Below are 72089 nucleotides of genomic sequence, written 5' to 3'. Positions count from 1 at the left end.
GTTTAATAGTGAAAATAAAATGCATGATCAGTCGTAGTGGTGTTAGCGTGCATGTTTTTTGTATTCTCTAATATGTTACTAGGTGTAAGACTCATGTATTACGTGAGTTCATTTAAAAAAAATTAACTATGAAATTATTAACATTTTGGGAAATTTGAATTTATAAGAAAAATTAGAAAAATAGTGAATTATTAAAATTAAAATGTTTTTTTCTTTTTTAAATTTAAACTAATAATTTAGATAAATAAATATAAGAAACTAAAAAAACTTTTAATTTCGAGAATTTGAAATTAGAAGAAATATCAATTAATGATATTGATATGCATTTATTATTACATTTATTACAATTATTATATTTAAATATTATATGAAATTTAATAAAATGGAAAAACCACAAAATGCCATGTGAAAAAAATTTAATTGAAAAAAACCTCAAAATGACATGTGACTAAATCAATAAGAATGTGACAAGTGGCAAATTGAAGATTTTTTTTGACTTGATCTTCTATTTAGTAGTATTGACTTGCTTACTCTGACTATCAAGCCGTTTACGAATGAGTGTTGGCTGACTTGGTCTTGTTTAATAACAATAAAATTATTCCTTTACAAAATAAAATAATGTTAGCAATATGTATTTGTTAGAAAAATAAGATCCAAGATGCTTAATGGTCTCAAAATACAAAATGTGAGATCAAGAATTTGTCCCCTAACAATTTCCCCCAAAATTACATCCGGAGGGAATTTGGAAGGATGAAATTTAAGAATTCAACAAATAATAAACTCTTCACTTAGGAGTAGACATGGCTCAATGTTAAGCGTGTCAAAGCTAACAAATAAATGGGTAAAATAACTCCTTAAACACTACTACTTCGTACTAAAAATGTAATACAAGGTAAGTAGGATCGATCCATAGAGACACGGGATAAATGCTTATACCCTTTTGCACAAGGTACAAATGAGATCACAAAAAGAGGGGGGGTTTAGATGCAATGATTTAAATAAAGGACTGAAGTAATAAGTAAGCAATTGATTACGTAAAATAAACTCAAGAATTGTAAGTACTCCAACTCTATGCAAGACTAATTCACAATGTGATTAAAAATATGAAATGATATTTGTTTAATTCTATCTAAGTTGGTATTAGAAATGCTAATAAGCTCTAGCAATTCACAATCACCATTTTAATTGATTAAAATAAGTTCTTTAATTAATTCTAATATAACTAACCTATTCTAAACAAGTTGTTAGAATAGGCGGAAAGATTGCATTATGCTTGTGTGAATTTTACCAACAACATTCAATACTTCTCATAAGCTTGGAAGTGTAAGAATGTGTGAATTTGATTTACACCAGAATTATTTTAAGAAAGTTCAGTCTAGTGTTTGTTACTTGTTCTATATGACAAAACAATTACGGATTTTGCATATTAGATAACTTGAATGAATCAACCCTCACTCAATTGGCCAAAAAGAACTAGAATTGAAATCAAACCTTCAATTAAAACAAAATCAAATTCACTAGATAACATTTAAAACAAACACCAAGTCAAATGATTGAATTCACACACATAATTGTCAATACATGAAGTTGGAGAGTTAGGTTTCTAGCCACTCATGACTAGAACAAAGCACAAACCTAGAAATTGAAATTAAAGTCTTACAAATGGAAATCCAAATGAAATCCAAGTGTTTTCAAGAAATAATTGTCTTCAAAATGCTCCCCAAAATCGCCTCTAGAACTCACAAAATCGACCCCCTTACTTCTGGAACATGTTGCCTCTTTTTAGAAAGGAATTAAACTGTTTTAAACTGACGACCTCGTTTCCACGGTCCGTGTAAGTTAACACTACCATTTACACGGCCGTGTAAAATCAAAAAGTAGAATGCTCAATTTGGTCAAGCTTTCGAAGTTCGATGCTCAATAGTATGCGTTTACACGGCCCGTGTAAACACAAGGCTTGCATTTACACGACCGTGTAAACCTCTGTAAAGCTAAAATCTTCATTTTCTTGATATCTTCCTCCTCGATGCTCCACAAGTCCCGAAACTTCATCCATATCTCTTATTCATCACCTCAACTAAGATCCTACCTCCAAAAGTCCCTGAAATATCAAAAAAGTGTGAATGGAATTGCATCATGAAAAATCCCGAAAAATATGCAAAATGCATGAGTTTAAACCTAAATCCAATGCACTTTTATGGAGTAAAATTACAAAATGGATTCATGAAATTCACCTAACAAATCTCCCCAAGCTTGAACCTTTCTTGTCCTCAAGAAAGAACAAGAAAAATTTAAACTGGAGAAAATAAAATAAAGTAGAAGAAAAGAAAATCAAAGTCAAAACTTTTTTTTTGAAATTTAATGCAAGAAATCAAAACAAACATGAAAAAGAATCCAACCCAATTAACCCTGTTTTTGTACCATAGTTGAAAATGTACCTGTCGTGCCTTGAGTTAACTTGGCTTTAGTCGCAAATTATATAACAATAGAAATAAGACTTTAGCCACTCCCTAATGCAACTCAACAGAATCAAAGATCACAACACTTGTTCCCTCTCAATATCATCAAGTCAATTCATGGAACAAATTATGGTCTTACTCTCGTGAAATTGTATGTGACAAAACATGCTCAATCAACTTTTTTTTTCCCAAAATATAACAATGACCGACTCCAGCTATGTTGGTTAACAACAATCTTTTTCTAAAAAATATCTTCAAAAAATTCCCTAATATTTACCCGGATTGGTTACAAATTTCAAACCACTTACACCAGTCAAAGTAATTAACATTTAGTCCCAACGTCATAAGTTCAAATGCAAGTCCAAAGGAATCTTTTGGCAGCCAAACATTTTTCCTTAACATATTATTCAATTAAACTATAAACACAAATATATGCAAACTTTCTAATTACATTTTTCTACAAATAAAGCTCATGGCTTTCTTTGAAATCCGTGTAACGGTCTTCCAACCAACACATCCAGATCAAATGACCTTAGTGTGCTAGATTTAAAGAGATCCCTCGGGTTTACTTGCCCGAACCTCAAAGGCCACATATTAGCTTTATTTTGTTATTATTAAGTTCATGAATTTCTATGGAACCCGTGTAGCGAACTTTCAACCCAATCAGTCCCAAACAATTTAGCTTTAGGCGATTAGGTGTAGAACACCCCTCGGAGTTTACTTGTTCGAGTCCCAAATGTCACAAATTAACTTAATAATATATATATATATATATATATATATATATATATATATATATATATATATATATATATTATTTTTATTTTTTTATTTTATTTATTATTATTATTATTATTTTAAAAACAAAACAAAGATAAGATATAACACTCTTATAAATTTATTTGCTAGGCCTATTTCTTTATATTTTCATCCTTGACTTTTCTATTGTGGGACATCTCACGGTGTATTACCGTGAGGGGCTTCCAGACATTTTTCGGGGGACTGAAGTCAACATGCAAAGACCGGTAGGTATAGTTGGAAATATGTCTCCAAGCAGGGTATATAAAAGGGAGTGAGTAGAAAGGACTTTTTAGAGCGTTGGACAGCTTGGGACATTGAAATTTTGTAGTCTTTTTATGAATTTTTGAATTTGGCATTTTGAGTTCAATTGAGCATTACTACTCGTAAGACCAGTCATGCGTCCCAAAGAATTGACTCATACCTGCTGTTATGCTCCAATGTTGACAATCTTCTCACTTTCTGTTTTGCACAAGTAGCTTCGGGAGGTGTGTTCGTGTGTGATTAGCTTGCTTTTAGATTTTCAATAAAAGAGCAAGTCTAATCTCAAGGCATACGACTCACTTACTAGCTCAACTGTTTTGAGAAGATTCGGTTGCTTGGGATTGAATCAACATTTTTTTAGAATTGAATGCAATGCAAAAATTTAGATGCAAAATGCGAAAATATTAAAATTAGAATAGAAAGAAAATCTTTTTGGTTTTTTCAAAAATTTTCTATGCAGAAAAATGAAAAAGAAAATGAAAATTAATGCAATATGTACATGCAACCTACATGCAACGGGATTTATGCATGGATGGATGCCCCTACCCAAGCTTAAAATAAGCATCGTCCTCGATGCTTGGAGAGAGGCACAACCGGCCTATTGAGAGCGGGGCGGTGGAGGATGTCGAGGGAACTGTGAAGGATAATCAATAGGATAATATGGAGGCCACTGGGGTTGGGATGATGATGGTTACTGCTGCGTGGGAAGGACAAGTACTTGGTGAATATCACTCAACAAGTGATGAATTTTTCTGTTATGTTGCTCCTGAACGGCCCACGGCTGATCGTGCTCGGCCCATCGTATCTCTTGCTGGGCCCAACGCTCTTCTTAAAGGTTACTGTAGTCTTGAAATCCGGAAGTGTTTCAGCAACACTCGTATAAATCTCTCCTAGCTCCTGCTATAAGCTCGTGTAATGGTGGTCTAAGCGTGCAAATTCGCCCATGTAAAGGTTATGTTCAGGAAAAAGAATGGGGCGATATGAGCTGGAAGCACCTGCAGTTGCAGTTGGAGCAGGAGGATTAGGAATGGTGGTTGGAGGTCTATGGGTTGCAGTAACACCCAAGTTGGATTGGAGACGCCAATTTGTAGAAGGGATGTCATTGGCCAAAGCGAGTATCTTCTTATTTCGGTTGTCAATGTGTAGATACTCTTTACCATTGACGGTCCAATGAACATCCCCGTTAGGATTGTAGTGAAAGAGATGCATGGTCTCTATAACATCAAGTGATAAACGAGTACGACCCATAATTATATTGGTTGGGTTGTTGGGTAAATGGAGGCCAAGATGTTCAGCTATAATAGAAACCATGCCTCCAAAATGAAGTTGGCCACCATTGCTCATGGAGTTTCTGAGCATTTTCTGAATTACCCAACACCCGAAGTGAGGAACTTCCTCGGGCTTGTGAATCATGCACCACAAGACTTCTAACTCTTTCTTGTTTGCCTTGCTAATCTCTTCTTGAGGAAACATGAGAGAAGCAATGATCTGGTGGGTGACCTTAAGAACCTGATGAATGATACTGGAAGCCTTTGTTGTGCCCGACTGAAACTCGTGTTCACAAGAGATGGTCGTCCAAAATCATTCACAGCTTTGCTCAAATATAACATTTTTTCTACCCTTTGATGTATACACATCCCTTTTCGCCTTTGGAGAACCAATAATATGACAAAGGGTGTCAGCATGAATCTTATGGGATTGATTGAGCAAACGGAAAGTAAGGATATGTGTTTGGTAATCAAAGGTGATGGATGACAAGAGTTCCAATATTGGTGTTTGATAGCTTAAGGCATGGAGATTCAAGACCTTCCTAACCTATGTTATTCAAGAGCTTGTGGACACCTTTATAGATATGAAGGTCCTTAAGGGCTTGGATGTCCACAAATTTTTGTGCCCCTTTTACCCTTTGAATAAGGCTTGCATACAAAATCTCTTGTTGATTGGACTAAAAAATAAGACCAAATTCATAGGGGTTTTCCATAGAATGTTGGTCTTGTTCATCATTGGTCTCTTGACCACCCATATGTGAGGTCCCAATGCTAGCCCTTTTTCCACGGGAAGCCATTGCCCAATAAATTCACCAAAGTTTTGCACACAATGTAGGATAATTTTGAACTCTAGAGTATGCACAAGAACTAGCAATATCACCCCAAAAGAATGTGGTTCTAACTATATGCACAAAGTAAAGAGTTTAGAACAATTATACCAATTTGTGCTTGAAAATGGTGGTAGGGTGATGTCCAATGCTTCCCCAAGCTTCCCCTAAGCTTATCCTAGAAGATATTACAAACATTAGCACGAAATTTGGAGATTCAAAAATTCTAGGGTTTGCTCAAAACCCCCAAAATCGGTCATTAGTGGGTGAAATTGAGATGTATGATAAAGAAGATGAAGAAAAGAGAAGAATTTAATACCTTGGAGCTTGATTTTTGAAGAAAAATTGAGGAAGATGGTGTGTTTTTGAGGGTTTTTTTCTACGGGGGAAGTAGGGATATGTGAAAAGAATGAGTTAAAAAAATCGAGTTTTAGGCTTAAAACTGTCCAACTCTATTTTTACGTTTACACGGCCCGTGTAAACAGAAGGGTAAAATTTACTCGACCGTGTAAATGATGCGTTTTAACTGTGCTGTCCGAACGTTTAGATGGCCCATGTAAACCATAAGCATAAGTTTACACGGCCGTGTGAACCTCTGAGAAGGTCAAAAATTTTGATTTTTTCACTTTTTGAAATTGCAACCTGCTAATCCACTACTGCCCGGAAAATGATTTTTTACCGTCTTTAAACATGAGAAACAACTTGGAGACTTGAAAACGAAGAAAATATGATGGAAAAATAAGAAATGACAAAAATATCCCCGGGTTGCCTCCCGGTTAGCCGCCCCTTTTTAATGTCGTTGGTTCGACTTGGACCCCAACTATTTGTTAATCTTGGTACTTTGGATCTGTTACTTCCTCCACTTTTTCGTTTTTGACTTGAAATCCTTCATAATAAGTGTGAGAACAAGATTAATGCGCAGGGACAAGGTTTGAAAAGTCAAACCTTGAGTGAATGCTTAAGATCAATGTCTGCTTACTAAAAGATGTTCAAGTCAAGGCTGGAAAGACCAGTCAAGTCTTAGATAATATGTTCAACAAATAATCAAGCCATTAAATGAAGAATAATAGTAAATGATCAAGGTAAAGCTAATAAATGAAGAACAAGAAGAATGTTTTGAATATGCTTAGAGTAAATGCTTAAAAGAGAGTAAAAGATCCGGTATTGACTTGTATTGAATGCTCCTATTTATAGGAGAGAATGTTACAGCGAATTAACCCAAGTGTTTACATAAGACCGGACAAAAGACATAAGTCTGACATTCTGATTGTCCAAATACAACTTTAGACTAAGTCCTATGAAACGTAACATCAAATACAAGACAAAAGTAATAAATGCACAAAAGACAAAATGACTTCATTCCGGACAAGTATCATTCCGGACATGAAAGTTAGTTCCAGATCAGCATGCATTCCGGACATGAGGATCACCTCCGGAATGCCTTCATTCTTCTCTCCTTCTCACATGGTTCAGACAGGTTCCGGGCCACTCTTCATTTCGGAATCCACACACTTCAGAATAAGAACTTAGGATTGCTAGAGGTTCACTTTCAGGTTCCAACAATCTCCCCCTAAGTGAACTTAGCAATCGAGCATTCTTAGTTCATTTCTTCCTTGATGAAGGTGTAGGCTCTGAACAACCATTCTCGCACCGCAATGTACCACACCAATTGACTTACAAACTTTGCCTTGACCTTTTCCGGAGCATCAGACTTGGATGCACGGGATATGAACTTCTGCAGAGCTTTGGTTGGAACTAGGTGTTTGTCAAGACTCAAAAGAAGTCCTTCTTCTTAGTTCTTCTGGTGGTGTAGACAAACCCTAGAACCGGTTCTTCAATCGGACCATCTGCAAGAATTTCAGCTTCCGGAAGAACGAAGTCGATCTTGGCAACAAATTGTTCGGTTCCGTAGAGGTGTGCAAGTTCGTAGTCACATCGGTAGAACTCAACAACATAATCTTTTAAAAAGCTGAGAGTTGCGTGGTAATCACTCACACTGATGTCATCCTTTTGATATTCTCTGAAGTAAGCCGCTAAGGTGAGGATGTCGTTCAGATTCATTGAAGGAAAATCCACATCAGTAACGGTCCGGGGAGTTGGCTTGTTCCGGAGGAGATGGAAACGAAATAAGGGACAGTTCAGCTCAAATTTCACCAATATTTTTCTTCCGAAGCCTTGAAATTTGGTAATCCTCTTCCTTGACCATACTTCCTTGAAGGGTTGAGCATTTTTGGCATAGAAGGTTTTGAGCCTTTCTCGCTCTGTCCGTATGATTACTTGCGGATTGTATGATGGATGAAGAGGGGCAAATTTGGTGTAGAATGTGCTGTAAGGAGAGAGAGGAAGATCCAGTTGGTCGGTGTCATTGGTGGGAAGGTCGTAGTATAGGGTTGGAATGATTTCCTGTGCTTGAAGAATGCCTTCTCGGCAAAGAGGAGAGATGCCACGCATCGGATCAGGATTGTCTTTTAAAGCTTGAATCCGGATGCTGTCCTCTAATTCCTTATGAATTTCCTCCTGAGACCATCCATATTTTTGCTCGAGAGGAGGTCCGGAGTGGAAGGCTTTTTGCTCGGAAGTCATTGGTTTCTTCCCTTTGTCTCTTTGAAGCGCATCAATGACCAGCTTCATGTTTTCATCAATTGTGAATTCCGGAGTGGGAGTTGGAAGTGGTTCTTCCGGAATTTCATCAAGGGTCCGGAGAGGAGAGCCCTGGTCGATTAGGGCTATTTTTGGTTCCGGAATGAGAGGCTGAGCTGAAGAAGTGGCTCGGAAGGCTTGAGCAGTTAATAATGATTTTGCCTTAGCCATTTTAACAGCCGTTTGAAAAGCGTCCAGAAGAGAGGATGGCCAAGAGACTGCGGACCAAATCCTCTTTTGTTCTTCAGTTAATTACTTCAGAATGGTTAACTTTGGAGCTTGAAGACCAAGAACTCCTTTGGGAGCTTCATCCGGAACATATACATTTTCATCTTCACTTTCTTCTCCTTCCGTGATCCCTAGAATTTCGGAGACGATTTGAACGTCTTCTTCTTCGAAATCCAGATCATCATCCCGATGTACAAATTCTGAGGCGGGTTTCCATTGTCTACTTGGGCCTTCTCCCCCTCTTGCATCGAGGAATTTTGGAACCGCTGCAAGCTTCAAAGTCTCCTTGAGATCATCGAATTTGGAGAAGACTTTTTGAAGTCCGGTGGAGAGTTGAAGAGTTAGAGTGTCGTAGGCTTCGTCCGTGGGGGCTTGATCAGATAGGTGCTTAAACATGTTGCTGAGAATGACAATCATCTCATAAAACTTCTGGTTCGGAACATCAACAATATTCCAAGTTGAGCGAAGAAGTTTAATGAGAACTTGTTGAATAATCATGTTCATCTCGTCCTTCTTCCGTATCTCTTTCTCCAGCCGTTGAATTTGTTTCTCATGACGAACGTGGGTCTGCTTGATTAGGTCGTTGGTGGCAGACACCAAATCATCATGGACCTTGAGCATGGAAGTGATGGTGTTGAGATAATTGTCCACCAAAACGTCGTACTTGGAGTCAACTTCCTCAATTGTGTGCTTGAGCCGGATGGAGATCAGCTGATCAAGGTGGGCTTCTCTTTCTGCAACTGATGGTCCGGACTGCTGGGATAGAGACTGGAGAATGGCATCAAGTTTGGAATCAAGTCCAGAGACTTTTTGATCTAATTTAGAGTTCAGCTCTGTTACGGATGCCTCCACAGATGACACTTTCTACATGGTGTCAGAGACATTAGTTCGGATCTCGAGAAGAGCGAAGGGGTCAACGTAGTCACCAGCTGAGGATTCTGTATCAGCAACAGAGTGTTGCGGAGGAGGTTGGTGTACGTTCGGATTTGAAGAGGGACCCGATTTCGTTGCATCAACATCTTCTTGAAGTTTGGAGTTGGAACCGCCGTCCAGAGTGGTAGAGGAAGAGGATCCGAAGTCATAAGCAGACTTGGATACGGAAGCCTTGGATTGGTAGTGAACTGAAGTCATGAGATGTGCATCCGGAATGGTTTTTTCCTATTCTTCCAGCATGACTTCTTCAAAGATCTCTTCTTCCGGATCGGTGTGGAAGATGCTTTGATGAGTTGTGAGGGGAGGCAGTTCCGAAGTGAGCTCATTGATAGGATCGGTGTCAGTGGGAGGAACATAGGGCAAGTTGCTTTGAATGGCTCTGTTACTCATGGAGATTAGAGTGGACTCCACTTGAGCTCTAGTGAGGTCCGGACGTTTAGATGCAGCCCTGTTGACAAAATCTTCCCGTAGGGGATCGTTAACACCTAGTCGTCCTGTACGCCTTCCGGGTATCAGGCCAGTTGAGGCTTCCGGAGGAGGAGGGACTACTCCCGCTCTGGACAGCTTGGGGTCCGGAACAGTGGTTCCGGAGTGTGTGCGTGTAGAAGAGATAATGGGATCATCAAAGGTGACTCGTGGGTGTGTTCCAGGGGGCTGCAAGGAACTATGTTCAACACCGGCATCACCCTTTTGGGAGGGTGAGGGTGGATTATGTGGTGACTCCTCGTGAGTGTGTGCTTGTGCTTTTGAAACATAGAGGGGTACCTCGAATGAGTGGGTAGGAGGGGTGAGCGGATGGCCAGAATCAGCCGGAATGTCATGGGTGCCCTCCTGTTGAGAGGGAGCACTGACTTTGGCTTTCTTTGTGGTCTTAGGCTTGGTGGGAGAAGCCTTTCGTTTGGATGGTTTCTTGATTTTGGGTTCGGACGTAGTTGGATTGGCCTCTTCCGAGATGGGCTCAACAGAGACAGGGGCAGGTTGTGTTGGGTCGAACACAACCGAAGTCTCTAACTGATGTTTTAAAAAAGGGGACTCGGAAGGAATTAGGGCCAACATGTGGTCCGGAAGTCGTCTGACCGGACCAAAAGAGGATTGGTCTGGAATCCTATAAGATTTAACAAGTTTAAACGTGACACATACCTCCAGAGGGATGGTGTTAACCGGAAGTGGTTCCGAAAGCTCCTTGAAGACTTGTTCGATCGTCAGAGCCCAGAACCTAGGGCTTGAAATTTCATTCGGCTTTCTTTTGGTAGCAAACTTGCAGAAGTCTTGCCACAAGACTTGCGAAAGATCAACAGCATTCTCGGGTCCGGAGTAGATGCTGAATACGACATTAAGCCAGTCCTTGCTTAAGGTATCCGTTCCTCCATGCTTTCCGGACAGTCCTTTGAGGATGAAGTACATCAATATAGTCCATAGTCCGGACACAACAGGTTTCTTGAAATCTTTCGCTTTGTAGTCTTGAGAATATCCAATTTAGTTCAGAAACGTCTGAAACTCTTTAGACGTTGGTTCAACAAGTTTGAAACCCCTTAGGTTAGCTTTAACACCAATCGCCTTGAGAAAGGTCGATTTGTAGATTGGAACTGTTCCGTCATCGAGGATTTGGATCATTAGAGCACCATCGTCAAGTTGAATGATGGTGAAGGCACGATGAAGGTGATGAATGGGAAGTGGCGGTTCAGGGATTTTAGTGAGAGGAATGGAGATGGGGTGGTTTGCAATGAACTCGATCATCACTCTTATCGATTCATCATAATCTAGTGGGTTGAGAGAAAAAAGTTGTGTGGTGTCTCTCAAGAATGGTTCTGGATCGGCGGAGGAGGAGGAACCTTTAGAACCCTTGAATGATTTCTTTCTGGAAATGGACTTCTTTGGAGTAGGGGCAGTTTGAGTGTGTTCTGGAGAGGATGCCATTGTTGCAGGTTATGAGTTCTTGAAGAACACGAAGAACAATGAGAGAATTTAGGAGATTTGAGGGTTTTGAGAGCGTAAAGAGGTAAAAGGGGTTTTGAAAGGGTATTTATAGGTAAGGTAAATGGGTCGGGTTAGAAAAATGATTATTAGGATCTGGGAACAAATGGGTCGCATTTAATGTTTAGGAACGTGATTTGACAGGTGAGGTGAAAGGGCAAGGTAATTTGGGGCTAAAAAGGGAGAATTCAACAGTCAATTCGATGTCTATTTTATGGGGCGTGCAATCATGTCATGCAAATGGAGGAGGATCGGATAAGGATCTTCCTGAAAAGTAACCGTTGAGAAAACCGTTTCACCTTATTACCTTTTGGTATTCCGGATGAGTTGTTCCGGACAGTGTATGATCCGGAGGGTAAGAGTCGTGATCCGGAGCATACTTGTTTAAAAAGGGGTCCGGAGCAAATTTTGAAATTCCGGAGCAATTTTTTGAAAATTCCGGAGCATTTTTGAAAATTCCGGAGCACTTTTGAAAATTCTGGAGCACTTTTGAAAATTCCGGAGCACTTTTTGGAATTCCGGAGCAATTTTTGAAATTCCGGATCAGATTTGAAATTCCGGAGTACTTTTAAAGATTCCGGATCAGATTTGAAATTCCGGAGCACTTTTAAAGATTTCGGAGCACATTTTGAAATTCCGGAGCGCATTGTGAAAGTTCCGGAGCGCAACTGAAAAATTTCGGAGTAAGTGTTGGAAGTGCGGAGCGCATAGTGTGACACATTTTCCGGGGAGGAATTCCAGAATTCGATTATGAAGTATATGCCGATCATCATGACAAGGTGGATTATAAATAGCAAACAAACAAGGTGAACTGTACAGTTTAACAAACTCAAGTGAAGGTCAGAGATAAAGACAAGTAAAATGATCCTATGTATTCAGAGAGAAAGTAGTTCCGAAAAAGAGGATCGAAACTAATTTTCTTTCAAAATACGTCTATCAAAGAGAACAAGTCTCTTGAAAGAACTGAGGATCTGGTATCATCATACCCATCTTGTTCAGAAAACTATTAAATTTGGTTTCGTCTAATGCCTTGGTAAAGACATCAGCAATCTTATCGTCAGATGGAACAAAAATGAGTTCAATGTTACCATTTAAAACATGATCTTTTATGAAATGGCACCGTATGTCAATGTGCTTGGTCATAGAGTGCTGAATTGGATTGTGGGAAATCGCAATGGCACTTTGAGAATCACAATAGATAGGAATGCGTTGAAAACGAAAACCATAATCCAAGAGTTGAGATTTCATCCACAGAACTTGAGATGTACAGCTGGCAGCAGCAATGTATTCATCTTCGGCTGTAGAGAGTGCAATGCAGTTCTGTTTCTTGGATGACCAACTGACCAATCGACCACCTAAGAATTGACAACCACCTGAAGTGCTTTTTCTATCGAGTTGAAGACCACCATAGTTTGAATCTGAGTAGGCTTGAAGAAGAAAGCTCTCATTTGCTGGGTGCCAGAGTCCGAGACTTTTTGTGCCTTTAAGATATCGAAAGATTTGTTTCACAGCCAAAAAATGAGACATCTTTGGGTTGACTTTAAATCTGGCACATAAACATGTTGAGAACATGATATCCGGACGACTTGCTGTGAGATAGAGTAGGGATCCAATCATTCTGCGATATTTCTTTTCATCAACAGGAACACCGGAAGGGTCGGCAAAAATCTTGTGTCTGAAGCCCATTGGTACCTTGGCAGAGGCACAAGTGTCCATAGAGTATTTCTTGAGGAGTTCCGAGATGTACTTCTCTTGGTGAATGAATATTCCTCGGTTGGTCTGTTTGACTTGGAGGCCAAGAAAGAAGCTTAACTCCTGATTCATACTAATTTGGAATCGATTAATCATCAGTTTAGCAAAGTCAGCAACCATAGATGAATCAGTAGATCCAAAAATGATATCGTCCACATAAATTTGTACCAACATTAGATGCTTTCCATTTGATCTTCGGAATAAAGTGGGATCTAGAATTCCTCTTTGAAAATCGGAGCGTTTGAGAAAATCAGTGAGGGTCTCGTACCATGCCCGAGGAGCTTGCTTGAGTCCGTAGACAGCCTTCCGGAGTTTATAACAGTAATTCGGAAAGGAAAGATTAATGAATATGGGGGGCTGTTGAAGGTACACTTCAGTGTCAAGTTCACCGTTAAGAAACACACTCTTAACATCCATTTGGTAAACCTTGAAGCCTTTATGAGTTGCATAAGCAAGAAAGATTCTGATGGCTTCAAGACGTGCAACCGGAGCAAAAGTTTCGCCGTAGTCGAGCCCTTCTATTTGAGTAAAACCTTTAGCCACCAGTCTTGCCTTATTTCGGATGATTACTCCTGCATCATCAAGCTTGTTTTGGAATACCCATCTTGTACCGACAATGGGATGATTCTGGGGAGGAGGCACGAGAGTCCAAACTTCATTTCGGTCAAATTCTGCCAGTTCGTCTTGCATGGCTGTAATCCAGTCAGCATGCTCCAATGCTTCCTTGATGGATTTGGGTTCAACCATGGATATGAATGCTGAGAAATGACATTCGTTTTAAATATTTTTAGCAGACCGAGTCTGTATACCAGCATTGGGGTTACCGATTACTTGGTTCGGAGGATGATCCTTCGTCCAAACATGTAATCGTGGGAGTTCTTGTGCAGCCGTCGAACCGATATCAATAGTGGAATTGAGTTGCTCCCCCTGAATGGTTTGAATGTTAGGATGATGCTCCCCCTGAACTTCTGAACCAGAGAGGCTGACATCATCATCAGAAGGGAACTCAAAGAAGTGTTCATTTTCATCATTGTTGAGCGGATTGGAGTCATCGAACTCAGCAGCTGCATCTTGGAAGCCGTTCACATTTGATTCAAGAGAGGGATTGACATTATTCTCCCCCTCAACCTAAGAAGGATGAAATGGATTAGCATCAAATGGAGAGAGGCTTGGGATCGGACCGGAGACATTACGAGAGACTGGAACTTCCAAAGAGGGGATTGGAATGAGAGGAGGTCTTGATCGAGATTCCGAATCAAGAGCGGTTTCGGAAGGACCAAAGAGAGTTTCAAAGTCAACTTCAAGAATTGTCTGAGGGTTCGGACATCCTGGCGGGGGAGCATCGGACTCCATAATGTGAGTTGTAATGTGAGTAGGGCCAGAATTCCGAATGAAGTTGTCATCAAAGGAAATGTCGAAGCTTTCTTCCAGAACACGAGTTCTCCGGTTAAGAACTCTATAAGCTTTCGATTTTGAAGAGTACTCAAGGAAAATGGCTTCATCAGCTTTAGGTTGAAACTTGGTAAGCTGATCACGGTTGTTCTTGATGAAGCATCTGCATCCGAATACGTGTAACAATGAGATAGTTGGCTTCCGACCATTCATTGCTTCGTATGGTGTCATGTTGAGACATCGATTGATGATACTCCGATTTTGAGTGAAGAAAGCAGTAGATACGGCTTCAGCCCAAAGGTAGAGTGGTAGATTTGCGAAATTCAACATGGATCGAACAGCTTCAATGAGAGTTCTATTGCGTCTTTCGACTACACCGTTCTGTTGTGGAGTATAAGGTGCTGAGAAGTTGTGGTCGATTCCTTTGTCTGTGAGAAAGTTCTCAATGGTGGAATTAGTGAATTTCGATCCATTATCACTCCGGATTCTCCTAACCGGGAGTTTTGTAAGAACTTCTATTCATTTGATGAAATTTATGAGCTCTAAGGATGTTTCGGATTTCAGCCTTAGGAAGAAGACCCAAGTGAACCTTGTAAAATCATCTACAATCACAAGAATGTATTTCTTATGATGAAGACTTTCTACATTGGATGGTCCACAGAGATCAATGTGTAGAAGCTCCAATGGTTCTGAAATGGACTTTTCGATGATAACCGGATGACCCTTCTTCGATTGCTTACCACACTCACAAGCAGCGCACAAATGATCATTTTTCAATTTGAGAAGAGGTAAACCTCTTACCATCTCGCCGGATACAAGATCATTCATATACCGAAAGTTTAGAAGAGCGAGCCTTCGGTGCCATAACCAACTGACGTCAGGAACGGCTTTGGAGAGAAGGCAGAGTTGCGGTTTGCCAATAATCATGTTGATGTCGAGCGGGTACATGTTCTTGTTGCGAAGAGACTTGATTAAACACTCTTTCCGGTCTTCGGTCATTACATAACTGTACTTTTTGCAAAATTCAACACGTCGATTTGACTCAGTGAGCTGAGCAACACTTGTCAAATTATGTTTTAGATCAGCGACATAAGGTACGTGTGAAATAGAGAAGTTTCCGTTGGTGAGAGTTCCATAACCACGAATTTGAGAGTTGGAGTTGTTGCCATACGTCACGTAACCAACATTTGGAGAAAGCTTTAAATCTCGCAGAAAATCTTTCTGCCCCGTCATGTGCATGGAGCAAGCACTATCAATATACCATATTGTTTCTTGCTCCGAAGCACAAAGTGCCTGCAAAATTAGTGAGTGATGGAGTTTTTAGGCTCCGAATTAGACTTTGGGACATAGGCATGGGCTTTGGACTTTGATTGTGACTTAGGAACAACTTTGTGTTTCTGGGTGATATTCTTGGAATTCTTTGGAAACAGACAGAATGCTAATGTCTTTTCATCTATCCAGTAGTCATATTCAATGACTTGAAGGTTCTGAACTACCTTCTTCGGATTTTTGACGTCCGGAGGGTTGGTATCATTTGTTTCCTCCGGAATTGCTGTTTCAGCAATGGGAGTTTTGACTTTCCACACACAATTTTTCTTGGAAGATTTTAAGGATGTTTTCTTTTCATTTGTGGGTTTTCTTGTTGACACATTGGTTTTTGAAAGATTTGGTTTAAAAATTGTGCCATCAGATTTTGCAATAAGGACAGATGAAGCATTCCGAGATTCTATTGGAGTATTTCGGACGGATTTGGCAGCTACATGAGCTTGATACTGAGATGAGCTGACAACTTTCTTAGGTTCTACATGAACAAGAGGTTCGGAAGGTCTTTTGAGAATCTTAGTGGGAACAAAGGAGTTTTGACTATGAGTGGATACATGAGAATTCCGGGATGAACTTGGTTTGGAGTTAGCAAGGAACCTGGAATTTTGTCTAGTCTTAACTTCCTTTTTATGAGCATATCGAGCTTCTACTTTGGGATCTACAATATCTTTCCTATTTAGCATTGGTTTTCTCTTAGGATGAGACGAGGATTTTGAGGTTTGTCCTACGGATGGATTCTTAAACTCAGGAGTGATGGGAACCAATCTAGTTTTTGAGATGACTAAGGAATCCGATTCACAAGAATCAGAGGACACACAACTTTAGACTTCCACTTTATCATCTAAGGATGCCCATACAACCTCAGAAGCAGTGGTTTCAGTTGTCAACGGATCAATTTCTTCAATCACACAATTGTTCACGTGATTACTTTTTGGAACATAGTCTACACAATTTGTAAGACTGTGATGAAAATCCATGGTCTGATTCAGGTCCAGGTTTGTCAGAGGCGTGGAATCAGGACATGTGACAACTATTGGTTTGAACTCAGGAATTAGGGACTCAAATTGGTCTGTAGTCTCAGGAAGTGGTGACAAGGGAGAAACAAGGGTGTCCGAATGTTTGATACTCGGAACCTCTCCCATGAATGTCAAAATTTGCAATTCCTTCAAGGGACTGACAACTAGTTTCGGAAACTCGCTTCCGAGACCAGGTGCTTTAGACCATGGATGACGAAAATTGTGAGTCATCCGAATGTCCACTTCAAGCATATCAATAGAATTATGCAAAGCATCTATTTTCGCATTGAGACGTTTGTTATTAGCAATTAAAACATTTCGTTCAGAATAAGTGATTTCACATTTATCTTTCAAAATGATACATTCATCATTTGACATTACAAGCTCATGCTCTAAAGACTCGATTTTCAATTTTTATCCTCAAAACGTAACCTAAGACGATTTAGTTCACAATCCTTCTTCTCACTGGCTTCTATGGCAGACTCATAGGCTTTATCAATTGTGTTCATATCTGTTTGTATTTGGGTCAGATAAGGTTCACAAAGAGATAAATCAAAATTATTGTCAGAGATCATAGATTTTACCTGCTGAATGATGCTTCGGCCAGGTGGATCGTTGGTGGCCATGTAGCAGTGGTGAGGTTCAGTAACATCATCATCATCTTCGGACCCAGACGACCAGTATCCTTCATCACATTCAACCGTTTGTCTTGCCATCAAGCACATGTTTCTTCCAGTTACCATGTCATCATCATCTCCGGATGACCAATATCCTTCAACATCTCTTGAAACAGTTGTAACAAATGCTTTCTCACTTTCAGCCATTTCTTGTGCTCTTCGGACATAGTAGGCTGAGTCCTTGACTTTTGGTTTTTGTGGAGCAGTGTTTGGTTTAGTGATGTTTGGTTTATATGCTGGAGGATTTTCGGAAGTTGGTTTAGGTTCCGGAGCAGAGTGAGGTTGAGGATTGTTATGGTGAGGAGCATTGAATCGGTTTTGGTATGGGTTGTAAGAGGAGTTTAACGGACGTTTGTACTTCATTGAGAGTAGGGCAAACTCCTGTTGAAAACGGAGTTCAGAGTTCATGGCTTCAAATTCATCAACCGTTAAGGTTTGTGTGGGTAAGGTAGGTGCGGAGGTTTGAACCAATGGAACAATGGGCGTGAAGGGATCCGAGGTAGATGATTTTGGAATGGTTGGTTCAAAGGAACTGACAAGGGCAAAAGGACCTCCGGAGAGTTCCCTTATGTTCTGAGCAACATTTGACTCATGTCCTTGAAGTTCATCAAAAAGTTGATAGAGCTTCAACTTTTTCAAGGAACCATTGCTTTGGAGACAAGATTTCACATTTCCCCACCCTTGCCGAGACTGTTGATAAACTTGAGATTGTACTCCAAAGGAGTTCGAACAATCCCATGAGTAGTCATGTTGTTGACAACGATTTGGTAACGACTGGAAGCGGAGGCCACAGATTCACCTGGAGTGGTAGTGAAGGTGTCAAAGTCGTTAATAACTGAGGTGAGGCGCTTGTCCTTCATGTTTTCGGAACCTTCAATTAGGTCCTGAAGAGTGTCCCATATCTCTTTGGCAGATTTGCACAGCTTGATATGCTCGAAGAGTGAGGGAGGAACACCAAACACCATTTCAGATTTGCACAGCTTGTAGGGCCTTTCGAGATTCTCTCTAGAATCGGCCATGTAGCTTACAAACCCAAACTACCATAGGAACTTAGTAACGTACATTCTACTTTCCACGTCTCGAACTTGAAAAAGTGCCTATCTGACGAGACCCTTGTAATCCCACTCGACGAAATCGAGATCAACGAGAGCCTCAACTTCATGGAAGAACCTGTAGAGATCATGGACCGAGAGGTCAAGCAAACGAAGCAAAGCCGTATCCCGATAGTGAAGGTTCGCTGGAACGCCAAGCGAGGACCTGAATTCACTTGGGAGCGCGAGGATTAATTGAAACTGAAATATCCTCATCTTTTCGCGTGGTTATTTGTAACTCTTAAATTCTAATTTCTGGACGAAATTCTCTCTAACAGGGGGATGATGTGACAACCCAAAATTACTATCTTGTACAAACCATTCATTTCAATCAAAGTTAGACTCGTTTCTGCTAACTTTTAGCACTGTTTAGAGTCTATTTGAGCATTCTGAGCTTAGTTCATCAAAGGAATCAGTGTTTGGATGTATCAGTTAATGTTCCAAACCATTTAGCAAACTGTAAACCTCCTCAAAAGGAGTTTACGGTCAGGAAGCTTAGAGCTTACGGTCATGGTGACCATAAACTCCCTATATATGTAGTATACATGATCATTTTGATCATTTCTCTCCTTTACAAGCGTAGTAAACCGAATTCTCTCTCAAGTATCATAAGATCCTCATCCTGATCTTCCAAAAATGTAAGAATTCTTTCCTTTGATTTGTTGTTACATATCTTTATCTAGTGATTATGCATGATTTCATCCATGAAATCTCTTCATTTTGATAGATCTTCAAGTGTTCTTCATTTCACCAAGAACACCAAGAACACACACTAGTGTTCTTGGATCCTAATCACCCTTACAAGCTTCTAATCAGTAAGTACACTACCCTTAGCTTGATATATGCTTGAATCACTTGTTAAACACCTAGAAAACATCAAGAAACTCAAGAACAAAAGGTGTTTACGGTCTAGTGCATCTTCATAGACTGTAAACCCTTATAAAAGGGTGATCTTATAGCCTTTACCCTTCCTAAGGCTAAGCATGGTCCCTAGAATCCGATGCCTTTGATTGAAGCCCTTGAAAACCATCATTTGTGAAAGATTTTGTGAGTTTGCGGTTGGATCTCCTTAGACCGTGAACTCCATGACCGTAAGGTCATTAGACCGTGAAAACTTGGACTGTGAACTCCAATGGTCATACCATTTTGACCGTAAACTCACTTGGTCATGTCATTTGGACCGTAAACTCTTTAGGGTGGCCATACACCCTAGTTATGCAATCATATGTGATTGTATCCCTTCAATGTAAGAGTTTACTAGTCTATTAGGGTGTTATCCCTTATAATTAGTTGTTTATACACTAATCAAATACACATACATGTCATTATATGTTATTAGGATCTTTGTGTGCTCAAGGTTTCACCTGACACTCTACATCCTATTTCCAAACATATTTCCGTACCACTCACTACAGGTGAGTTCATACCCCTTAATCTACATTTTAAATGATTTTAAATGCTTTTATGGGGGGGGGGAATACAAGTTGAAACATTTTAGTTATTATATCAATCACATGTGATTAATAACTATCAAACAAATGGATTTACTATACTTTTAGCTGTTTTATCAAACAAACTACTTCAAAATGTTTATCAAACTCTTTTACATGTTAAACTCATTATGAAACTTGTTCTTACATGTCAAACCTTTCGTTTAACTCTTTTAAACTAATATATTGTCAAAACCATGTCTAATGCATGTATAGTTATATAAGTAAGGTTGGAAGGACTTAGGACTGATAACACACTTTATTTCCTGTTCCTTGTTTGGTTGTGGACTTAGAGTACCCTGTTGTTTGTCCGAGTGTCGTTTGATCCTTAGTTATATATTATGTATATATGTATAGACATAAAAGCTTTTATCTCAGTTCAATACACTCAGTTATACAAACAACTCTACTAGTAAACTATAATAGGTATAGTTTAGGAAGATACTACTCATTACTTCTAGTACAATGAATCATACAAAGAGTCAGTTCATACATGAGTCAAAACATACTATTATGAGAAACTAAGAGAACATACTATTATGAGAAACAATACATACTATACATTATACAAGAGAACATACTATGATGAGAAACTAAGAGAACATACTATTATGAGAAACTAAGAGAACATACTATAATGAGAAACAATACATACTATACATTATACAAGAGAACATACTATGATGAGAAACTAAGAGAACATACTATTATGAGAAACTAAGAGACCATACTATCATGACAAACAATACATACTATACATTATATAAGAGAACATACTATGATGAGAAACAAAGAGAACATACTACATACTAGACAGAGAGAACATACATTACACTAGTACATACAATACATATACAAGAATACTATAACATAAATGTGAGCCACGGTTTCGGGGCATGGCATCACCTTTCATGGCTCGTTTTGTATCTAGAGTCTCCTAGAAGGAGAGCGTGAATATGTGTATAGATCTATACTGGATTGACTATCCTACACCTTGTTGTTCGCTACAGTGGGATTTGCAAGTCTACGGGTGCCAAATGTCATTTCTTCCGATGTCTTTCATTGTCGTGTTTTTAGTCGATAGTATGGTGCAATCATATCACATTATACCTTAAATAACAATTGGTTTAAGGTTGTTAGTACAACAGTAGTTACTATAATACAATACTACAGTACTTTATTATTTCCCCATTGCATTCACATTGTGATCTTCTCACATAAAAGGTAATGTAAAACTATATTTTTGGTTAATGATAGTCACACTTGGGAAAATACACACTTTTACAAGAAACAAACATACAAAACATTTGATACCTTGGTAGAAGGCTACGTTTAGTAGAAAATATAGGATTTTCTAGGAGTTACAAACATTTACTACAAACATTTACAAACTTATACATCAAACACTTACAAACATTCACATTGAACATTTACAAACGTTTTCATAAAACTTACACAAACATTGACACTAAATACTTATGAACTCACCAGCTTTAATGCTGATAAACTCTTTCAAAATAACTTGTATTCTCAGGTCACCAGTAGACAGGTACAGTCGACCAGGTTTTTGAGAAGATGGAGCGTGTTCAAGACTCGTCTTTTATTTTGATTACTTGTTTTGATGTCTTTTTACTATGAAAGAACACACTTGTATTAAATTATACTATTAATGCAATGGATGATGTTGTTTCTTGTGTACTATTTTTCATTGTTATGATATTGTACATGACGTCCTCCACCCCCGAACGTTTCCGCCGTTCCGGTTTTGGGGTGTGAAAACAACTTTAGACTAAGTCCTATGAAACGTAACATCAAATACAAGACAAAAGTAATAAATGCACAAAAGACAAAATGACTTCATTCCGGACAAGTATCATTCCGGACATGAAAGTTAGTTCCGGATCAGCTTGCATTATGGAGATGAGGATCAGCTCCGGAATGCCTTCATTCTTCTCTCCTTCTCACATGGTCCGGACAGGTTCCAGACCACTCTTCATTTCGGAATCCACACACTTCGGAATAAGGACTTAGGATTACTAGAGGTTCACTTTCAGGTTCCAACAATAAGGCTTCAAACGATGACCGTTTACCTTAAAGATCTTCCCGGTTTTTTTACTTGTGATTTCTATTGCACCATGCTCAAAAACATTAGTGACAACAAATGGTCCCACCCAACGGGAGCTTAATTTACCAGGAATCAATTTAAAACGAGAATGGTAGAGTAATACCTTTTGACCTTTTTCAAATACCTTGCGTGTAATCATCTTGTCATGGTATCCTTTTGTCCTTTCTTTGTAAAGGACTTCATTCTCATATGCTTCGTTACGGATCTCCTCAAGTTCTTGTATGTCAAGCTTCCTCTTCTTTCCCGATTCACTTAGATCCATGTTGAACTGCTTGATTGCCCAATAGGCTCTATGCTCCAAATCAACGGGTAATCGACAACGCTTTCCGAAAACAATGCGATATGGAGACATCCCAATTGGAGTTTTGTATGCAGTGCGGTACGCCCACAAAGCATCATCAAGATGTGTACTCCAATCTTTCCTTTTTGTATTCACAATTTTTTTCCAAAATACCCTTGATTTGTCGATTGCTCACTTCGGCTTGTTCATTGGTTTGTGGGTGGTATGCTGTCGAGACTTTATAAGTAACACCATACTTTTTCAACACACTTCCAAGCATACGATTGAAAAAATGTGTACCACGATCACTGATTAAGGCCTTTGGAACACCAAATCTGGAAAAGATGTTAGCCTTCAAAAAATCTATCATAACTTTTGAATCGTTAGTACGGGTAGCTTTTGCTTCCACCCACTTAGAAACATAATCCACAACCAAAAGAATGTATGTAAAACCCAAAGATGATGGAAAAGGTCCCATGAAATCAATGCCCCAAACATCGAAAATCTCACAAACTACAATGGGATTGAGGGGCATTTGATTCTTTGAGCTTAAAGAGCCCATCTTTTGACATTTATCACAACTTGCACAAAAGACATAAGAGTCATGGAAAATACTTGGCCAGTAAAATCCACTCTATAATACTTTTCTTGCAGTTCTTTGAGGACCAAAATGCCCCCCACAAGCATAAGAGTGACAAAATGTTAAGATAGAAGGTACCTCATGTTGATCCACACATCGTCTAATCATTTGATCAGCACAATATTTCCACAAGCATGGCTCATCCCATACATACCTCTTGGCTTATTTCTTGATATTGTCTTTTTGCCATCGAGTCAAATCTAGTGGAAATTGATTTGTGACGATGTAGTTCACAATATCGGAATACCATGGGGCAACTTTTGCTGAAAATAGATTCTCATCGGGAAATGCATCATCAATGGGAGTTGAGTCATCGGGAGAAACAATCCTACTAAGATGATCAGCTACAAGGTTTGACTTTCCGCTCTTGTCCTTGATTTCAATATCAAAATCTTGTAAGAGTAATACCCATCGAATGAGTCTAGGCTTCGAATCCTTCTTTGCAAGTAGGTACCTAATAGCAGCATGATCAGAATAAATAACCACTTTAGAACCTAGCAAATATTGGTGAAATTTATCTAAAGCAAAGACAATAGATAGCAATTCTTTCTCAGTTTTTTAGTAGTTGGCTTGTGCACTATCAAGTGTTTTTGAGGCATAATAAATGACATGAGGAACTCGATCCTTTCTTTGCCCCAACACTGCACCAACTGCATGATTGATGACATCACACATGATTTCGAAAGGCAAACTCCAATCCGGTGATTGAAGTATTGGTGCTGAGATTAACAACTCCTTCAACTGATCAAAAGCTTGTTTGCATACCTTGGAAAACTCGAATTCCGCATCTTTTTGTAGGAGCTCACACATGGGACGAGATATCTTGGAAAAATCTTTGATGAATCTTCTATAAAATCCTGCATGACCAAGAAATGAGCGTACCTCACGAACACAAGTGGGATAAGGTAAAGATTTAATGACATCTATTTTTGCTTTGTCTACCTCTAGCTCCTTAGAAGACACAACATGACCAAGTATGAGACCTTTATCAACCATAAAATGACACTTTTCATAATTCAAAACAAGATTGGTCTCAATACATCTTTGCAAAATCTTTTTCAAATTACCCAAACATTCATGAAAAGAATTACCATATACAGTGAAATCGTCCATAAACACTTCAATGATTTCCTCAACATACTCCGAAAATATGCTTACCATGCACCTTTGAAAAGTGGTGGGAGCATTGCAAAGTCCAAAAGGCATCCGCCTAAATGCAAATGTTCCGAAGGGACATGTGAAAGTGGTTTTTTCTTGATCCTCGGGTGCTACGGGTATTTAATGGAAACCGGAATACTCATCCAAGCAACAATAGTGAGTTTTTCCCGCTAACCTTTCCAACATTTGGTCAATGAAGGGATGTGGGAAATGGTCTTTCCGGGTTGAGGAATTGAGTCTTCTATAATCAATGCAAACTCTCCACCCGTTTTGCACATGGGTGGGGACTAATTCACCTTGGTCATTCTTTGTAACGGTAATACCTGTCATCTTTGGTACAACTTGGATCAGGCTTACCCACTTGCTATCCGATATAGGATAGATCATCCCACATTCAACAACTTCAAAATCTCTTTCTTTACAACCTCCATCATTAGAGGCTTCAAACGCCTTTGAGCTTCTCGGGAGGGCTTGTAATCTTCTTCCATAAGGATCTTGTGCATGCAAAGTGAAGGACTTAACCCTTTGATGTCGGCTATAGTCCACCCAATAGCTTCCTTATACTCCTTTAAGGTGGTGACAAGCTCTTCTTCTTCTTTTGTTGATAACTTTTTGGAGATGATCACTGGCAAAGTATCTTTCTCTCCAAGATACGCATATTTGAGATGCTCGGGTAAAGTCTTGAGTTCCAATTCTGGTGCCTGCACAATAGAAGGAACAAGTTTCCCGTTAGACATTGGTAATTTCAGCTTTGGAACATTAAACCTCATTTTCTTCTTTTGATCCATGCAAGATACAACTTCCAAAATCTCTTCATCAATTTTGAATTTCTTGGAAAGTTTATCCACTCCATCCTTTTGAAGATTCCTGTCTAAAATAAGAGCTAGCACATCGTGATTAGACAAATCAAAACACTCTTCGATTAATGGTTCTATGACATCTATAAAATTCAAAGATGAAATATCACTTGGATATCTCATAGCATCATAGATGTTGAAATTTATCACCTCTCCATCAAATTCAAGGGACAATGTACCATCATAAACACCAATTTTTGTCCTGGCTGTTTTCAAAAAGGGTCTTCCTAGAAGAATTGAACTCAAATTTGGTGAGTCATCATCATCCATGTCAAGGACATAAAAATCTGCTGGAAATACTAGTTCATTCACTTGGACTAACACATCTTCTAGCACGCCTTTTGGATGTACTAAAGATCTATCAGCCAATTGAATGATTACCCCAGTCTTCTTCAATATGCCAATATTTAAAGTTTTGAAAATAGTGCATGACAAAACATTGATAGAAGCTCCAAGGTCTAGCATAGCTCGTGGAACATGAAGATTACCTAACTTGCAAGGAACCATGAAAACACCCGAATTACATTTTTGAGGTAGTCTTTTCTGTAACACTGCAGATACATTTTCACCCACTGTGACAGTTTCATTCCCTTTCAATCTTTTCTTAGATGTGCATAATTCATTAAGGAATTTAGCATACCTAGGGACTTGTTTGATGGCATCAATAAGAGGAATATTTACCTCAACCTTTCTGAACATCTCCATGATTTCATTGTCTTCCCTTTCACGCTTTGACTTGCTTAACCTTGTGGGAAATGGAGGAGGAGTGAATTTTACTTCAATGGGAACTTGCTTTGAAGGTGTTTTTGACTTCTCTTCTTCTTTTTCTAACTCTATCTCTTCTTCTTCTTCTTCAATCATCTTTGGACCTTCATATTCTTTGCCATTTCTCAAAGTGATGACATATCCACTATGCTTTGGATTCTTTTTGGTTTGTGCAGGTAGTTTGCCTTGTGACTCCAATTTATGCACAAAAGTGGCGAGTTTAGTTATTTGTTGCTCCAAAGTCATTATACTCGCCTTGGTCTCATTTTGAAATGTTTGAGTACTTGTGGCTAAGCTCTTGACAATGTCTTCCAAAGACATTCCTGATCCGCTTGAACTACTTCCTTTATGCATGTTTTGAGGTTGGAATTGAGATTGATGAGGAGGTTGATTTGGCTGGAAATGTGGTTGATAATTTTGTTGGTGATGCATTTGGTTTTGAAATGGAGGTCTTTGTTGATAAGGTGGTGGCCTTGGCTGAAGATTGGTATTGGGTTGGTGCCAATTTGGATTACTTCTTGGCTGAAAGTTTCCTTGCTGTTGACTTGAGAATCTCATAGCTTGAACCGACTCTATATCTTCTTGTAACATCGGGCACATATCAGTGGGGTGTCCAACATGGGTACAAATACCACAAGGTCTAACTGCTGGTGGCTGCACACCCTTGTCCTTAGCAATCATCATCACTACTTTAGTCAACTCAGAAAGTTGACTCTCAATTTTTGGGGTAGAAATTTCTTTCACTCCTCTTGGTGCATCATTGTACCATTCTTCTTCTTGAGTTGTATGCTTGGACTCTTCTGCCATGTTCTTGATAAGAGCTCTAATTTTTGTTGGAGTTTTATCAGCTATTGATCCACCACTTGATGCATTGAGTAATCTCCTATCCCAAGATGACATTCGCTCACAAAAATATTGCAAACAATTGATACTCTGAAATCCCATGTTTTGGACATCTTGAACACAACTTCTTGAACCATTCCCAATAAGTATGCAAGGCTTCTCTCTTTTGTTACTTGATACCAATTATTTCCCTGCTTAAAGCTGAAGCTCTCATTTCTAGAAAATATTTATCCAAAAACATCCTTGCAAGTTCATTCCATGTTGTGACTGATCCCGGTGGTAAGTCATATAACCACTCTTTGGCTGAATCTTGTAAAGCAAAGGGGAATGCCCTTAACTTGATTTGATCTTCTGTAACTTCATGAGGCTTCATACCTACACAAACAACATGAAATTCCTTAAGGAATTTATGTGGGTCTTCATTTTCACGACCACGAAATGAAGGTAACAAGTGAATGAGTCCAGATTTGAGTTCAAAGTTTATTGCTGCAGGATAATTGATGCATAATGGTTGTTGGGTAACATCTTGAGTAGCCCACTATCTAAATGTTTGTTCGGGTGATGGATTTGGAGGTGGATTCCCTCCATGGTTGTCTACCATGGTAGGAGTAGGGATAAAAGTGTGAGATTCGGGAAAAGGTGAAGATGGTGGGGAGGTACTTTTGAATGTTGGTGAAGATGTGGTTGAAGGATTTGATGAAGAAGCTCCGGATTGTTGTTGTTTCTTTAAAAGTCTGGCTTGCTTCCTTCTTTGTTTTACAGATTTCTCTATCTCCAAATCAACTGGTAAAGGTGTACCTGTACGAAAAGATCTTGGCATAAACAATTAGTACTACCGTGTCCCCGACAACGGCGCCAATTTGTTAAGCGTGTCAAAGCTAACAAATAAAGGGGTAAAATAACTCCTTAAACACTACTACTTCGTACTAAAAATGTAAGACAAGGTAAGTAGCATCGATCCACAGGGACACGAGATAAATGCTTCTACCCTTTTGCACAAGGTACAAATGAGATCACAAAAAGGGGGGGTTTAGATGCAATGATTTAAATAAAGGACTGAAGTAATAAGTAAGCAATTGATTACGTAAAATAAACTCAAGAATTGTAAGTACTCCAACTCTATGCAAGACTAATTCACAATGTGATTAAAAATATGAAATGATATTTGTTTAATTCTATCTAAGTTGGTATTAGAAATGCTAATAAGCTCTAGCAATTCACAATCACCATTTTAATTGATTAAAATAAGTTCTTTAATTAATTATAATATAACTAACCTATTCTAAACAAGTTGTTAGAATAGGCGGAAAGATTGCATTATGCTTGTGTGAATTTTACCAACAACATTCAATACTTCTCATAAGCTTGGAAGTGTAAGAATGTGTGAATTTGATTTACACCAGAATTATTTTAAGAAAGTTCAGTCTAGTGTTTGTTACTTGTTCTATATGACAAAACAATTACGGATTTTGCATATTAGATAACTTGAATGAATCAACCCTCACTCAATTGGCCAAAAAGTTCTAGAATTGAAATCAAACCTTCAATTAAAACAAAATCAAATTTACTAGATAGCATTTAAAATAAACACCAAGTCAAATGATTGAATTCACACACATAATTGTCAATACATGAAGTTGGAGAGTTAGGTTTCTAGCCACTCATGACTAGAACAAAGCACAAACCTAGAAATTGAAATTAAAGTCTTACAAATTGAAATCCAAATGAAATCCAAGTGTTTTCAAGAAATAATTTTCTTTAAAATGCTCCCCAAAATCGCCTCTAGAACTCAGAAAATCGACCCCCTTACTTCTGGAACCGGTTGCCTCTTTTTAGAAAGGAATTAAACTGTTTTAAACTGACGACCTCGTTTCCACGGCCCGTGTAAATTAACACTACCATTTACACGGCCGTATAAACACAACAAGTAGAATGCTCAATTTGGTCAAGCTTCAAAGTTCGATGCTCAATAGTATGCATTTACACGACCCGTGTAAATACAAGGCTTGCATTTACACGGCTGTGTAAACATTTGTAAAGCTAAAATCTTCATTTTCTTGATATCTTCATCCTTGATGATCCACAAGTCCCGAAACTTCATCCATATCTCTTATTCATCACCTCAACTAAGATCCTACCTCCAAAAGTCCCCGAAATATCACAAAAGTGTGTGAATGGAATTGCATCATGAAAAATCCCGAAAAATATGCAAAATGCATGAGTTTAAACCTAAATGCAATGCACTTTTATGGAGTAAAACTACAAAATGGATGCATGAAATGCACTTAACACTCAACTCCCAATTTTAGTATATGAGCATTTATCCCAAACTATATGTTTTCCCATGATTATATATGGTAATTATCGATAAGTCTATAAATATACCTTATCTCATCGTTTTGGGATTTTATCATTTTAAGCCCTAGAATCTTCGAGGCTACTTCTTCTTGAGGTAAATTTCCATCCTTATTTGATTATACATATTATTTATTATGGGTAAGAAGATAATTCTCTCTTGAACTACTAGTGAAAGCAAAGCTACAGAGGATTTTGTGGATCAATGCTTGTTGCAACATCCTTCATAACAAGCTTTGTTCTTTGTTCGATAAGGAAATTGATCTCCTTAAATCCAAACATTAATTCCCTTCTGGTAGTATTTTTCATTATTTTGATGTTAGACATAAATATAACTTTATTTCTCTTTTATCGATTTGTTTCCTTGAATACCCATTTACTTTGGGTTTGAAACAAACTTTTCCACATTTTGTTTATAAGTTTTTTGAGGCCACTTAACTTTATGTTTGTCAAGCGATGTCAGTCATCACTAGGATTCTATCTTGGAATGATCACTTGAGTCAATCGAGGAATCTTAACATATTTATGGTTGAAGTGGCTAGTGTATATGATCTTAGGACCTTTGGTTCCTCTCGTGTTGTTTTCAAAATTAAACCTAATTAGTTTCCTTTTCTTTTAAAATTTACCCACCACGACATCATGTAACGTCCTAAATTTCAAACAAAATTTTCATTTAAAATCTGATTAATCATTCAAAATCCATTTCTGAAAACATATCTTAACATCCAGTTGTTACATAAACATATGGTTTAAATAGAGTCAAATTACGAAAAACAGCGGAAGTCTAATAATAGTATAACATCGATCCGAATGTATAGTTACGTCGTGCCCTTCTCTCAAACAACTTGAAAAACATTTAACTTAAAAATGTAAGCGTAAAGTGTGACATCCCCATTTTCACGGCCAAAAAAGACCGATTTTGTTTATGCTTGTTTGAAAATCAGAGTAACATTTTAAATAAAAGTGTTGCGGAATTTGTCCCAAAAAAAATATGATAAAAATTTATCAAAAGCATTTCCAAGGAAATGTATTTCATTAAAAGACTCGGGATGTCATGTTCGATACAGATCAAAAGCATAAACAGTACAATATAAGCCTTACTACATTATTTCATATCTACAGGCTTATATCTGTAATCCCTCATCCAAAACATCACATCAATGCTCGAGCGCCACTACCTGTAATACATGAAACTGAGTGGGTCAGGCTTGGGAGCCTGGTGAGCACATAGGGTTTGCAACCCACAATAAATAAGTTTATTAATTTCATCAATCAACAATACCCGATTACCCATTCCCGTTATCCTTACTTTACGTCCCTACACCTATCATAAGGGACCTAGCCTAAGGATCATCATCGGGATGGACACTACTGCTAAGGGGGTTGCTCAGCAATAAATGTACTAAAGGCAACCATGAGGGGGATGGAGTACACCGGTGAACACATCGTTCACAAACACCTACAGGTTGTGAGCCTGCTTGCGTTCCACTGGACTGTCTAGAAGAGTCCGTGGTCGTCATCTATACTCCGCTATATGACTGGATCACCAACAACATCGAGGCCTCTCATCATTTTATCACACATCGTCTTATTACATCTACCCATGTTTTACCCCAACATTTTTGTAGATATAAAATACATATACAGTTTAAATCATGAAAAACGTGTATAAAATCATTCATCCAACATAGACAACAAGTATTCAGATAATATGCACACATAGCACGTAATTTACATAAAATACTTCATATCTATGTGTAAGATGAAAGTAACTATGCACTCACCTGATTAGGTGATGACTCGCTACTTGAACAGCACTTCGTTATCTCAAAACAATTTTTCCTTGACCAAAACCTAGTATCAATACCACTAGAGTTTAGTTTTAACGTTAACCGCGACTAATTAATAGTCTAGCTATTATTATTATTATATAAGCGTTAAATAAAACTCAATATAACTCATAATAATAGCCCAAATAATTAATTTAAGGACCTAATAACATTACTATAATTATTTAAAAGTTATATTAAAAATTGCGTAGGCGTAGCTCACTTACAGCGGATTTTAAAGAAAACCGGGCTTTGCTCGGAGCAACGTTTCCGAACCGAAAGACCCTTTTTCTTGGGACTCCGGGAGCCTCGGGGCTTCCTTAGGGTGCTAGGGATTTTTCCTAGGGCTTAGGGGGTTAAAATGGGTAGTGAGAGAAAGTAGAGAAAGAAAGGAATGAAGAAATGAGTGAAAAATTCGAAAACCCTCGCCCCCTTTTATAGCCTGCAAGGCCTCGGACTACGCTGGGCGTAATCCTTGGCTACGCGGGGCGTAAATGGGATAGGGCTCCAGCTCGCGTACAGCTGGCTCGCACTCGGACTCGGAAGGATAAGGCCAAAGGTACGCTGGGCGTACCCAACTTCGGACGCGGCGCGTATGCGAGGCTTCGTGGCGATCATCGGATGCGAGGCCGTGCTCAGCAAGCAACGGTTGAGATTTGGCCACGTCACCACCTCCTTGCAGATTTCGCAATTTTCCTTTCCGACTTCTAAAAATCATAACTTTTGCATACGAGCTCCGTTTTCGACGTTCTTTATATCCACACGTAGGCGGGAACGTACTCTACAACTTTCGTTTAGACTCCGTCGGCTAATTTTGAATTTATTTTAAAAGATATATTTTTAACAGGCCGGGACAGGATTGGTCAGTTAAAAATTCATAACTTCTTCATCCGACGTCCGTTTTCGTCTGTCTTTTTATCGTTGTGCTACTATTAACGAGATATTCGATTCTCGTTTAGTTTGTGTCGGCTAAAAACCGCTCGATCTAATATTCGAACTTCGGGCTGTACACTGCTAAGCCGAAACTTCGAAAAATCATAACTTCCTCATACGAAATCAGATTTGGGCGTTCTTTTTATGGACGCTCTCGGTTTAACGTTTTCTAAGACTTTCGTTTAGATCGCTAAGGCTAAAACTCGCTCGATCGTAAATTCACTATTTACGCTTCCCGGTATCGTGCCGGTTTCATCACGAAACTTCGACGGGTCATAACTTCTTCGTTATAACTCGGATTTCGGCGTTCTTTATATCTCCGGAATCCTTGTTTCGACAACTACAACTCTATGTAAAGATATCGGGCTTATATCATACTTTAATTTTGACGCTTATTTTTATTCTTTATTAATTATACATTTATAATTAAACAATAAGCACATAAATTCACATGATTCACAAAATACTCAAATATTTCATCTTTATTACATCAAAAGAGTTACAATAGTTGACCTAGACTATTACATCGTCTAAAATGCTTAGCCCCGAAACCCGGGCGTTACAATTCTCTCCCCCTTAGGATGATTCCGTCCCGGAATCATGTGTCAGCAAACAGATGCGGATAATGACTCATCATGTCATCCTCTGTTTCCCAAGTGAGATTCGGCCCATTCGAATGTTTCCATTGGACTAGCACTAAGTCGACCATCTTGCGTCGTAACTTCTTAGTCTTACGGTCAACAATTGCCTCGGGTTCTTCAATCAGCCTCTTGTTTTCATCCATCCTTAACTCTGAGATCGGAATTATGTCGGGAACTTCTCCCGTGAATTTCCTCAGATAACACACATGGAAGGTGTTATGAATACCATCGAGTTCTTCGGGCAATTCCAGTTTGTAAGCTTGGTTCCCAATCTTCTGAAGAACTTTGAACGGTCCAATAAACCTTGGACTTAGCTTTCCTCGTTTTCCGAATCTTATAAGTCCCTTCCACGGTGAGACCTTAAGCAAAACCGAATCCCCAACTTCGAAGGTCATGGACTATCTCGGGGCCCATAAACTGCTTTTCTCCAGCCTCAAGCCAACAAGACGGCGTACGACACTTCTGTCCGTACAAGGCTTGATAAGGTGCCATCTTGACGCTCGAGTGGAAACCGTTGTTGTAGGAAAATTCTACCAGAGGTAAGTGCTCGTCCCAGTTCGCTTGGAACTCGAGGGTACATGCTCTCAACATATCTTCAAGCATTTGAATCGTTCTTTCACTCTGACCATCAGTCTGCGGATGGTAAGCCGTACTCAAACACAACTTCGTACCCAATTCCTCCTGTAGACTTCTCCAAAACCTTGACGTGAAACGACTATCACGATCCGATACAATCGTTAGAGGAACACCGTGAAGTCTCACAATTTCCTTCATGTAAGCATTTGCAAGCTTATCCATAGACCACCTCTCGTTGGCTGCTATGAAGTATGCACTCTTAGTGAAACGATCCACGACCACCCAAATCATGTCGTGACCGTTCTTCGTCCTGGGTAGTTTAGTCACAAAATCCATGGTGATGTCTTCCCATTTACCCATGGGTACAGGTAAAGGTTCTAAACTCCCATACGGTTTCTGATGCTGTGCCTTAACTCTTGCACAAGTTACACACTCGACCACATACTTTGCAACATCGAGCTTCATCGTCGGCCACCAGTAGTAGGGTTTTAGGTCCCTATACATTTTAGTGCTACCGGGATGAATCGAGTACATGGTCTTGTGAGCTTCTTCCATCAGAAGATCTCTTATTCCTCCCGTCTTAGGTACCCAAATCCGATCTTGGAATACCTTCAGTCCTTGACGGTTTGTACCGAATACCAACGTCCTTCCCAAACGTTCTTCCTTTCGGTCATTCTTTTCTGAAGCTTATTCTTGAGCTTTCTTGATACTTTCCACAATCGTCGAGACAAATTCTACTCTCAACGCTCTTGGCCTCTTCCTTTCAAGATTGACTTTCCGACTGAGGGCATCAGCAACAACATTTGCCTTATCGGGGTGGTAAAGTATCTCACAGTCATAGTCCTTGAGTAATTCTAGCCAGCGTCATTGTCTCATGTTTAATTCCTTCTGATTAAAGAGATACTTGAGACTCTTATGATCAGTGAAAAGTTTGCACTTCGTTCTATAGAGGTAATGCCTCCATATCTTTAGAGCAAAAACTACCGCTGCCAACTCCAAATCATGAGTGGGGTAGTTCTTGGATAAATCGTCGGTAATATCCAGCTAATACAAGAAAGCTTCGAATCTCTGTGGGACTCTTTGGACGTTCCCACTTCATTACAGCTTCGATTTTTGCTGGGTCAACCATTATCCCTTCTTGGTTAACCACATGACCCAAGAACTGGACTTCTCGGATCCAAAAATCACACTTGGAGAACTTTGCATATAGCTTCTCCTTCTTCAAGACTTCCAACACTTCTCGTAGATGCTGGCCATGCTCCTCCTGGATTTTCGAGTATATGAGAATGTCATCTATGAACACTATCACAGACTTATCGAGGAATGGTTTACAAACCCTGTTCATCAAATCCATGAATGCTGCTGGAGCATTGGTTAGTCCAAAAGACATAACCAAGAACTCGTAGTGTCCATATCTCGTTCTGAACGCAGCCTTCTCAATATCCTGCTCTCTCACCTTCAGCTGATGATATCCTGACCTAAGATCGATCTTTGAGAAGTAGCTCGAACCTTGCAGCTGATCGAATAGGTCATCAATCCTTGGCAATGGATACTTGTTCTTCACCGTTGCTTTGTTCAGCTCTCGGTAGTCTATACACATTCTCATGCTTCCGTCTTTCTTCTTCACGAATAGCACCGGAGCTCCCTAGGGTGATGAACTAGGTCGGATGAAACCGTTGTCCAACAACTCCTGAAGTTGCGTCATAAGCTCCTTCATCTCCGTTGGTGCTAATCGGTATGGTGCCTTTGCTATCGGTGTTGTACCTGGTAACAAGTCTATCCGAAATTCCACTTGTCTATCAGGTGGTAATCTGGGAAGATCTTCGGGAAAGACTTCCGGATAATCACACACAACCGGTATATTCTGCACCTCTTTCTTTTCCTTCTTAGCATCGATTACGAATGCCAAGTATGATGCACATCCCTTGGACAAACATTTTTTGGATTTCATCAGGGAGATGATTCCAGAATTTACTCGGCGTTTGTCCCCGTACACCATAAATGACTCTTTTCCGGGTGGGTTTACCCTTACTATCTTCTTTCGGCATTGAATCTCATCATCGTTGGCGCTAAGCCAATCCATTCCCAGAACGATGTCGAAACCGTTCAATTCTATGGTTAACAGCTCATCGTGGAATTCATTTCCGTTTATCTCGATGACGATGTTCTTAATACGATTACTAACAGGTACGAACTTGCCACTGGCAACTTCCACAATTAGGGCATTATCAAGTTTTTCTACAGGCAATGCTAATATTCCTCCAAATCTATGCGATACAAAGGAATAGTTTGCTCCCGAATCAAATAGTATATTGGCAGGCAATGCATTTACAAGAAAGGTACCTGAAGCGACGTCTGCTGCCTCCTTTGCAGCCTCGAGCGTCATCTGGAAGGCTCTTGCCTTCGGCTTCGGTGGAATGTTGGGTCTTCCTGCCTCCTTCTTCTTCGGGTAGTCCCTCGAAATGTGCCCTTCCTCGCCACACCCATAATAGACTTTCTTGGTGAGGGTGCATTCATTGGCATAGTTGCCCGGTCTTTCCACACTTAAAGCAGGTGACTTATCCATCGCATTTTCCGGAGTGCTTCTTCTTGCACTTGTCACACCACTATGCTTCGGCTCCTCCTCCCTTCGAACCGGACTTCGAGAATTTACTTTTCTTGTTGGACCTTGAAGATCCATCGAATTTCCTTTTCTCACCAGCCTCGGCCCTCTCCAGACCCCTTTCCTTTTGCTGGGTCTCCACATTCTTAGCTGCTCGAACAACTGATTTCAGAGTGGTTGCCATCTTGACTGTCGGGCCAAAGTCGGCTGGCAGTCTGTTTGCGAACTTCTCAATTTTGGAGAGTTCGGTTGGCACTAGGTATGGAAACAACTTCATCTTTTCCATGAATGCAGTAGCGTAGTCGTCGACGCTCATCCTTCCCTTCTTCAAATTTTGGAACTCATTGTTCAAATCAATCAGAGCTATCTCTGAATAGTACTGCATCTTCAGTTGTTCCAAGAACTCTTCCCATGACATTTTCAGGGCTTCTCCTCGCGGCATTGTATTCGCCAATAGCTTCCACCAGCTCAAGACTCCAGTTTTCAGTTGCCTAACTGCAAAGACAGTCTTCTGTTTCTCGCTACAGTTGCAACTCTCGAACACCATCTCCATTTCGGAGATCCAATCCATAATATCAACATGCTTTGGGCTTCCTGAGAGACTTGGTGGCTTAGCACCCAAGAAATTCTTATACATCCGCCCATCCTTGTCGTTTCCCCTCTCCGGGTCATTCCTTCGTTCTCCTTGAGTCCCAACTTGACTCACATGGCGGCTATAGTTACCTTCCTCCGATTGCTCGAGAATCGGCTCTTGTTGCACAATGGGCACGGTGGCTTCGTCCCTATTCTCTTGCATCATTTGCCTCATTTCTTCCCTTTGTTCAGATAACATAGCCCGCATCATGGCTTGTACTCCAGCCATGGTGATTGGCTCAGGTGCAACTTCTACTAAGACTGGTATTTGCTGTATCACTGGGGGTTGATCTCGGTTCCCATTTGCATTAACGTTTCCGCTACGGGTCCTTGCCATTTTGATCTATACACCGAATAAGGTGAATTTATATCTTTATTCAGGATAGTCGTTTACATCATCCTTATCTCTCTGAAACGTTTTCATGCTAGTTCTAATATCGTAGTCGTACGTTTAGAATCCTAAACACATAAGGTTTCCAGATCCGGTCGGCAACAGACCATAGATCCGAACAAATAACAGCATATCAGACACAAAGCATTTAGCACATAAAAGCATTTTAGGCATAATTCCTAAAATAAGCTAGTGCTCACACCTCACAATCATATCTTAGCATTCTAAGTTTAAGTCTAGAAATCCTACAAATTCCTAGTTCGCTTAAACTAATGCTCTGATACCAACTGTGACATCCCCATTTTCACGGCCAGAAAAGACCGATTTTGTTTATGCTTGTTTGAAAATCAGAGTAACATTTTAAATAAAAGTGTTGCGGAATTTGTCCCAAAACAAAATATGATAAAGATTTATCAAAAGCATTTCCAAGGAAATGTATTTCATTAAAAGACTCGGGATGTCATGTTCGATACAGATCAAAAGCATAAACAATACAATATAAGCCTTACTACATTATTTCATATCTACAGGCTTATATCCTTAATCCCTCATCCAAAACATCACATCTATGCTCGAGCGCCACTACCTGTAATACATGAAACTGAGTGGGTCAGCCTTGGGATCCTGGTGAGCACATAGTCTTTTCAACCCACAATAAATAAGTTTATTAATTTCATCAATCAACAATACCCGATTACCCGTTCCCGTTATCCTCACTTTACGTCCCTACACCTATCATAAGGGACCTAGCCTAAGGATCATCATCGGGATGGACACTACTGCTAAGGGGGTTCCTCAGCAATAAATGTCCTAAAGGCAACCATGAGGGGGATGGAGTACACCGGTGAACACATCGTTCACAAACACCTACATGTTGCGAGCCTGCTTGTGTTCCACTGGACTGTCTAGAAGAGTCTGTGGTCGTCATCTATACTCCGCTAGATGACTGGATCACCAACAACATCGAGGCCTCTCATCATTTTATCACACATCGTCTTATTACATCTACCCATGTTTTACCCCAACATTTTTGTAGATATAAAATACATATACAGTTTAAATCATGAAAAACGTGTATAAAATCATTCATCCAACATAGACAGCAAGTATTCAGATAATATGCACACATAGCACGTAATTTATATAAAATACTTCATATCTATGTGTAAGATGAAAGTAACTATGAACTCACCTGATTAGGTGGTGACTCGGTACTTGAACAACACTTCGTTATCTCAAAACAATTTTTCCTTGACCAAAACCTAGTATCAATACCACTAGAGTTTAGTTTTAACGTTAACCGCGACTAATTAATAGTCTAGCTATTATTATTATTATATAAGCGTTAAATAAAACTCAATATAACTCATAATAATAGCCCAAATAATTATTTTAAGGACCTAATAACATTACTATAATTATTTAAAAGTTATATTAAAAATTGCGTAGGCGTAGCTCACTTACAGCGGATTTTAAAGAAAACTGGGCTTTGCTCAGAGCAGCGTTTCCGAACCGAAAGACCCTTTTTCTCGGGACTCCGGGAGCCTCGGGGCTTCCTTAGGGTGCTAGGGATTTTTCCTAGGGCTTAGGGGGTTAAAATGGGTAGTGAGAGAAATTAGAGAGAGAAAGGAATGAAGAAATGAGTGAAAAATCCGGAAACCCTCGCCCCCCTTTTATAGCCTGCGAGGCCTCGGACTACGCTGGGCGTAATCCTTGGCTACACGGGGCGTAGATGGGATAGGGCTCCAGCTCGCGTACAGCTGGCTCGCACTCGGACTCGGAAGGATAAGGCCAAAGGTACGCTGGGCATACCCAACTTCGGACGCGGCGCATATGCGAGGCTTCATGGCGATCATCGGATGCGAGGACGTGCTCAGCAAGCAACGGCTGAGATTTGGCCACGTCACCACCTCCTTGCAGATTTCGCAATTTTCCTTTCCGACTTCTAAAAATCATAACTTTCGTATACGAGCTCTGTTTTCGATGTTCTTTATATCCACGCGTAGGCGGGAACGTACTCTACAACTTTCGTTTAGACTCCGTCGGCTAATTTTGATTTTATTTTAAAAGTTATATTTTTTAACAGGCCGGGACAAGATTGGTCCGTTAAAAATTCATAACTTCTCCATCCGACGTCCGTTTTCGTCTGTCTTTTTATCGTTGTGCTACTATTAACGAGATCTTCGATTCTCGTTTAGGTTGTGTCGGCTAAAAACCGCTCGATCTAATATTCGAACTTCGGGCTGTACACTACTAAGCCGAAACTTCGAAAAATCATAACTTACTCATACGAAGTCAGATTTGGGCGTTCTTTTTATGGACGCTCTCGGTTTAACGTTTTCTAAGACTTTCATTTAGATCGCTAAGGCTAAAACTCGCTCTATCATAAATTCACTATTTACGCTTCCCGGTATCGTGCCGGTTTCATCACGAAACTTCGACGGGTCATAACTTCTTCGTTATAACTCGGATTTCGGCGTTCTTTATATCTCCGAAATCCTTGTTTCGACCACTACAACTTTATGTAAAGATATCGGGCTTATCTCATACTTTAATTTTGACGCTTATTTTATTCTTTATTAATTATACATTTATAATTAAACAATAAGCACATAAATTCACATAATTCACAAAATACTCAAATATTTCATCTTTATTACATCAAAAGAGTTACAATAGTTGACCTAGACTATTACATCGTCTAAAATGTTTAGCCCCGAAACCCGGGCGTTACATAAAGCTTAGTGAGTTTCCAAGTATACCACATATTCCACTATATATGCAATGCATACAAACAAGGCTCTCGACTCTAGCGCCAATCCACCATCAACTACTCAAATATTCGACTAACATCATACATATCAACAAGAACAAAATTCGAATTTTTAGCATTGTTTGTTTTTCAAAATAGTTTAGTGTCAGAGTATCCCAGAATCGAATCCCAAAATAAAAAGAGGTGCACGATCACACCTTCGCCTTACCGCGATCATCAGAAGTACCTGAAACATAATCAACAACTGTAAGCCCGAAGCTTAGTGAGTTCCCCCAAAATACGAACGCCATACAATCATAACCATACCATATAAACAAACAACATGTATAATGAGCCTTCAGCCTGACTGGACACCCTCGCAGGCCTTCAGCCTATCAGGACCGCTCTCCAAGCCTTCGGCACGTCTGGACTACCTCTCAGGGCCTATAGCCTATCCGGACCACTCGCCAGGCCTTCGGCCTGACTGAACCGCCTTGCAGGGCCTTCAGTATATCCGAACCACCCTGGGTATGTTGGCCTTCAGCACAAAGCAGGACCGCCTCAACCCAACCCCAAACAAACAAACATGTGCACATAAATATCATACGCTAGCATATATAACAGTCAAACCGATCTAACAGATCACTAATCATAGCAACATCCTATAACCAGGATACAGACCTAACCGGTCACTAACATAACATCATCCTATATACCAGGATACCGACCTAACCAGGTAACATGTGCATATCACCATCCTAACTACCAGGATGTAAACCAATAAGCATATAATGCAATAACCAGGATACAAATCCGAAAAGGCCGGCATTTGTGGTTTAGACCCTGTTGGTATAGTGAGGAGAACTCACCTCACAAGTAGCACGAAGTGCTAAAGTCAAACTCCACCAAATGCAGCTCCAAGTCCAACACATACATCCGCCAATAATCCATTTCCATAAATTCCCAAATTACCAAAATACCCCCAGAAGTCAAACTGGTTAACCCTTGGTCAAAGTCACAGTCAACGGTCAAAGTCAACAGTTCATGTTGACCCAACTCGTCGAGTGCAGTTAGCAACTCGTCGAGTTCCTTAAGACCTCAGGAAGTCATAAAACCCTAACTGACTCGCCGAGTTTCCAAGCAACTCGTCAAGTCCATGCGCATCCAGATGTCGGGGAAAACCCTAACTAACTCATCGAGTCCTCTTACTGACTCGCCGAGTTCATGCAGACTCAGACACGGGCAACCTTTATCCGACTCGCCGAGTCGGCTAAGCGACTCGTCTAGTTCATGCAGTCCATTTCTTATAAAGGTGTTTTTAAGCCACCTCAAAGCTCCATATTGCAGATCCAACCTCCTAGGGCATGATTTCCACGAAAAATTACAAACTTTACGTACATGCATGGTCCTAAATGCCAAAACTAGACTAAGGGAAAGGTTATCTTGAAGGTAAGGGACCAAGCTTGTCAAATCTCATAGCTTTATGGCTAAAAGGACCAAGAGGAGTCCAGATCTGAAGTTACAACTTCAGATCTTGCCCCAATACCCAAAATGACTCCCAAGTATCCTAAAGATCGTACTAAACTTAAGCATGAAGAGATCTAGTTAAAGATAAGCCAAGGTAACGACTTGTTACCTTCAAAATTATGCCAAGATGAAGTATAGTCAGATCCACAAGCTTCCCTTTGCTCCAAGCTCCTTGAACTTCAAATCTTCTTCACAAAACCCACCAAAACACTCTTTAAGCCTCACAAAATACTCAAGAATAAGGTTTAGACTGATTAGGATTCTTCTGGCCGTCATAAGGGTAGTAAGGGGCTGGAGGAAAGGACTTAAGGTCCTTTAAATAGGATGCAAACCCTAAAATTTAGGGTTTCCATGCACAACCCCTACTCGTCGAGTCGGGGTCTACTGACTCATCGAGTAGGAGTCAAAACCCACGCGGGATGACTAGGTTCTACACGACGAGTTGGGGCCTCCAACTCGTCGAGTTCCTTCAATAAAATGAATAGAAATCTTTTAAAAATATACCTGGGAGTCGGGGTGTTACAATTATCCCCCACTTGAACTAGACTTTGTCCTCGAAGTCTGCCACAACGAAAAGTTTTGGGTAGTGCTCCACCATCTTTGCCTCTGGCTCCCACGTCCATTCAGATCCCCTCCTGTGCTCCCACTGTACCATTACCAGAGGTACTTCCTTATTCCGTAGAACCTTTACCTTCCTCTCAAGAACGGCCACCGGCCTCTCTACGTAATTTAGGCGCTCATGAACCTGAATACCATCTAACGACACTAGCGCCTCCCCATCCGGTATACACTTTCGCAACTGCGAAACATGAAAAGTGTTGTGAATCTAACTGAGCTCATATGGAAGATCTAGTCTATACGCCACCTTTCCAACCATGGCAGTGAACCTGAATGGCCCAATGTATCGGGGACCGAATTTCCCCCTCTTCCTGAAGCGAATCACACCCTTCCAGGGTGAGACCTTCAGGAGTACCATGTCACCAACCTGAAACTCCAACTTTGTTCGGCGCCGGTCAGCGTATCTCTTTTGCCGACTCTGTGCGGTCTGCAACTACTGTCTGATCTGTTGAATCATCTCGGTAGTTTGCAGGACTACCTCGGTCCGACCCATCACTCTGTGACCAACCTCGCCCCAACAAACTGGGGTGCGACATCTCCGTCCATAAAACAGCTCATAAGGTGGAGCACCAATGCTGGAGTGAAAGTTGTTGCTATAGGATAACTCTGCAAAGGGTAGGTAGGAGTCCCAGCTCCCACCGAAGTCAATAACCAAAGCTCTCAGCATATCCTCTAGAGTTTGTATGGTCTGCTCGCTCTGGCCGTCTGTCTGCGGATGATAGGTTGTACTGAAGTGTAGCCGTGTGCCCAGCTCCTTGTGGAACTTCTGAAAGAAACAGGAGGTGAACCGAACATCACGGTCTGAAACAATAGAGACCGAAACCCCATGGCGAGCGACAATCTCATGTATATAAACATCGGCCAGTTTCTCGACCGACGAGCTGTCCCGAATGGGCAGAAAGTGAGCACTCTTGGTCAATCGATCCACGATGACCCATATGGCGTCGAATCCCTTTGCCGTTCTCGGCAATTTGGTGATGAAATCCATCGTAATCTGCTTCTATTTCCACATGGGAATCTCTAGAGGCTACAACTTGCCATGCGGTCTCTGGTGCTCGACCTTGACCATCTTGCAGGTCAAGCACCTCTCCACGTACCAAGCGATCTCCCGCTTCATGCACGGCCACCAGTAACTCAATCGCAAATCCTGGTACATCTTGGTGGCCCCCGAGTGAATAGAGAAATGTGACTTATGAGCCTCGTCCAATATAGTCTGTCTGACCCCACCAGACATTGACACCCAGACCCGACCACAATGGGTCAATAATCCCCGGCTATCCTGCACAAACCGGGTGTTCTCACCCCTAATCCTCTCAAGCTTCCAGTTCTCCTGACACATACCCTCTGCCTGAGCTTCCCTGATCAAGCCCACAAGTGGAGAATCCACTGAAATCCTCATGCACGTCACTGGAGTAGAAGGGCCAGCTGACTTGGGGCTCAGAGCGTCCGCAACCACGTTCGCTTTACCAGGATGGTAAAGGATCTTGCAGTCATAATCCTTGACCACGTCAAGCCACCTGCGCTACCTCATGTTCAGGTTCGACTGATCTATGATGTGCCTTAGACTCTTGTGGTCCGTGTATATGGTATAGCGGACCCCATAGAGGTAATGTCTCCAAATATTGAGAGCGAATACCACCGCTCCCAACTCTAGATCATGAGTAGGGTATCTCGTCTCATGCGGCTTCAACTGTCGTGATGCGTAGGCTATCACTCGCCCTCTCTGCATGAGGACTGCTCCCAGTCCTATAGTGGATGCATCAAAGAACACCACAAAATCCTCAACTCCTTTCGGAAGATTCAAGACTGGAGCCTCGTATAGTCGCTGTTTGAAGGTCTCAAACGTCCTCTACTGCTCGGGGCCCCATCGGAAATCCACCCCCTTCCACGTTAGACGAGTGAGGGGTACTGCAACCTTGGAGAAATCCTATATGAATCTCCGGTAGTACCTTGCCAATCCTAAGAAGCTCCTGATATCCCAGGGAGATTTCGGAACCTCCGACTGCATAACCGCCTCGATTTTGGCCGGATCGACCAAAATCCCCTCCTGGTTAATGAGATGTCCAAGGAATTGAACCTCCCATAACCAAAACTCTCACTTCGAGAACTTGGCATAAATCCGTTCTCGCCTCATAACTCCCAATAACTCCTGTAGATGCTCCTCACGCTGCACTCGAGTCTTGGAGTACACCAAGATATCGTCTATGAACACGATGACCGAGCGATCGAACATCGGCCTGCAGAACCGATTCATCAGATCCATAAATACTGCCGGCGCAATTTTTGAGCCCAAATGGCATCACCACGAACTCGTCATGACCATAACGAGTCCGGAACACGGACTTCTCCAAGTCCTCCTCTCTAACCCTGACCTGATGGTACCCGGACCTCAGGTCTATCTTGGAGAACCAAGATGCTCCCTGCAACTGATCGAAAAGATCATCTATCCTCGAGAGTGGATAACGATTTTTCACCGTCAACTTGTTCAACTCCCGATAGTCAATGCACATCCGGTATGAACCATCCTTCTTCCCGACGAAGGGAATCGACGCTCCCCACAGATAAACTTGTTCAACTCCCGGTAGTCAATGCACATTCGAGTATTGGATTCAACCCACGCTCATTTGAATCACTTCATGGATTTTATAACGAGTGATCATGAGACGATAATATCTTATATTCTTCAAACGGAGACGTGTGAGTTGTAGTTGCGAGTTGGTTGCACATTGACATATGTAAACGCACCAGTAAATTGGTTGTTATAAAACATATCGTTGTGTGTGATTTGATGAGTAAGTACAAGCGAGCATTTGGGTCGAAGTTTATCCATTCCTTTTATCCTTGGGGGGATAAAAGCGATATCTGTGGGCCCCTCGATGATTTAGTGATGACACCCCTAAGTTCTTGGCCAAGCCTGCACTGATTTGATTTGTTCAATTAGTCAGTCGTCATAAATCGGAAATCGGGAAACAACAAATGGACATAGAGAATGATTATAATCCATGTCTCGGTCCTTATGATATCTAGAATGGAGGAATATATGATCCCTTATCTAATGGACACGTCATTTGACTAGGTCAGAGTTCGACAACGACTTTAAGAGCTATGATTGGTAGTCGGGATCTTGGAGTCATACTTGAATAATAGTTTTAGACTTATCCAAGTGGGGGACTGTTGGATTAGATGTCTAAGCCCATAACTATTATTGGTATGTACTCGACCCGAGAGTAGCATGGTCCATTTGGGTTGCATGGCATCGGAACAATTGTATAGTCAAATGAGAAAATGTTATTTATGATTTATATTAATATATTATAAGTTCTAATATATTAATATGAAATCATATTATTTAATTAGTATTGTGATCAAAAGATACTAATAAAATATATGGGAATTGATTATGTAAATCATTCATTCTTATATATGTGGGCTTGTGAGCCATAGTCCTTCATGTTGGGCTTAACCCATGTGGTAACCAATGGATACTACATGGAGGTTAAAACCCATGGATCATGAAGGAAATGGAATGTCATGCACATTAGGGTTTACATGGTGTAACCCTAAATGAGCCACACTATATAAAGGACCCCATGGTTCATGAAATGGTACTAGTGGATACACAAAGAGAGGGCAAGGGCCGATTTTCATAGGGAGAACCAAAGTAACCTTCTTCTCAAGTTACTCCATTTGTTGGTGGTGTTGTGTGATTCCATTTGAGGCTTCCACACTATTGGGGCTAAGCTCGTAAAGGTTCAAGACTTTAAGCTCCATCAAAAGGTATGTCATCTAACTAGACTTTTATAGTATAGTTTCTCCATAATATGCTAGTTAAGATGATGCTTTGGAATTTTGTATACTTGCATGTATAATAGTGAAAACATAGATCCAAAGCACATAGGGTTGCATGCACACCATAGGAGTGTTATAATGCTCAAAACCCATCAGTGGTATCAGATCCTTGGTTTGGTTTTCAATTATACTTGATGCAATTGCTTGAAAATCGAAATTCTGGCTTTCTGGATAGTGGAATCGCCGAGTCCACTGGGGGACTCGCCGACTCCAAGAGTAAATTCATCCAACTCGCCGAGTTGGTTCCTGCACTCGATGAGTTGGTGCTCCAGAGGGCAGTTTTTCGACTTTTAAGGCTAGAATTGGACTAGGATCATTACCCTAAGCTGTTTTTGAACTTATAAACCTGTTTTTGATGTGGTAATGATCATACTAATCCAATTCAAAAGATAATTGTCAAAAGTTTCATGTTTTGTATTAATTTAATGGTTAGGCTAATTATATGAAAACTGTTTGATTTGAATTGTCTTGATTCATCTGAGTTTAATCTAGATCATAGTTTTTCTTGACATGTTTGTTAGTTTAATTGGTGATCTTAATGTTTTTTAATGGACTCCATAACTTGTACTCAAGTTATGGAAAACCAAAAGTTTTTCCTTTTAAAAGAATCATTAAAGCCATAGGTTATAAACTTGAAAAGTTTTTCCCCATAAATTGTTTTATGACCTCCATAACTTGTCCTCAAGTTATGGATTTTCAAAAGTTTCTTCATTAAAGTCTTTAAACCTATATTAAACTCATATGTTATGGATTCCAAAAGTTTTTTTGAATTGTTCAAAACTTGCCCTCAAGTTTTGGAATTTGTAAAGTAACACTTTTGAATACTTTAGTTCCAAACCCTAGAATTTTAATAGTTTAAAATTCAACCCTTATACTATTATAATATTATAGGTTTAATATTTATATATATGTATAAGAGTAAAATTCAGTCTTACCGTTAGTAGGCCTCATTCACGAAGCCGGTCTATAAGGGGGGTATAAGGTTACTGTAACGCCCGCTGATTCGGGCTAGTCAATTTAAGGACAATGAGCGTCAAAAATGACTTTTTTGATGGAATATTATTTAGAAGGAGTAATCTTAAATAAGTTGTAGTATATGTTACAAGGATTCCGTACATATAAAGAACGCTGAAATCCGAGTTATAACGAAGAAGTTATGACCCGTTGAAGTTTCGCGACATAACCAGCACGACACAGCGCGATGTAAATATTGAATTTACGATAGAGAGATATTTGGCCTTAGATATCTAACCGAAAGTCGTAGAATACGTTAAACCGAGAGCATGCATAAAAAGAACGCCCAAATCTGACTTCGTATGAGGAAGTTATGATTTTCTAACTTTCAGCTTAGCAGTAGACAGCTAAAAAATCGAATTTTAGATCGATTGATTTTAGACGACACAACCTAAACGAGAATCGAAGGTCTTGTCAATAGTAGTACAACGGTAAAAAGACAGACGAAAACGGACGTCGGATGAAGAAGTTATGAATTTTTAACGGATTTCCTGTCCCGATCTGTTAAAAATAATAATATTCAAATTAAAGACAAAGTTAGCCGATGAAGTCTAAACGAATGTTGTAGAGCGTAATTTTACCTACGTGCGCATATAAAGAACGTAAAAAACGGAGCCCGTATGCGAAAGTTATGGATTTTAGAAGTTTTGGCTCAAAAATCGAGAAAAACACGAAATCCGAGAAATTTCGAATGGTCCAGAATAGGCCATGTCACCCTCGCTCGTAGCATTGCATGTGTCCGATTTGCTGAGTCATCCGAGGCCACCTGGCGAGGCGTGTCGCACCATCCTCGCACCGAAGGCTCGGCGAATCAGAAGCTACCTCGTGCCTTCCCTGTGTCCGATCTCGGTGAGTCAGCAGACGCGTGTCCGATCCGGAGAGCCGTCCGAAGCGTGGTCCAATAGGCATCCGACGCGTGCCCCTTCGCGTGTCCGAGTCTCGCACGAGCCACCTGGCCCTCGCATCTGACGCCACGTGGAGCCTTCTCAACCGCAAATCTCCGGTCTCGCAGCCTATAAAAGGGGGGCTGCGAGACTTGTCGGGTAATGTTTGATTTTTGCCCATTTTTCACCCCTTATTCCATATTTTGGCTAATTCCACTTCCCCCGAAGCCCCGGTATTATTTTTAACACCCGAAACACGCCCCGAAGTTCCCGAAGAGCCCGAGAAATTTATATTTTCGGTTTTAAAACTCAACCCTCGCAGAGCCCGGTTTCTCAATAAAACTCCCGTTTTATTAGAAACGATTGTTTTAGGAAACGAAATGCTGCCCGATTATCGTTAAATCAAGTGAGTGTATAGTCACCTTCCTTCTACACATAGATATGAAGTATTTATATAAAATACATGCTATGTGAATATAGATTGTTTATTTATTTGAGATGGATGATGAATGAATGATTTATACAGGTTTTTAAATAAATTAAACTGTATATGTATTTTTATCTATAAATTTGTTGGGTAAAACATGGGTAGATGAATTAGATGATGTGTGATGAAATAAAAATTGATGAGTGGTATCGATGTTTAAGATGATCTAGTCATCTAGCAGAGTATAGACAACAACCACAGACTATTCTAGATAGTCCAGTGGAACGTTAGCAGACTCGTAACCTGTAGGTATATTCGAACTAAGTGTTCATTATATGTTTTTGAACTATGTGTTCATCAGGTATTTTTGAACTATGTGTTCATCCGATAAGTATCATGTACAGAGTCCTTCTTTTTGACACTATTACGTGTTGGGGTACGGGAGCGTACGGGAGTACTTTATTAGTATTTTCCCTATACTTTTTATTTTGAAGAGCTTTGGAGTCTTCGTTTCTTTTATGAAGTGATCGGACGAGCTTCATGTGTTAGCGTTTCCTTTCACGAAGTAATTGATGGACATTCGTAAACTGCCTAATGAAGTGTGTCGGTAATAGACCACTACTAGGTATGTCTGGGGTTATGATGCTGGATAGGGTGCGTCTGGGGGTAAAATACCTCACGATATTCAGATCACTGCTAGGCAAAGTTTGATGCTGGATAGGGTGAGTCTGGGGGTAAAATACCTCACGATATTCAGATCACTGCTAGGCAAAGTTCGATGTTGGATAGGGTAAGTCTGGGGGTTAAATACCTCACGATATTTGGACCACGGCTAGGCATTGTTATCTAGATAACTACCCCTGACTCACCCTATCCAGCATCGAATGAAAGTTCGTGGTGAAACTTATTCCATTTCCCTCATTTGATGTCTTTATCGATCCTCGTTTGCTGCTAGGGAATTTCCGAAGCAGCTTCGTCATTTTTTTGTTCATATCGATCCTTTAGGCTAGATCTTGTAAGATCATTGTATAGGATCAGTACGTGGGGATTGATGTTCGTTAATGCTTGTAGTATAAACCTCGGGTAGCGATGGACTTCGTGCCTATTCCTTAGGAATGAGTGGTAGAGAATTCTTAGGGTAGATCCTTAAGAAATGAAGAAGATAATGGGGATGGGTAATTGGGTTAATTGTTTGATGATAAAACATAATAACTTTATTATTGTGGGTTGAAAACCCTATGTACTCACCAGGTTTCCCAACCTGACCCACTCAGTTATTTGTATCACAGGTGTCGATACGAAGCTACTTTACACTGAGAGAGATTTAAAGGAGATGTAGATCACTAGTGTAAATAAATGTAAGGTCTGTTTATGCTTATGTTTTAGTATTGACGATGACATCCCAAAGTTTTAATATAAACAAAATATATTTCTTCGGAAATTCTTTGATAATATATTTATCATGTTTTTCTAGGAACAAATTCCGCAATATATTTATCTAAAAATATACTCTGATTTTCAAATAAAGCATAAACAAATCGGTCTTTTCTGGCCGTGAAATTGGGAATGTCACAGTTACTGCCTATAAAATGGCAGTTTAATGGGTGTCCACTCTCACCCACCGCTTCTGTAACTGGTGGATGGTCGTTAGCTGAACGAGTAGGATAGGACTCTAATTCTCCCTTAATTAAAAGTATAATGATAAATACTAAGTAACTAAACACTTATAAATTCACAAATCTTAGTTACTTTAGGAAAATGTGAATATGGTGCTAACCCATGAAATTGCACTATACACCTTGTTAAGTCGTTAGTGGAGCGTGTGTGGTTAACCGGCACACTAATCTGGGACTAACAGTGTGTGCAAAGGGTAGCTTGATGTTAATCATAGATCAATGGAGCGCGTGTGGTTAACTAGCACATTGATTAGGTAGTTGTAACATTGGGTGTACCAAGCTAATTTCCATGGCTATTCACTCCTTGTTTGTGATTCTCGGCATCCCAGTCACAAACTTGAAGGGCACAATCGAGATTTAAACATGCCATTGAATAGTCCAATGAATCTCAAAGGATCTAGGAGTTTCAGTCCAATTAAAACTTAATGAACAATTTCGTTTTTCATGGTGGAAATTAGTAAATCGTCATTTACCTACCTTCAAATATTTTATAGCTTGGATTACGACATCCCTCTTCCAAGTTATAAAATGCTGTGTTGGGTCCTAGACTTAATATTACATTTGGGTGTTATATTAAAGACTTAAATCAACTAACTTGAATGTCTCCCATTGTAGATGTCTGGTTCAGACAACTATGGTCTTCCCAAATCCCTTAGAACAAGCTTTCCTAATGAAGATGATGTCCCGCGGTTGGATCATGGAAATCATACTTCCCTTCCTCCACCTCCTCAAATTATTCTCCCTGACCCTCAAGATTGAAGACTTGAAAAATTTGAGGTCACTCAAGCCCTGCTTGCAGTGAAACATGAAGATGGAAGGCCTGTGTGTACTCACTTCTTGGAGATGAAGTCACATATCGACAGGATGAGAGCGTTGGGTGTCGAAGTCTCAAGGAAGTTGGCTGTTGACTGGGTTCTTCAATCACTTCCTGTGTCATATAGTGAGTTCATTAAGGACTACTATGTGACAGACCATGGCATGAACCTTATTGATCTTACCTATTTGCTTGTTGCTACTGAATCAGCAATGTTTTGGCGCACTGGAAAAGTAAATTTGGGTGGAATATCTACTTCTCAAACTTCCATGGACATTGACAAAGGTAACATTAGAAGTCCAGAAAATTTTTCTCTTCCCAATGGAAAGGGATTAGCCATGGTCAACCTGGTTGACCAAATGGTAGAGAGAAATGCTAAGTCTATGATAGTCCCGTGTATCATTCCCAAAGAGTCTGTATGTTTTTACTGTCAAGAAAAGGGACATTGGAAGCAAAGCTGCCTTGACTACCTGAAAGAAAGTAGAGACAAAATGTTTGACTCTGCTTCAGGTAAGTACACTATCTAATTCTGTTGAGTTTCTAATTGTTGATTCTTAATACATGTTGTGACTAGGTTGCATTGTGATGTTTGACAAGATCAAGCAAAGGGAAGGAAGCTTAAAATAAGAGTATGTTGAATCTGATCGCGAAGATGGATTTCAATCGCATGATTCGAAGATCGGATTTTTGAGCTACTGCTTGGGAGTTATGATAGATTCCTAGGAAATATGTAATAGCATAGTTTTTCACTTGTAATTGCATTGTAAGGAAACGTTTTTTCCGCATTTTATAAATAAATAAAATTTTGTTTTTGTTTTATATCTCCTTGCAAGGGCATTTATGGAAATTGATGTTTGTATGTTTCTAGCAATATTGGAAATGTGAATTTGATTCTTTCATTTGTGGGAGTGTCTAAATTTACCAAATAAGGAAAGATTCTCATCACCCAAGTTTCAATTGGACAGAAACTTGGAATCATCCAAGTTGTATTGTATGATGAATGAGAATTTTCATCTTTGGAAAATTAAGTCTAATTCCTTATGCACATGTATATGTGAGTCAAGTGAAGGACTATGGGATCGGGTACAATGGGTGTGCGCTGGTCAAGGTCCACCACAAAGATTGATAAGACTATTCGTCATAATTTACTAAAGTTTAGTAAACATGGTTATACTTACAAGTTTAAGTATAATTTTGAAACATTGGAAAAACGTTCAATGTATGGCAGAATGAATAAGAATAATCAAATTAGGCAGAAAGATAAAAGTTTCTTCAATCTGAAAAGATGAGAGAGTACTATAGTATCGTGTTTTATGATCATCTTAATGTTTATGGAAAACCATATCACAATTGATTGTCTAAGGACATCTTAGTGCATTTACATGACTAAGAAGAGGAATTGTGAATTGTTGAAATGTTTAAATAAATTAAGGTGAATCATACTTCGTTCCAAAACAAGTCTTAAAGTCACACTCCAAGATTGTAACTCTGAGTGACATGAACTTAAGAAAGGTTTAAAACACTTATCAAATGTAGATTAAAAGTTTTCTACTCTTGTACATTTGAAATTGGTAAGTTGTGATGTTTTGGATAAAACAAAGACCAACTAAGGCCAATTGTGTGAAGTGTTTTGTCTTGATTAGAATCCGCACTAACTATTGAATATTTGTTTGTCAAGTAATGTTCCTTGACAAAGTGAATCGTACATGTCAAGAGGTCAGTGGGAGTCTTTAAGATCTTGAGAAGTTTCAAGAACTAATCAAGAATGAACCTATTGTTAAACACTAGCACACGACTTGAGGTTTGTGACCTATCGTGTTGACATATTCTTGTTTATGTGCCCATTCCAGTTAAATTTGACTATTCATATGAGTTCTGAGAGTTCTCAATTGGTTGCATAACAACCTGGAAGCAATGGTAGGACCTTATGCTGCTAGGTGGCAAGAAATTAAGAATCAACAAGTTCAGTCCATATGAGTTTGGTTTTGTCACTAACCTTGTCTTGTGATTATGATTTTGACAAATTCACATGGATAGGAACACATACACCATAAAATCTAAGTGTCATAAGGTTTCTCTCCGATTCTTGAAAATGATGGTGAGGAAACGCTTTCACTAAGTATATTTTAAATAGTTAGCAGCTAAATACTTGCATTTCTCAAATTCGATTATGATTACGGCATCCCTCTTCATAGTTCGAATTGTAAGAAATGGAAAAGATCTAAACAATTGATACTATGATTACGGCATACTTCTTCATAGTTCTAAAATTGTTTTGACAGACATGTGAGCTATCTAAGGGATGGTGTATGAGTTTAAGAAGCTTAGATAAAGTCTTATCGAAGCATCTAGTATCAGAAATCTGAACTTTGGTAAGAAAGTCAACAAAGTGTTGATTTCTAGAAGTCCAGCTGATTTCTGAATACATATCAAAGCTAGTGGGAGCATAAGTGTTATGTTGGTAAGATAATAATTATAATGCTGGTGGGAGCATAATTAATAGGGAAAGTGTTGCAAGTTAACAATGTTAATTATAGAAAACAAAGTTTCAAATCACAAGTTGTAGGGTTTGAAAAGTTGTTTTGCTATAATTAAGGGAGAGGAATTCATACTTCATTTCAATTCTAAAAGCTTAGATTGAGATTTTAATCACATTTAGTCAAATTTATATATGAATATTATGTTGGAATGGTTCAACATAAGGAAATTCTATATATGGATGTGTTAATTGCGTTCTCAAAATTTGATTATGATTATGACATCCTTTTTCATAATTCGAATTTTGAGAACATGGCAAATAATATAATATTCTCGTGTTCTAACTTTTTCCAAATGCCTAGGGCATTAAGAGGGAAAAAGGACTAGAACCGGTTATGACTAAAGTGGTTGAGCAACTGTTAAGGACAATCTAAGGTTCGCCAAAGATTGGTCACTTAAGGAAAGTTGGAAGTATGGTAATGGAAGGACCATATTGACATTATTATGAATAGACAGGAGTCTATTAATAATGAATTGTCGTATGGAAAATATGGAATGTTTCCATATTGGGGGGGGGGGGGGTTGAAGAATAGATGAGAAAGTTAGAAACTTTTATGTAAGAAGGATGTTCAAAAGAATTTACTTTGAATTCGAGACTTCATTTCCATGGAATTGTCTTGTAACAATCTCCAAAGGAATATTTTGTAATTGGTCAAGTCTCTGTGACTTTCGGTACCTAGACATTACAAAAGAATCATTGCATGATAGTTTGGAATCTAACACTTCCTAGCAGTGACAAGAATTTAGAATTCTTACACTTGCAGTAAGGATTTGGGATTGTGAAATGAGCATCATTGGAATCATGTTCAATTAATCTATTTCACAAAGTAAGGATCATAGACAAACATAGTGTGCATACTTGGAGGATGGCATAACTATTGTTTAGAAAACAAAGTGTGCATGCTTGGAGCATGGGACAACTATTGTTTTAATTCAAGTATTAAGTCGATTACTTGAAACATTATGCAATGAATAATGTGTAATCAATATGCTGATTAAATAAAAGGTGTTTTATTTATATTCATAAGTTCTGAGACCATATTGGATTCGATTATTCTTGTGTTTCACTTTGAATGTTTTGACTTCCCGAATAACTAAGTTATTCAAACCATCCACAGTCGATCATACTTTGGAAGTAGGTATTGAGCCAAGACTGTCATGAATGGGTCTGTAGTTTGTCTGGGACAAAGTGGCTGCAGTGTTCATAAGTGCTCCTAGAATAAGATTCGAGTATTGGATTCAACCCATGCTCATTTGAATGACTTAATGGATTTTATCACGAGTGATCATGAGACGATAATATCTTATATTCTTCAAACGGAGATGTGTGAGTTGTAGTTGCGAGTTGATTGCTCATTGACATATGTGAACGCACCAGTAACTGGGTTGTTATAAAACATATCGTTGTGTGTGATTTGATGAGTAAGTACAAGCGAGCATTTGGGTCCAAGTTTATCTATTCCTTTTACCCTTGGAGGGATAAAAGCGATATCTGTGGGCCCCTCGATGATTTAGTGATGACAACCCTAAGTTCTTGGCCAAGCCTGGACTGATTTGATTTGTTTAATTAGTCAGTCGTCATAAATCGTAAATTGGGAAACAACAAATGGACAGAGAGAATAATTATAATCCATGTCTCGGTCCATATGATATCTAGAATAGAGGAATATATGATCCCTTATCTAATGGACACGTGATTTGACTAGGTCAGAGTTCGACATCGGCTTTAAGAGCTACGATTGCTAGTCGGGATCTTGGAGTCATACTTGAATAATAGTTTTAGACTTATCCAAGTGGGAGACTATTGGATTAGATGTCTAAGCCCATAACTATTATTGGTATGTACTCGACCCGAGAGTAGCATGGTCCATTTGGGTTGCATGGCATCAGAAAAATTGGATAGACAAACGAGAAAACGTTATTTATGATTTATATTAATATATTATAAGATCTAATATATTAATATGAAATCATATTATTTAATTAGTATTGATCAAGAATTAATTTGGATTTAATTTTGTGATCAAAATAGACTAATTAAATATATGGGGATTGATTATGTAAATCATTCATTCTTATATATGTGGGCTTGTGATCCATAGTCCTTCATGTTGGGCTTAATCCATGTGGTAACCCATGGATACTCCATGGAGGTTAAAACCCATGGATCATGAAGGAAATGGAAAGTCATGCACATTAGGGTTTACATGGTGTAACCCTAAATGAGCCACACTATATAAACGGCCCCATGGTTCATGAAATGGTACTAGTGGATACACAAAGAGAGGGAAAGGGCCGATTTTCATAGGGAGAACCAAAGTAACCTTCTTCTCAAGTTATTCCATTTGTTGGTGGTGTTGTGTGATTCCATTTGAGGCTTCTACACTATTGGAGCTAAGCTCTTAAATGTTCAAGACTTCAAGCTCCATGAAAAGGTATGTCATCTAACTAGACTTTTGTAGTATAGTTGCTCCATAATATGCTAGTTAAGATGATGCTTTGGAATTTTGTATATTTGCATGTATAATAGTGAAAACATAGATCCAAAGCAAATAGGGTTGTATGCACACCATAGGAGTGTTAGAATTCTCAAAACCCATCACAAACATATCTGGTAACTGAGCCCATAACATTGCAGCCACCTCATAACGCAGGATCTCCCGAATCCTGGCGTCCATCTCGACTAGCCCCATATGGCCGATAGTCTCGGGCATTGTTGGTGCCTCATGTCTGCCGCCTCCTGTTCCTGACCCGGATCCAGTCACAAATCGTTGAGTAACCCCATGCTGAAAATTAGACCAGGAAGATATAAGACATTCCATATAACAATCTGAGAACCAACTCCCAACAAAACCCTAGGGGTTGTGACTTCCTTGCAACGCGTATGGGTCCTGTGCTTTTATCAGTACGGGCCCATACTACCTTCCACACATACCCATATTTGTCTCAAGTATCATCATAATGCCCTAAAATTATATGTAAGCATGACATGCGCTCAATCCTCACCCCTAGAGGAAGGCTAAGTGTCTCATAACTGGTGGACTAATCCCAACAACCCATCCATGAAAATTTCACCAACCCTGCAGCACTAGTGTATGCTAGCCATACATAATGTTGGACCCCATAGACTTTCGAATGCCTGATCCTACCCTAAGCCCTTCATCAAACAAGAACAGGAAATAAGGCCAAACCAAACATTCTCCGGCTATAAGATGTTAATTATGTACAGCCGTAGTGCATACACTAAGCGACTACATTAATGATGTCAATTTCATATAAACCCTAGGCTATTAGGCATCATGTAATCAGGCAATTCTGTCATGCAATTCCTGAAGATCCCTAGCCTAGTACTAGCATGCTGTTCTAACATATCACATAAATCAAGTAATTCGTAAGGTATTTTGGGGTCTACTTACTGGCTCTGGCTGATCGTACACTTGCATCCTCCTTTATTATTTTGAAAACCGTTTGAAAAATCATTTTAAAATCTTGTCCTTAGTTTGAGACTGGAGACACACGAGTGTTCCCTCCAATTCACTCAAACCAAGGCTCTGATACCAACTTGTAAAAACCATAAAAATCATGCCAAATTTAAACTTTTGAAAACATTTCAAAACCAATAATTATTACAAAGCTTGTTTTCAAAATAGTTTAGTGTAAGAGTATCCCATAATCAAATCAAGAAACAAAAGGAGGTGCACGATCATGCCTTCGCCTTCCTGCGATCATCAGAAGTACCTGAAACATAATCAACAACTGTAAGCCCAAAGCTTAGTGAGTTCCCCCAAAATACGAACGCCATACAATCATAACCATATCATATAAACAAACAACATGTATAATGAGCCTTCAGCCATACTGGACACCCTCGCAGGCCTTCAGCCTATCAGGATCGCTCTCCAAGCCTTCGGCACGTCTGGACCGCCTCTCAGGGCCTACAGCCTATCCGGACCGCTCGTCGTGCCATCGGCCTGACTGAACCACCTTACAGGGCCTTCAGTCTATCCGGGCCGCCCTGGGTATGTTGGCCTTCAGCACAAAGCAGGACTGCCTCAACCCAACCCCCAAACAAACAAACATGTGCACATAAATATCATACGCTAGCATATATAAAAGTTAAATCAATCTAACAGATCACTAATCATAGCAACATCCTATAACCAAGATACAGACCTAACTGGTCACTAACATAACATCATCCTATATAGCAGGATACCGATCTAACCAGGTTACTAAGCATATCACCATCCTAACTACCAGGATGTAAACCAATAAGCATATCATACAATAACCCGAATACAAATCCGAAAAGGGACGACATTGGTGCCTTAGACCCTGTTGGTATAGTGAGGAGAACTGTGACAAACCATTATTTCAAACCTATGTAATAATGTAGGTCAATGTGTAGTTCCTTTTAAAAAAATAAAGAGAAATTTTAGCATACTGTGTATATTTACATAATTAACCCTCAAAAATAAATTATTAAACAATCTCGATTGGGATGAACCAAGTGATAGAGATTGTAACAATGTTTCCAAAAACATAAAGAACACTAAAATCCGAGTTAGAACTCGTTCTCGAACCAATCGAACTACTTCTCGAACTACTTCTCGAACTACTTCTCGAAAATAGACTTAAGATCCGGGTATCACCAATTACGGATTTTGGAGGAAGACATTCCCAACACCGCGTTTAGAACTCGTTATGGTCATTACGGGTTTATAGTGATTCCATTCGGATTGACGAATGCACCTGCTGTGTTCATGGACCTAATGAACAGAGTGTGTCGTCCATTCCTGGATAAATTCGTCATAGTCTTCATTGACGACATCCTTATCTACTGAAGAAGCAAAGAGGAACATGGCCAACATCTTCGTCAAGTATTACAAACCCTTAGGACAGAAAAACTCTATGCGAAGTTTTCAAAGTGTGAATTTTGGATTAGGAAGGTTGAATTCCTAGGTCACGTGGTCAGTTCAGAAGGAATACACGTTGACCCTTCCAAAATCAAAGCAATTGAAAACTGGCCAGCACCCAAAACACCTATAGAAATCCGACAATTCCTAGGTCTTGCTGGCTACTATTGCAGATTCATCCAAAATTTCTCCCGAATCGCTAAACCGATTACCACCCTGACACAAAAGGGTGTAACTTTTAGTTGGGGAGAGAAGCATGAAACATCATTCCAAACGCTCAGACAAGCCCTGTGCAGTGCACTGATCTTGTCTCTACCCGAAGGGAAAGAGGAGTTTGTAGTGTACTGTGATGCTTCAAATCAAGGGCTTGGGTGTGTACTTATGCAAAGAGGAAAGGTTATCTCCTACGCCTCAAGACAACTTAAGACGCATGAAGTCAACTATACAACACATGACCTTGAGCTAGGAGCGGTGGTGTTTGCTCTGAAGATCTGGAGACATTACCTATATGGCACGAAATGCACAATATTCACGGACCATAAAAGTCTCCAGCATATCTTCGATCAAAAAGAGCTGAACATGAGACAACGACGATGGGTGGGGCTACTGAACGACTATGAATGTGAAATTCTTTATCACCCAGGTAAAGCAAACGTAGTAGCTGATGCGCTTAGCAGAAAAGAATACTCGGGACACGGAGTAAAGTCGTTGACCATGACAATCCATTCACATCTGTCCACACTGATCAAAGAAGCTCAACTTGAAGCCTTGAAACCCGAAAACATGGCAGGTGAAACCCTGAGAGGAATGGATAAGAACTTCGAAGTAAGGGATGATGGAGTCTATTATTTCATGAACCGGATATGGACACCAAAGTTCGGTGATTACAGAGACATGGTTATAAATGAAGCACACAAAACCCAATACTCCATTCATCCAGGTTTAGACAAGATGTATCTGGACCTTAAGAAACTATATTGGTGGCCTAACATGAAGGCCGAAATCGCTACCTTTGTGGGCAAGTGCCTTACTTGTGCCAAAGTCAAGGTAGAGTACAAAAAACCTTCAGGTTTATTACAACAACCTGACATCCTTGAATGGAAATGGGAGCGGATTACAATGGATTTCATAACCAAATTACCCAAGACTTCGGGTGGTTATGATACTATTTGGGTAATCGTCGACAGATTAACCAAATCTGCACACTTCTTGCCAATAAAAGAAGCCGACAAGATGGAGAAGCTAACCAGAACATACCTCAGGGATATTGTTAGACTGCATGGTGTACCAATATCTATGTAACACCCAAAAATTCAAACCAATTTAAACTTTTAAAAACATTTCAAACCAATAAAATCATTACAACTTTGTTTTCAAAATGTATAATATCAGAGTATCCCATAAACATAAACATAAATATGAGGTGCTGTACGATCACGGCTTCGCCTTGTCGCGATCCCCTGATGTACCTGAAACAATATACTTAAACTGTAAGCCCGAGGCTTAGTGAGTTCCCCAAAATACTGATACACTGCACATAATACATATACCAATAACAACATGTACTGGGTCCACAGCTTTACAGAATGGAATACCCCTAGGCCCACAGTGTGAGTCTGGATTGCCTACCGGGCCCACAGCTCACATCTGGTTTGCCATCGAGCCCACGGTACGAGTGTGGATTGCCTACCGGGCCCACAGCTTGTATCTGGAATGCTCCTAGGGTTTGTTGGTCACCGCACGAAGCAGTACATCCTCAACCCATCCCACATAACATATCAACGTATAACATAACTACTGAGCATGCAGATAATCATATAACAACACAGGTAGTCCTACAGATCAGCCTAACTGGATAACCACTAGCATGCAACACTAACTCATACTCAACTTCTAACACTGCTAGGATAACATATCCAATGGGCCGGCCTTGGTACCTTAGACCCCTTAGTATAGTGAGGTAACTCACCTCGCAAGTGCCGTCTGAACCTAGAAAGCTCAACCCCCGGATTCCAATACGAACTCCACCACCTATAGTTACCATAAAACCCTTTTTCATAAATTTCTAAATTACCAGAATACCCTCAGAAGTCAACTGGTCAACTCTTGGTCAAAGTCAAAGTCCACAGTCAAAGTCAACAGTCCATGTTTACTCGACTCGCCGAGTGTAGTTCGCCGACTCGTCGAGTCCTTCCTGAACTCGAGAAGTCGTGAAATCCTCGGTTGGCTCGTCGAGTTCCCCTTTAAGTCGCCGAGTTCATACGTGTCCAAGCATTTGGGAGAAACCCTAGCCGACTCGCCGAGTCTTCGAACGACTCGTCGAGTTCAAGGCAATCTTCAACGGACTCGCCGAGTTGTTCATCCAACTCCTCGAGTACATGGCCATCTTCATGTGGCTCGCCGAGTTGACTATGCAACTCGCCGAGTCTTTTCAGACCTTCATCCATGCAGACCCTTTTTAAGCCATGCCAAGGTTCCAGATTACAGATCCAAGCTCCCAAGGCATGTTTCTCACGTAAAGTTGCAAACTTTACACGCATGCAAGGCCCTAGAGGCTCTAAATGACCAATATAAGCTTCTAATGGAGCTTTACACCTTAGGAGGGTCTCATCCTTGCAAGAACTGGAAAATTTATGGACTTAGAAGCCCAAGGGAGTTCAGTTCTGAAGTTACAACTTCAGATCCTAGCTTGTACACAAGAATGGCTTCCAAACATACCATGAAAACCCTAGAATTTGTCCAAAAGGGGATCTAGAAATGAAATGACGTCAGGCTAACGATTTATACCTTCCAGAAGATGCCAAATAAGATAGATTTCAGATCCCACAAGCTCCTTGCTTCTGAATACTTGATCTCCAAGCTCCCTTCTCCACAAAATCCTCTTCTAAGCTCAAGAATACACAAATGGAACACACACACTCGATTAGGGTTTGAGAGGGACAAGAAGCAGTAAAGGGGAGGTTGGGGGAGGCCAATGATCCTTTAAATAGGATGCAAAACCCCGGGATTTAGGGTTTCATCTGCCAGCTCCTACTCGTCGAGTCCCTTCTTAGACTCGGCGAGTAGGTCATTAAAATGCGTGGACCAACCCGCTGCTACTCGACGAGTAGGGCAATCAACTCGTCGAATAGCCCTTGAAATCAAGAAACTCACATATTAAATCAATACCTGAGAATCGGGGTGTTACAATTCTCCCCCACTTGAACTAGACTTCGTCCTCGAAGTCTGCTGGAATGAATAACTCCGGGTAATGCTCCCACATTTCAGCCTCCGACTCCTACGTCCACTCGGACCCCCTCCGATGCTCCCACTGTACCTTCACCAAAGGTATCTCCTTATTCCTCAGAATCTTCATCCTTTTCTCCAGTATGGCCACAGGCCTCTCTACATAATTTAGGCGTTCATCAGCCTGAATATCATCCAACAGCACCACCGCCTCTTGATCCATAATGCACTTTCGCAACTGGGAAACGTGGAAAGTGCTGTGTATCCGACTAAGCTCCTCCGGCAGCTCTTGCATGTAAGCTACCTTGCCAACCCTGGAAATGATCCTGAACGGCCCAATATATCAGGGACCCAATTTTCCCCTCTTCCTGAAGCGGATCACACCCTTCCAGGGCGATACCTTCAGGAGTACCATGTCACCGACCTGAAACTCTAACTCGGATCGGCGTCGGTCGGCGTAACTCTTCTGCCGACTCTGAGCGGTCTGCAGCCGCTGCCTAATCTGCTGAATCTTCTTGGTAGTCTGCAAGACCACCTCCGTCCGACCCATCACCCTGTGACCAACCTCTCCCAAACAAACCAGGGTGCGACATCTCCGCTCGTACAACATCTCGAAAGGCGGTGCGCCAATGCTGGAATGATAGTTGTTGTTGTAGGCGAACTCTGCAAGCGGTAGGTGGGAATCCCAGCTCCCACCGAAATCAATGACACACGCCCTCAACATATCCTCGAGGGTTTGAATGGTCCGCTCGCTCTGACCATCAGTCTGCGGATGGAATGTTGTGCTAAAGTGCAACCGCGTGCCCAACTCCTCGTGGAACTTCTGCCAGAAACGGGATGTAAACCTGACATCCCGATCGGAGACAATGGAGACGGGAACCCCATGGCGAGACACGATCTCGCGAACGTACATGTCGGCCAACTTCTCGGCCGACGAACTCTCCCGAATCGCCAAGAAATGGGCGCTCTTGGTCAATCGATCCACGATGACCCATATAGCATCAAATCCCTTTGCCGTCCTCGGCAGCTTGGTAATGAAATCCATCGTGATCGGCTCCCATTTCCACATGGGAATCTCTAGAGGCTGCAGCTTGCCATGCGGCCTCTGGTGCTCGGCCTTGACCATCCTACAGGTCAAGCACCTCTCGACATACCAAGCGATTTCTCGCTTCATGCACGACCACCAATAGTTCAAACTCAAATCCCGGTACATCTTGGTGGCCCCTGGGTGGATATAGAAGTGAGAATTATGAGCCTCCTCCATGACTGTCTGTCTGATCCCGCCAGACATCGGAACCCATACCCTACCGCACCGGGTCAATAATCCCCAACTGTCCTGCACAAACCGGGTGTTCTCACCCTTGATTCTCTCCAACTTCCAGTTCTCTGGTCGCACGCCCTCAACATGGGCATCCATGATTAAACTCACAAGCGGGGAATCCACCGCTATCCTCATACATACCGCTGGGGTGGAAGACCCAGCTGACTTGCGGCTCAAAGCGTCCGCCACCACATTCGCTTTACCGGGGTGGTAAAGGATCTCGCAATTGTAGTCCTTGACTATATCCAGCGACTTGCGCTGCCTCATGTTCAGGTTCGGCTGATCCATGATATGTCTCAAACTCTTGTTATCCATGTAAATGGTACAGCGGACCCCATAAAGGTAATGTCTCCATATCTTGAGGGCGAACACCACCGCTCCTAGCTCCAAGTCATGTGTAAGTTATCTCGTCTCGTGCGGCTTCAACTGCCGCGACGCATAAGCTATAACTCGTCCCCTCTGCATGAGGACCGCTCCTAGCCCTGTGATGGACGCGTCGCAGAATACCACAAAATCCTCCACTCCCTCCGGGAGCGTCAAAACTGGAGCCTCACACAAACGCTGACGGAGGGTCTCAAACGCTCTCTGCTGCTCAGGGCCCCACCGGAAATCCACCCCCTTCCTCGTCAGACGAGTGAGGGGTACTGCAATCTTGGAGAAATCATGTATGAATGTCTGGTAGTACCCTGCCAATCCCAAGAAGCTCCTGATTTCTGAAGGAGACTTCGGAATCTCCCACTGCACAACCGCCTCCATTTTGGTCGGATCGATCAAAATCCCCTCCTGGTTACCGAGATGTCCGGGGAACTGGACCTCTCGTAGCCAAAACTCACACTTCGAGAACTTGGCATACAACCATTCTCGTCTCAGAACTCCCAACAGCTCTCGCAGATGCTCCCCATGCTGCTCTCGGGTCTTGGAATACACCAAGATATCATATATAAACACTATGACCGAGCGATTGAGCATCGGTCTACAGACCCGATTCATCAGGTCCATGAACACCGTTGGCGCATTGGTGAGCCCAAACGGCATCACCATGAACTCGTAATGTCCATAACGAGTTCGGAACGCGGTCTTCTCCACGTCCTCCTCTCTGACCCTGACTTGATGATACCCAGACCTCAAGTCTATCTTGGAAAACCAAGATGCGCCCTGTAACTGATCGAAGAGATCGTCTATCCTCGGGAGTGGGTAACGGTTCTCCACCGTTAACTTATTCAACTCCCGGTAGTCAATGCACATCCGTTGCGAACCGTCCTTCTTCCGAACAAAAAGAATCGGTGCTCCCCATGGAGAACTGCTAGGTCGAATGAACTGCTTGCCCAACAGTTCCTGTAGCTGTGACGACAGCTCATGCATCTCTGGTGGTGCTAATCGGTACGACACCTTAGTGATAGGGGCCGCACCTGGCACTAGGTCGATTCTGAACTCGACCTGTCTCTCCAGAGGTACCCCGGGTAACTCCTCCGGGAACACATCAGCAAACTCCCTGACCACCGGAACCTCTGAAACTGAAATATGATCCCTGACCCGTGTATCCACCACATACGCTAGATAACCCGCGCACCCGCGCTAAATACACTGCCGAGCCCTGGCAGCTGAACAGAACCCTGATTCCGCTCTGGTACCCTCGCCATATACAGTCAGTTCTTGTCACACCCCCAAACCAGAATGGCGGAAAGATTTGGGGGCGGAGGACTTTAGGTAAGTATCACAACACATGCAATATAGTAATCAAAGTACAAACAACCATTGTATTAATAAGTATAAGTTTTACATAAATGTTTAAACATTACATATTCAAACACTAAAGTAGGTACAACAGAAGACAAGATGTGACATCCCCAATTTCACGGCCAGAAAAGACCGATTTAATTTATGCTTTTAAAATAATTTCAGAGTAATCATTTGATTAAAAGTGTTGCGGAATTTGTTCCCAGAAAAACATGATAAATATGTTATCAAATCATTTCCGAAGAAATGTATTTTATTCACTTAAACCATTGGGATGTCATTGTCAATACAAAAACATAAGTATAAACAAAACTTACATTCATTTACACTAGTGATCTACTTCTCTTTTAATCTCTCAGTGTAAAGCAACTTCGTATCGATACGTGTGATACAATTAAAAATTCAAAACTTCTTCATCCGACGTCCGTTTTCGTCTGTCTTTTTACCGTTGTGCTACGAATGACGAGACCATCGATTCTCGTTTAGGTCGTGTCGGCTAAAAATCGCTCGATCTAAAATTCGAGTTTTTAGTTGTCTACTGCTAAGCTGAAACTTCGAAAAATCATAACTTCCTCATACGAAGTCAGATTTGGGCGTTCTTTTTATACCTACTCTCGGTTTAATGAACACTACGAGTTTCGTTTAGATTACTAAGGCTAAAAAGTAGTTTATCAAAAACTCACTTTTTACGACATTCGGCCCCGTGCCGGTTTTGTCGCGATACTTCGACATGTCATAACTTCTTCGTTATAACTCGTATTTCGGCATTCTTTATATATCCGTAATCCTTGTCACGCCCACTATAAGTTTCTTAATAGATATCGGCTTTATCTAATATTTAATTTTGACGCTCATTTTTATTCTTAATTAATTAAACCCTAATAATTAAGCATAAAACACATAATTCACATAAAATTCACATAATTCCTTTTCATTTCTTCTAAATGAGTTACAAAGGTTAACCTAGACCATTATGTCAATATTAATGCCTAGCCTAGAAACATGGGCGTTACAACTCTCTCCCCCTTAGAATGATTTCGTCCCCGGAATCACACATCAGTAAACAAATACGGGTAGCGACTCATCATGTCACTCTCCGTTTCCCAGGTGAGATTTGGCCCATTCGTATGTTTCTAACACATAAGCACTAAGTCGACCATTTTACGTCACAACTTCCTAGTCTTACGGTCAACAATTGCCTCAGGTTCTTTAATCAACCTCTTGTTTTCATCCAACCTTAATTTAGAAATGGGAATTATGTCGGGCACATCTCCCGTAAATTTTCTTAAATAACACACACGAAAGGTGTTATGAATACCCTCTAGTTCTTCCGGTAATTCTAGCTTGTAAGCTTGATTCCCGATTCTCAGAAGAACTTTAAATGGTCCAATAAACCTTGGACTCAACTTTCCCCTTCTACCAAATCTTATAAGTCTCTTCCACGGCGAGACTTTAAGTAAAACCGAATCTCCAACTTCAAATGATATCGATTGTCTTTTCTTGTTAGCATAGCTCTTTTGAGCAGCTAACCTCCTTTCCCTAATCAATTTCAACTTTTCAGCAGTCTGGTGGACTATTTCAAGTCCCATAAACTGCTTTTCCCCAGCTTCCAACCAACATGACAACATTCGACACTTTTCCCCATACAAAGCGTGATAAGGTGCCATCTTGATGCTTGATTGGAAACTATTACTATAGGAAAATTCTACTAGAGGTAAGTGTTTACCCCAGTTACCTTGGAATTCCAGGGTACATGCTCTCAGCATATCCTCCAATTTTTGAATTGTTCTTTCGCTCTTACCATCGGTTTGTGGATGGTAAGCTGTATTCAAACACAACTTGGTACCCAATTCCGCTTATAGACTCCTCCAAAACCTTGAGGTAAAACGGCTGTCACGATCGGATACAATCGTTAACGAAACACCGTGAAGCCTCACACTTTCCTTCACATAAGAATTCACAAGTTTATCCATAGACCATTTCTCGTTGGCTGCTATAAAATGCGGACTCTTAGTGAAGCGATCAACGACCACCCAAATCATGTCGTGACCGTTCCTTGTTCTGGGCAGTTTAGTCACAAAATCCATAGTGATACCTTCCCATTTACCCATGGATATAGATAAAGGATCTAAACTCCCATATGGTTTCTGATGTTGTACCTTAACCCTAGCACAAGTTACACACTCAGCCACATACTTAGCAACATCGAGCTTCACCATCGGCCACCAGTAATAGGGTTTTAGATCCCTATATATTTTCGCACTGTCGGGATGAATCGAGTACATGGTTTTGTGAGCTTCTTCCATCAGAAGACCACTTACTCCTCCCATCCTAGGTACCCAAATCCTACCATTGAATACCTTCAGTCTTTGACCGTTTGTATCAAACACCAACGTTTTATCCCAAACGTTCCTCCTTTCGGTCATTTTTCTCTAAAGCTTCCTCCTGAGCTTTCTTTTATACTTCCCATTTGTAGAGACAACTTCAATTCTCAACGCTCTTGGCCTGTTCCTTTCAAGATTCACCTTCCGACTGAGAGCATTAGCAACAACACTTGCTTTACCAGGGTGGTAAAGTATCTCACAGTCGTAGTCCTTGAGTAACTCTAGCCAGCGCCGTTGCCTCATGTTCAATTTCTTCTGATTAAAGAGATATTGAAGACTCTTATAATCAGTGAAAAGTTTGCATTTAGTACCATAAGGATAGTGCCTCCCTATCCTTTAGCGAATACTACCACTGCCAACTCCAGATCATGAGTGGGGTTGTTCTTTTCATGCTCCTTCAATTGCCTCAATGCATACGCTATCACTTTATCCCTTTGGGTCAGAACACAACCTAACCCAACTTCTTTAACAACGAACGCGATACTTCTATTGATCGCTTTGATAAGCCTTTACTTCAATTCGGCTTAAGTCAACTGCTACATCGAACTTGGTTCTCTGAACCACATAACAAACTCATCGTAGTCGGACTCAATTCGATATGACCACTAGGGTCGGAATAACAATCATCTTCTTAGTCATTACCGAAACGATGGTAACGACAGACTAGAATAAGACGGAATCAATTACGAGTTCCTTGGTAACCTTGTGACTTTCCTTGATCCAAGTGTGAGTCCTGTGCTTCCAGTAGTATAGATCTCTACTACTATTCACACCTACTCATACTCGTCTCAAGTACTGTCTCGCAGTCCCCAAATCCTAAAATACAAAACAATTTAACACATACGAATGTGTCCAATTAATCATAAAATTTTCGTAGACTCTACTAGGACTTCTTCCATGCGTATCTTTAGTCATCAATTCTACTTCAACTTGGTTGGTGATGAAAATTCCAAATGATGGGACAACTTCATGAATTACACCAATCGTTCCATCATCCTGCCAATCGAAGGTGTACTTTAGACGTACCATACTCCTTTAAACGTTTCATTATTTTATCAGACATATTCTAAAGGCAAGATACCACTCTTCTGATATCTTCTGATAGGTATCATTCACTATCATAAGCTTTTCATTTCCTCCATCTATTCAATTCTCTACGAGTCTTCACCATATCGTTTTGTACACCCAAGCAGACGTTCGATGTACCAGGCGAGAATTTAAGATAGGAAAGCTTTATTTACGATAAACGTATAAATCTCCTTATCACTTCGAAACGTTTACATGTTAGTTCTAATCTCGTAATCATACGCTTAGAATCCTACACACATAAGGTTTCCAGATCCGGTCGGCAGCAGACCATAGATACGAATAAATAATAGCATATAAGACATCCTTATAGCTATAACATAAAATATTTAACACATAAAACATTTTAGGCATCTTTCCTAAAATAAATTTGTGCTCGTGCCTAAATTATGGTAGACACTCATCTCACAATCATCACTTAGCATTCTAAGTTTAAGTCTAGAAATCCTACAAATTCCTAGTTCGCTTAAACTAATGCTCTGATACCAACTGTGACATCCCCAATTTCACGGCCAGAAAAGACCGATTTAATTTATGCTTTTAAAATAATTTCAGAGTAATCATTTGATTAAAAGTGTTGCGGAATTTGTTCCCAGAAAAACATGATAAATATGTTATCAAATCATTTCTGAAGAAATGTATTTTATTCACTTAAACCATTGGGATGTCACTGTCAATACAAAAACATAAGCATAAACAAAACTTACATTCATTTACACTAGTGATCTACTTCTCTTTTAATCTCTCAGTGTAAAGCAACTTCATATCGATACCTGTGATACAATTAAACTGAGTGGGTCAGGCTTGGGAGCCTGGTGAGCATATAGGGTTTTCAACCCACAATAAATAATAAACTTATTAAGTTCTCAATCAACAATAAATTTATTAATTTCATCAACCAAAATAACCCTAACTACCCATTCCCATTATCCTCACTTTACGTCGCTAAAACAACTATAACAAGGGACCTAGCCTAAGGATTTTCACAAGGGGTGACAACATTGCTTTGGGGGTTCCTCAGCAAGTTATGTCAAATAAAACAAACATCGGGGTGACAACATTGCTTTCCCTCAGCAAGTTATGTCAAACAAGACATCCTAACATAAAACAACCTATAAAGTGACAACATTGCTTCCCTCTGCAATTTATGTCAAATAAGACATGAAGTCACATCGTTGCCATGTGCTAAGCCCATAGCTCTTATTTATCGACAGTATTTCCCACGGGAGTTCCCCCCCCCCTCGCAATACATGTCAATGGGTTTTCCATATGCTAAGTCCATAGCTCTTATTCATCGACGGTATTTCCCACGGGTGTTCCCCCCGCAATACATGTCAATGGGTTTTTCCATACAGCTGATGAACATACTAAAGGGTTTCCCCAGCCTTACATGCCCTAAGGGCACTCATGAGGGGAATAGAGTATAGCGAATGAACACTCTAGTCCATTAACACCTACAGGTTACGAGCCTGCTAGTGTTCCACAGACCGTCTAAAACAGTCCATGGTTGTCATCCATACTCTGCTGAATGACGAGGGTCAACGTTTGGGTAAGGGCTTTTCTCATATTGCACCCCTCACGAAGGGGAATAGAGTACATCGAATGAACACTCAAGTCCATTAACACCTATAGGTTGCGAGCCTGCTAGTGTTCCGCAGACCGTCTAGAACAGTCCATGGTTGTCATCCATACTCTGCTGAATAACGGGGGTCAACGTTTGGGTAAGGGCTTTTCTCATATTGCACCACTCACGCCAACGTTTGGGTAAAATCTTTTCCCATATTTCACCACTCACTCTCAACTCATGATCTATATCACTGATCATCTCATCTATCCAACTCACCTTTCATCACACACCCACTATTTAACTCATGATCTATATCACTAACTCATGAAGCTAGTCCGATCACTTCATAAAAGAACAAAGACTCCAAAGCTCTTCCAAATAAAAGTATAAGGAAAATACTGATAAAGTACTCACGTACGCTCCCGTACCCCGACACGTAATAGTGTCAAAAAGAAGAACTAATGGATGAACACATAGTTCAGAAACACCTAATGAACATATAGTTCAAGAACACTTTATGAACATATAGTTCAAACATACGTACCGATTACAAGTCTACTAACGTTCCACTGGACTATCTAAAATAGTATGTGGCCGTTGTCTATACTCTGCTAGATGACTAGATCATCTTAAACATCGATACCTCTCATCACTTTTATTTCAGCACACATCATCTAATTCATCTACCCATGGTTTACCCAACATATTTGTGGATAAATATATATATATATATATATATATATATATATATATATATATATATATATATATATATATATATACAGTTTAAAACTTATATAAAACATCTATTCAATAGTCACTTTAATTAAACAATCAATATAATTACACATAACACGTATTTTAAAGAAAATACTTCATATATATGTTTAAGGTGAAAGTAACTACACACTCACTTGATTAATGAAAATCGGGCAGCAATTCGTTTCCTAAAAACGATCGTATCTAATAAAACCGGGAGTTTTATTGAGAAACCGGGCTCTGCGAGGGTCGGGCTTCGAAACCGAAAAAAATAAATTTACCGGGCTTCCCGGGCACTCCGGGACGTGTTCCGGGCGTTGGAAATGATCTCGGGGCATCGGGGGATGTGAAAATAGCCAAAATATTGAAAAAGGGGCCAAAATTGCCAATTTTCCAAAAGTATCCGGGAAGGCTCGCAAGCCTTCTATATATAGGGCCGAGGTTCGGACCCGAAGCAGTGAGAAGAAGACACGCGTCGGAGTCTGCGAGGTTCGGAGGCTAAGGCGGTGCGAGGCTCGGACAGGTGTTGTCTTCGGATTGGTCCAGCTCCGGATGACTCACCTGCTTCGGATGACTCACCGAGCTCGGACACGGGGATGCACACGCGTCGGATATGCAAGGGCCGAGACTTCGGTCGAATCAGGAAGCGACACGCCTCGCCAGCTGGCCTCGGGTGACTCAGCAATTCGGACATGTGGCGCGCTACGAGCGAAGGTGACGTGGCATTTCCGGGTGAAGCTCATCCATGCGAAATTTCTCGAATTTTGTGCCAAAATCTTCTAAAATTCATAACTTTCGCATACGAGCTCCATTTTTGACGTTCTTTATATGCATGCGTAGGTAAAATTACGCTCTACAACTTTCGTTTGTACTTCGTCGGCTAATTTTGACTTTAATTTTTATATTATTATTTTTAACAGACCGGGACAGGAAATCCGTTAAAAATTCATAACTTCTTCATCTGACGTCCGTTTTCGTCTATCTTTTTACCGTTGTGCTACAAATGACGAGACCTTCGATTCTCGTTTAGGTCGTGTCGGCTAAAAATCGCTCGATCTAAAATTCGAGTTTTTAGTTGTCTACTGCTAAGCTGAAACTTCGAAAAATCATAACTTCCTCATACGAAGTCAGATTTGGGCGTTCTTTTTATACCTACTCTCGGTTTAACGAACACTACGAGTTTCGTTTAGATTACTAAGGCTAAAAAGTAGTTTATCAAAAACTCACTTTTTACGACATTCGGCCCCGTGCCGGTTTTGTCGCGAAACTTCGACAGGTCATAACTTCTTCGTTATAACTCGGATTTCGGCATTCTTTATATATCTGTAATCCTTGTCACGCCCACTACAAGTTTCTTAATAGATATCAGCATTATATAATATTTAAGTTTGACGCTCATTTTTATTCTTAATTAATTAAACCTAATAATTAAGCATAAAACACATAATTCACCTAAAATTCACATAATTCCTTTTCATTTCTTCTAAATGAGTTACGAAGGTTAACCTAGACCATTATGTCAATATTAATGCCTAGCCTAGAAACATGGGCGTTACACAAGAGTCGCGGTACGGTACTAGGTAGTCTTCTCAAAAGCTTCGGGAGTGTACATGTCTACTGGATTCCTGAGAATGCAAGTTATTTGGAAAGAGTACATCAGCATTTAAGCTGGTGAGTTCATAAGTATTTTAGTTCTGTTAAGTGTACCCTAAGTTCTTTGAATAAGTTCACTGGTTTCTCCAGGAAATCCTATATTTCCTGAGGTGATTAACTGATAACCTCAATAGTTTCCCTCTGTAATCACTTAGTTTATACTAATTATATATAACACAATATCGAATGGACAGTTAAATGGGTGTATCTGCCCTAAGCCCACAACCAAACAAGGAACAGGAAGTAAGGCGGAAGTCACACATTTCACTGTCAATCGGATATTACTTATGTACAACTCTGATGTAATAACTAAGGAATTATAGAATTAACCACTAAAGGTCTTTTATGTTGTACTAGTTTACGGAGATTGAATGACTAAGTTCCATTTGATAAGTGGTTTAATCCCATAAACCGTTTCATTTGTAAAAGTGTTCTTAGTTATATCTGTTCTATAGTAAAAACCTTAGTATTAATCCTGGAGAGTATTGTATTATCCATAATACTGCCTTGTGGTTTTAAATGTTCAAAACCAGAAGTACTATACTTGATTTCATGATACGTAGCTTTTACTGTAAGTAAAAA

General features: G+C 40.2%; 1 protein-coding gene across 1 annotated transcript; it reads right to left on the bottom strand.

Annotated features, from left to right (window-relative positions):
• Nucleotides 1–22168: 22168 nt before the first annotated feature.
• On the bottom strand, nucleotides 22169–22609 carry LOC145121436 (uncharacterized). The gene has a single exon (XM_079057185.1). The coding sequence runs from the start codon at nucleotides 22607–22609 to the stop codon at nucleotides 22169–22171; it is 441 nt and encodes a 146-aa protein (XP_078913311.1).
• Between the last annotated feature and the right edge of the window lie 49480 nt (nucleotides 22610–72089).

Source organism: Lactuca virosa, chromosome 6, assembly GCF_052849685.1.
Source record: "Lactuca virosa cultivar CGN04683 chromosome 6, Lactuca_virosa_CGN04683_v6, whole genome shotgun sequence".
Taxonomy (NCBI): Eukaryota; Viridiplantae; Streptophyta; class Magnoliopsida; order Asterales; family Asteraceae; genus Lactuca; species Lactuca virosa.
This window is presented reverse-complemented; position numbering and strand designations above follow the sequence as displayed.

Excerpts from the sequence above, each read along its gene's own strand:
- LOC145121436 (XM_079057185.1), bottom strand. The coding sequence starts at position 22,609 with ATGTCTCCATATCGCATTGTTTTCGGAAAGCGTTGTCGATTACCCGTT.